The 67627-nt window shown below is 44.8% G+C and overlaps 1 protein-coding gene across 1 annotated transcript; it reads right to left on the bottom strand.

The window, feature by feature from the left end:
* Positions 1-9215: 9215 nt before the first annotated feature.
* Positions 9216-67168, bottom strand: dnmt3bb.1 (DNA (cytosine-5-)-methyltransferase 3 beta, duplicate b.1). Its single transcript, XM_030733124.1, has 22 exons — positions 66985-67168; positions 52068-52176; positions 32723-32873; positions 31786-31862; positions 31499-31636; positions 29783-29926; positions 27582-27740; positions 27394-27501; positions 21972-22113; positions 21741-21863; positions 21082-21126; positions 20885-20961; positions 18938-19050; positions 18671-18854; positions 17040-17124; positions 16415-16560; positions 13702-13792; positions 13334-13482; positions 11312-11397; positions 11157-11226; positions 10957-11075; positions 9216-10790 (listed from the first exon to the last, which is right to left on the bottom strand). Coding segments are annotated over exons 1-22 (2460 nt in total). The 5' UTR covers positions 66987-67168; the 3' UTR covers positions 9216-10648.
* Between the last annotated feature and the right edge of the window lie 459 nt (positions 67169-67627).

The following is a 67627-nucleotide window of genomic DNA, read 5'->3' as shown; positions in this document are numbered from 1 at the left end:
GCTGGCGAACAAAGCTGCCCGAGGGAAACGGAAGCTTTCTGACAAGTGGGAGCCGGTTGTCTACACTGTGGTGGCTTCGAAGCCTGCTTTGCACATCTATCGGATCAGGGATCAGGATGGGCACGAACGGGTAGTCCATCGCAATCTGCTACTACAGGTCAACTTCTTGCCCCTGAGTGGAGTTCCGGATGGTGATGAAGCAGGTGTGCCCTTGCCTGCCTGTAGTGTGAGCAGTGCCTCTCCATCTGACTGGAATGTGACTGAGATGTCTGGATTGAACACTGCTGCAGCAACAGCTGAACCTTCCTTTGCTGGTTCTCTCTCTGGGGTTAACGACTGGGATGGTGGCCGAACTGCTGCTTGGGTCAGTGAACAGTCATCTTTAGATGAACCGCTTGGTTTGAAAAGTCCATCTCCTTCTTCCGCTGTGGTCGCCCCAGCTCCAGTTGGTCCTGCTGCTACTGTGGATCAGTCACCTGTTGCCCCTGCCCCCCTGCAGCAACCGTTGCATGTCTACCATGGTCCTCCTCGGGGACTTGATGCAGTAGACCGACTCACCTCGAGTTTTGGCAGGGTTATTCGACCCGTTTGCCGCTTAATCGAGTCCATGACACAACTTGAGTCTGTTCTGGGGGTGGAGCCAAGTTCTCCTACTGTTCTTCATGTGTAAAGCCTAAAGTTGCATGTCTAGCAATTTTGTTTTTGTTTCATGGCATATTACATAACTTTTCATGTATTGCATTAGTGATGTACTGCTATTTGTACATCTTTATCTCATTTACCCTCTTTTGTCTGGCATGAGGATGCGCGGTGTATGAGGCACGTTATTTTTGGAGTACTATAGGTTTTTGCTGGGCGCCAAGCAAGCCTTTAGTTCTCCTATCCTTTTAATAGGAAACTTTTGATGTTGATTTTCTCTGCTTGAAGATTGTGTTTTTATGTGTATTACTGAGTGTAGTGTGTTGTACAACCCATAATTTTGTGTAATTCTAGGGGGGTGAATGTAACAATGCCAGTTCTTTGTTAATAGTGTTTATAGTTTACAGTTGTCTCTGCCAGTTATGTTCATATTTATTTATGTAGAATTTCACAAAGATTATTTTATTGAATTTACCTGACGTGTTTGTGTAGCTCCGGTTGGTGTGCGGAACCTTTCTTTTGTTATTGTTTTCTGTACCCCTACGTTTAGTTTTCTGGGACAACTCCTTTATAAGGAGCAGTCTCGCGCTCACTCTCCCCCTTCTTCCTGTGGCATTCGGCGGGAGCGGTGAGTGAAAGTTTAGGAAGTTTAGTAATCGTAAATCCAGCTGTACTAGACAACAATGTCTTTGTGTGTTTTGTTTGTGTAGGGGCTTAAAGCGATCGTCACCAACCAGACTGTGATGTTTTGTTTACTATTTGGTCAGAAATAAAAGGAGATCGCCTCCAAATCACGTCGGTGGCCTGATCTGATCATTGATGCACACAACGCAGAGAGCTGTAGAAGCCACCGGTTACACATGCACAATGTTAAATGCTCTGGCAAGGTACACAGAAATATCTTCCTTGTTGAAAGATATAAGCACGCTATTAATCAGAGCCCAACTGTAGTCTGTCTCAACCTGTGAAATTTGTATTTTTGTTTTGTGTGACAGTTTCCTTTTGAATTCCATTAGCCAGTGAGAAATGGAAGGAATACTATGGCTGTTGGTGATCAGTTCCGTGACAGGCAAAGGAGGTTTATCCTTGCCCATGCCTGGCAAAACTAAAGCATAATATAAAACTTGCTTGTCTTGGTCTGGGATTTTCTGCACTACGCTGCCTGTTGCATCAAGGTGGAGGGTAACAGGTGATGACTGCCTTAGATGTTGTGCCAAAATCCTTAATCCAGTGTCTGTGTATAGGTGTACTGCAAATGGATCTATTTGAAGGTGCTGAAAGTAACCTTTTGATGATGCTTGAGAACTTGTTTCTTTAATTACTTTTTGAGTTAACATGAGTTCAAGCATAATGTCATCATGGAGCCTTGTACTCTTATTCAACTCGGACGATATTTTTTTCAGTACATCTTTGGTTAGGCTTTTTGTCATGGTCCCGGCCATAATTTGTTCAGTGGGTGTTTGCTTCAACATTGAGTAATAGTAATGGCTGACACCATCTGCCAAAGCTTTGCCAATCTTACCTCTTCTCAGGTATTTAGCTGGCCTGAATCGTCTGTTTCTTATGGTGTGTGACCTCACCAAAGCGTTTCACTGTAAAACAGATTTTTTTGTCTTCTGATTTGGGAATCATTTTCTTTCTAAAAGTGTACATTGCATTGCATCCATGAAAAGTGCATTTTGCGGCAGCATGAAAAAATGGTGACTTCTTCTTACGACTGTTGTCCATTTTCACATGCTGGTACTTAAAAGAAAGTGTACAGCATGGATTCTTTTCCATGAACTGATGGTACAGTGTGTCAGTCCAAGGGGGACGTAGTTGACTCCCCCCATGTTTTGGTTTTATTTTCGTCCACTGTTTCCTTGTTATCATAATTTGAATTTTTAGGCCCTGCATTGCACTCTCTGTAGTCACTTTGGTTGTCTTTATCTGGTTGTCCTTTTCTGTCCCTTGTTTTCATTGGTTTTCTCTTTGATTTTGTGCCTTTTCCGTCCTCTGTTCTGTTCTCTGTTCCATCATCTATGTCCTCTGTTCTGTCTCTGTCCATCATCTATGTTCTGTTCTGTCTCTCTTCCATCATCTATGTACCTCTGTTCTGTTCTCTGTTCCATCATCTATGTACCTCTGTTCTGTTCTCTGTTCCATCATCTATGTCCTCTGTTCTGTTCTCTGTTCCATCATCTATGACCTCTGTTCTGTTCTCTGTTCCATCATCTATGTCCTCTGTTCTGTTCTCTGTTCCATCATCTATGTCCTCTGTTCTGTTCTCTTTCCATATATGGCTCTGTTTCTGTTCCATCATCTATATCCTCTGTTCTGTTCTCTGTTCCATCATCTATATCTCTGTTCTGTTCTCTGTTCCATCACTGTGTCCTCTGTTCTGTTCTCTGTTCCATCATCTATGTCCTCTGTTCTGTTCTCTGTTCCATCATCTGTGTCCTCTGTTCTGTTCTCTGTTCATCATCTGTGTCCTCTGTTCTGTTCTCTCTTCCATCACCTGTGTTCCTCTGTTCTGTTCTCTGTTCCATCTAGGTCCTCTGTCTGTTCTGTCCTCTGTTCTGTTCTCTCTTCCATCATCTGTGTCCTCTGTTCTGTCCTCGTTTCCTGTCTGCTGTTCTGACTGTGGCTGGTTTTGATGGATTTCTGTTTTGCCCTGTGACTGGTCCCTGTCCTCACTGGTATGTTGTCCTGTATAGTCAGAGGAAACTTCTTGTCCTGTACTACTCTTTACTTCATTTTTTTTCTCACTGACTCTGTTTGTAATGGAGCCCTTAACATTGCCCTCGTCACTGATTTCTCTACCTACCGAGGAACATATCCGAAATGAAATGTTATTAGGTTCAGATTTTTGTTTTACACACATACGTACAGTAAAACACAAGTATACAGAGCCCCTAAAGGAACATTGAAGAAAAAACAGGGACATTGAAGGATAACATCTAAAATACATTTTTCGTGCGCACTAGATATTTTATCAGGCACATCACATACTATCTGGTACTTAGCTGATCTTGTGCGCATGAGATACTATCTGGTGTGCACGAGAAATTTTTTTTTTATCATTATTATTTTTATTCTTCAGTGTCCCTTTAGGGGCTAGTAAAAATCAAAATACAAGCTAATAAAATGTAACACTACCTGCATTAAGCACCTTTGTCCGAATTCCTTGTCGATCTGCAGACCTTATGACCTTCAGCCACTTTAAATAACTTTTCTCATTTGTTTTAAACAGAGCAATAACAAGAGATAACCACTGTTCATGAGTTACAACTTCCTCACTAAAACCCAAAGAAATACAACACTGAGTAATGGCATGTACACCCCCAGCTTTTTGCCAAAGATTTATGTTTTTAAGACTCTGTCCTTTTCTAAAACGACCCATTATTAGTAACAGTGGAAAAATGCTTTGCCAAATGCTAGTTTTTACTTCCACGCTTTTCTCTGTCCTTGGAAATAAATCATCATTGTTGTGATGGTTTGAGTTAGAGCCACCTAGTGTTAAGTATTTGTACTACATGTCACTTCAAATTACTGTAGTTTTTGTCTATCATCATGGCAGTAATGTGAATTTTTAAAACTTTATTAAGAGACTGTGTTAGAATAATTTGACAGTATTATGTCAGTGGGTCACATGACCTGGAAGCTATTGAAGAAAAATCTCAATTTTTCACATAAAAAATTGCTAAAAAATATAAAAAGGCTTAAAATGAAAAGAAAATGAGTGTGCCTCATCTGTCTAGTGTAGGAGAACAATTTCACACAGATTTCGAGTCAGTGGGTCACATGACCTGGAAGCTATTGAAGAAAAATCTCAATTTTTCATATAGAAAATTGCTAAAAAATATAAAAAGGCTTAAAATGGAAAGAAAATAAGTGTGCCTCATCTGTCTAGTGCAGTAGAACAATTTCACACAAATTTTGAGTCAGTGGGTCACATGACCTGGAAGCTATTGAAGAAAAATCTCAATTTTTGGCTATAAAAAATCCTAAAAAAAATAAAAAGGCTTAAAATGGAAAGAAAATGAGTGTGCCTCATCTGTCTGGTGTAGCAGAACAATTTCACACAGATTTCAAGTCAGTGGTCACATGACCTGGAAGCTATTGAAGAAAAATCTCAATTTTTCACATAAAAAATTGCTAAAAAATATAAAAAGGCTTAAAATGAAAAGAAAATGAGTGTGCCTCATCTGTCTAGTGTAGTAGAACAATTTCACACAGATTTTGAGTCAGTGGGTCACATGACCTGGAAGCTATTGAAGAAAAATCTCAATTTTTTACATAAAAAATTGTTAAAAAATATAAAAAGGCTTAAAATGGAAAGAAAATGAGTGTGCCTCATCTGTCTAGTGTAGTAGAACAATTTCACACAGATTTTGAGTCAGTGGGTCACATGACCTGGAAGCTATTGAAGAAAAATCTAAATTTTTGGCTATAAAAAATCCTAAAAAAAATATAAAAAGGCTTAAAATGGAAAGAAAATGAGTTTGCCTCATCTGTCTGGTGTAGTAGAACAATTTCACACAGATTTTGAGTCAGTGGGTCACAAGATAAGGAAGCTATTGAAGAAAAATCTCAATTTTTCACATAAAAAATTGCTAAAAAAAAAGTAAAAAGGCTTAAAATGGAAAGAAAATGAGTGTGCCTCATCTGTCTAGTATAGTAGAACAATTTCACACAGATTTTGAGTCAGTGGGTCACATGACCTGGAAGCTATTGAAGAAAAATCTCAATTTTTCACATAAAAAATTGCTAAAAAAATATAAAAAGGCTTAAAATGGAAAGAAAATGAGTGTGCCTCATCTGTCTAGTGTAGTAGAACAATTTCACACAGATTTTGAGTCAGTGGGTCACAAGATAAGGAATTTATTTATTTTTGTTTCTCAAGAGTGTTTGGATCGGAAATTTATGGATGGTCCCTAAGTGAACCTCCGCGGGTAAGAGGAGGGAGCGGGAGAGAGCGGCTGGCCGAAATCTGAGTCCCTGAATCGGATCAACTGTGAGCTAGATGCCGCTAACTCCACGGAGCTTGAATATCCAATATCCAACTTGAAACTAACTTCACCGCGGTTGCTCCATCCACCCTGTTTGTTTCACGCAGGGAAAAACTGCAGTACGGAAGTTGAAATATGCAGATGATTGTTTATACGAAAAAAGTATTTCTAATCAGATCACTCGATTAATCAATGGAATAATCGATAGTTGGAACCCTATTTTGCTGTACTGCTTTCACTATACTGTATGAATAATCTTCATCTCCTGTAACATTTACTTGATGAGGACTGCCAGAGTCTGGCTGGCTCAGAGGTTCTCGCACACTTTGCAGTTTTATTTTATGTTAAAATATTAATAGTATTAATTTTGAAAGAGGAATTCTTATTTTTTATACCAGTTTAATTTTGTTCTACTTTACATTAAAAAGAGTTAATGCAAGCCAACCTGTTGTGGTACATTTTATTCACTAACCCAATGAGAATCAATATGGAATCGGAGTCACTACATTCTTATCCCATCCCTACTTAAGAGGGTGGGTGTGTGTGTGTGTGTGTGTGTGTGTGTGTGTGTGTGTGTGTGTGTGTGTGGTGTGTGTGTGGGATGGTAGCTGCGGTCCTGATGGGAGATGTATCAAAGGCATTCTGCAGATTTTGCAAGTGTTTGGGTGTGCACCGGATCTAAACAGGAAATGGGGGCTTGGAAGAGACAAACTTCCTATTGCTCATCCTGTGCTTTATTATAGGGCGCCAGGAGATAATCAAGGAGTTTCACTCGGAAAGAAAGTCAAGCTCAAATAAGCAACTTCACACTCAAAAATAAGCCCAAAAAAAATGCAACCCGCGATTCATGAGATTTAGAAGCGACTTTAGAAAAAAAACAAGCCCAAAGTCGCTTATATTAAGCGGACGTGGCAACACTGCTTTGTAGGTAGGCAGATGTCAGAGGTCACATTAACAGGCTATTAAAATCTGGCTTCCATCTGCAGACTCCAGGATCACAAACTTAGAAACTCTGGTTCTGACCAGGGTGCTGTGTACTGTCAGCATGGAGAAAGCACCACATTTAAATCCTAAATGTGGCTGCTTCCTTTATTTATGAATACACACTCAAAGCACTTTATGTAACATCCCTCATTCACTTCCTTCTACAGCTCAGTGCTTTCTGTGTAACAGTCACACTCCACTGAACATGTCAGAGAGCAACTTGGGGTTCAGCTTCTTGCCCAAGGATACTTTGGCACACAAACTGGAGCAGCCAGGAATCAAACCTCCAACCTTCCAATTAGCCCCCTGAGCTAGTCCCCCTGACATTTAACCTCTGACCTCTTCACAGCTGCCTTTCTTTCATGTGGACCCCAGATGTGTTTTATCTTTAAAGGTGTAGGAGAGAGAGGATGGTCAGTGAGAGCTGTCTGTAGGTTCTCATCCAGCTCGTGGTCGTCTCTGAGCCGGAATTATTTAATGCACTAAAATTCCACAACAGTGGCTGAATTAACAAGAACACAGCTGAGGGGGGGCCGACGCTCAGCTGTTTGGATTCGTAACATGGGGTTGGTGGAGGTTCAAAGTGTTGTTATAGTAAAGTCAGCGAACAAGCGTGTGAAGTGTGGTGGGTGTAGCTTGAACAGGATTCATAAATATTGGGAATCTGGGTCACATCATTCTGGACCAGATGCTGCTGAGGCTGTGGACGAGTTTTCTTCAGAACTCCAGGATCACCCCAACAGAGCACTTCGCTCTCAGACTGCTGGCTTACTTGTGGTTCCTAGGATACTTAAGAGTAGAATGCTTAAAACTTTCCTTTAGGATCAAGCTTATAGTTAGGGCTGGATCAGGTGACCCTGAACCCTCCCTTAGTTATGCTGCTATAGGCCTAGGCTGCTGGGGGGTTCCCATAATGCACCCTGTTTATACTCCACTCTGCATTTAATCATTAGTTATTATTAATCTCTGTCTCTCCCCCCTCAGCAGATGACCCCCCCTCCCTGAGCCTGGTTCTGATGGAGGTTTCTTCCTGTTAAAGGGAGTTTTTCCTTCCCACTGTCACCAAGTGCTGCTCATAGGGGGTCGTTTGGACTGTTTTCTCTGTATTATTGTAGGGTCTTTATCTACAATACAAAGCGCCTTAAAGTGACTATTGTGGGTGCCTGGGTGGCTTAGTGGTGAAGCTGGCGACCACATACACATGCTGCGGTGTGGGCGGCGCGGTTTCGCATCCCAGCCCGTCACCAACTTGCCCGTGTGTCTTCCCCCGTATCCTGTCTCTCTCCACTGTCACAAAAAGCCACTGTGGCAAAAAAAAGTGTTATATAAATAAAAAAAAGGACACAGTCATATCTTTTCTGTATTTTTATTGAGTCAAAATTATATAGGCTGCTATAGGAAGTACACAAAGATTAAAAAAAAAAAAGTTTTCCTCTAATAATACAAATAAAGTATAAAAAGTTCTTTTAAAATGTTTTTTTTTGTACTTTCATAAAAGATGAATAGAAAGGTCAAAGAAAATCGTTCAGTGGGATTATAAGTCACACAAGTCTAGAAATATCCTCAGTTTTCATCTAAATCAAACATCAAAAACTTCTGATTAATACGAGCTCTTCTACTCTAACATTAGGAAGCGAGCTTTATACTGTGTTAATATAAACTATGATATCAAATGTCTTAAAGAACAGTTACAAAAAGTTTTTTTTTTTTTTTCAAACAAAACATTCAACCTGTTCAGCAGTTATTAATGAAGCATGTAAACAAAGTTTTTGGTTTCTGAAACGACTTTCAAGTCAGAGAAAAGTTCCTGCCGGCACTTGGGTGACTTTTAAAGCACCGTGTCTGCAAATGAGCATGAAAGTCAAAGATGTGCATTTTAAAAAAATATGACGCAGTTCTTGGTCAAACGAGGGTTAAACGTGTAAACCTTTCTATGGATACAGTACACAAAAACACTGCAAAGGTTCCAGTGATCAGATCTGAGCAGAGAGCGTTGGGAGCAGGCAGACAGCGTGCACTCAGAGCAGGTCGTACAGGAGGTCGGAGGTAATGCCCCTTTGGTTTGGTGACAGCCTGAAAACAGCATCTCAGAGTCCTCCAGTTAAAAACTAACAGGTATTTCACAGGTACCCACAGGTGGTGCTGTCTGTGAACAGTAAAAGGTGCCTCGCCTCTGAAGTCAGTCGCTTAGACTTTATTTTGGGAAAATCACATCAGAGAGTTCACGACATAAACTCAACAGTAAGATCAGCTCCACCGGAGCCACAGTAACAGACCTGCCTGTGACCGGAGCATCATTATGGAGACGCATTAAAAAGCATTTTAAATGTGTCACAGTAGCTTTTACGTGTCGTGAAATAAGCATGAGCACCACACAGAGCAGCACCTCGAGATCGTCTCCGCGGCGGTCCTGTCGTTAGCGTTACTGGAAGCACCGTTAATGAAAAAGTAGTCAGTGATCTTTACCGCGGATGAGGCGCGGTCGCCAGTGTTTCCCAAAACACGTCTCCTCCCTCAGTGAGACCGAAACCGCAAGCTGACGATGTGCAGCGGTCAAATAAACCCCCCCCCCCCCCCCCCCCCCCCCCACACACAGTGAAAACATTTCTAAAGGTAACATCTAAACATCTACAGTAGCAAAAACATCGTAAGTGTTCATCAGCTGTCTGGAAACGATGACAAAGAGAAAAAACCCACTCTCCACTTTGTTTTTTCTTCTTGCATCGGCTCGTTTCAAGTATTTGAAGCACTGAGGCAGGTGATGCTCTCCTCTCTAAGCGCCCATATCACGCCTCATACTGCGCTCCTGTCCCGCCTCTAAAACGCTCGTGTTCTTCAGCCCGACTGTGAAACACCCCGTCTGCTCCTACGTACGTCCCCAGCACTAACAAAGCCCCCCGCTGTGGGCTTCCTGGGTCACGGGGGGCTGGGGCTCCTCCAGGATGAACGGGGTTTGGGCTCAGTGGTGAGGCGGGCGATGAGGTCAGACGACGTCACTGCATGGAGAGCAAACGGATCATCAGCCCGGTGAGGCAGCGGCTCACTCTTTATCCGAGCGGAGAGGCCCTGGGAGAGCGTCGGGAGCACAAACGAGGCGTTTCGGGCGGTTCTCTTTGGTTTGGACTTTGCAAACCTTTAACCTCGAACAGACTGAAGGACAAACTAAAAAGCACAATATGGGCACTTCAAGCTAGTGTGCTAATATAATATATAAAAAGTACATTTCTGTAAAAACAACAAATCTATCAATATAAAGTTCTCTAAATATAAAGCTAAATCCTGTGTCACGTCTCCAGGTTAGCTTCAGGTCCAGTAGCTTATACTGATCAATGGTTTTCCCAGGAGACGGGTTCCCAGTTTGGTCCTTTAAAAAAAAAAAAAAAAACAACCCGGCAGCAGTTTTACGGAAAAATGTGGACCAAAAAAAGCTCAGTATGATTTCTGGAAAACAGACCAAAGCTGGCGGCTAAAAAGGTGGAGCAGGACATCCGCTTCAACTTTGGTTCCCGTGAGTCTGAAAGTGTTTTTATTTGAGAGTAATAGTTCGGTTGTACCATCGGTACCACGCCGGTCTCCAGCTTCTAAAACCTCTAGGTGTTATCTTACAAACGATGCCTTCTGAGGCATTTTAAACAAAGTTAAATCCTATTAAAGTCACACTACAGTCCTAATGTTAATAAAGCAAAGGAGTGGGTGTCATTTTTCCCTTTAAACCCCCAGAGGAAGGGCAAATCGCCCTACTGGCCTCCATTATCCATGACCTCACTGTTGCTCACCTGACTTGACTCCGCCCCCTCTGGTTCCAGGGCAGCAGCACGCTCCCCTAAGCTGTGAATCAGTGTTAGTGTGTGTTATGTGGACCTAAGGCAGAATCCAGGCAGCTTCTATAAACGTTCCCGCCGCGCTGATGTTTAGTCAAACCAGCCACTTGCCTTCTGAAGTGGCCGGCCGAGCGGAGATAACGGCTGCAGCTGACGGTTCTCGGTAAAAAAAAAAGCTGGTGTGTGTGTTTGCTGGTGATGGCGGCTTTCTCTTTATTCACAGGCGAAGTAGTCTTTGAGCGGAGCGAACAGATGCCTGATGACGGGGACGCTCCAGGACCGGCCCAGGAGTTTCTGCCGGGCACCGCGGCCCATGTTGGACACATCTGTGTAGTGGACGGGGAAACCGAAGATCCTGCAGGGAGACGACACAACGGCTTTAGAGACAAAGAGCTGAAGATGATGTGATGAACAGCGGGCAAGCACCTCTGCGTTTGCCTCCCAGCGTGCACTGGCACTGTCGTACCTCCGTTACCTTGTGAGATCTGCCGGTAACGGCAGAACCTCCGTTAACCACTCACCTCTCCAGCTCCGTGCACCACAGTATGTCCTCCTTCCCGTTCATCAGCACAGGGAAGTGCTGGTCTTTCCCCTGTTTGATGGAGTTGGAGCGAGTAGTGATGGTGCGCACCTTTCCAAACTGAGACAGCAGATGCACCGTCAATCAAATGCGACCACAAAACAGCTGCACATGAAAATGTTGCTTTTCGTGACGACCGACCTTTGCCACTCTGCCGTGGTCCAGGCAGTCCTGCAGCTGCAGCTTGTCCATCCCTGAGGCACACAGAGGCCTGAAACACACCAGTTATCAAACAGCATTTGGTATTTTGCAGATTTAAGCCCAAAGATTTCAACAAGGAATCAGCAGCAGCTTACCTGTTCATACCCGGCAGGTTCCCCCAGAAGTATCGAGCACGGTGAGCAGCAGAGACCTCGATAGCATCGATCATCACAGGGTTACACTGCAAAATAAGGGCCATAAATAAATAAATCCATCCAGTAATGACTCATACAGACTCTCTTTCCTGTTTGAGTTGTTAAGAGTATCAAAATATTTGCTCAGATTATTCGTCAAGCTTAAACTGCATCTTGGATCCACGAAAATCGTTTGTTGGTGCCTTACATGCACGTTTTATAAAAACACACAAAACCTGCCATGTTTGCCCCACTTCTCACCTCCAGGTGGCAGCATTTCCATTCGCCCAACAAACCCGGCCTCTGTGGACTCTAACGAGCTCGTTTAGTGGACGTCTGCATCCCTCTGAGCACACAGGTGTGTCTGTGTTTCATTTTAGTGTCTGAATTTCAGATGATTATCAGTCGGTGTCCGGCTGATAATCGACGGGCATTTATGTGACATCTAAAAACATGTTTGTTCCATTTTCCTCCATGAAAATGATGCTTCTGTCTCGGCTCATTCACAGTAGTAAGACAGAAAGGGACGTCTCTATCGAGACGCTCAACAACCCGAGAAGATGACTTTCAGCCGTCCTGCAGAGCCAGCTTTGAGACCTGCTGCCATACATGTCAGCTGTATAATCATCCAAGATTTTTAGCTTTCTGATGAATCTGAACTCTTGAATTTGTTCTATGTCCTGGTCTCCAGTGAAACAAATCGTCCTGAATTTGCCCCCAAACACTTCCAAACTTTCCTTTTCTACCTGCCAGCTCGGTCTCTAAGAGGCGTTCACTGGTATCAATGCAGGAGCCTGTAACTGGGACCACAGGCAGTAAAACACAGCCTGACCTGGTGTGAAGGTGCAGCATGATCTAGGGGGGTCATTAATCAAGATAAATGGTTCACATCTCCAGTCCTGACTTCTTGCTTATTTTCCAAGATTTATATGACTGTAAATTCATTATTTTGTGGCTGCTCGGTCACTGAGGACCAAAATAAGCATCTCTGCAGACAGATCTCAGGAGCAGAGGTGCAGCATCTTCTCTCTGTGGCCGTCTGTCCATCTGAGCAGTCCACACACCTGAGCAGTCCACCTGAACAGCACTGAATGCGACGGATCGTCTTTCCGTTTCTGTCCGTCTGTCCTTCCAGAAATTCCTGAATCCAGACTGACTGTGAAGGTCATCATGAAGCTGGGAACATTTAATTCAAACCCATCCACAATCTTTAGAGTGATTAACAGACAGACTGAACCAATCACACGACCCGCTGATGAAAACCGGCAGTAATCACAGGTGTGTACTGATGACTTAACATGATTAAATACAGATTCAAAGAAAGAAGGAAGACACTTCCTTTCATTTGAGCACATTTCCCTGAACTTTAATGAAACTGAGTGAAGCTCGGTGGAGGTCTGTGGACCCTAACAGAGGGGCGAGAATGAGCCGAATTACTGCACATGGTTATGGTTTAAAAATTACTGCAATCCAGGCAGCTCGGTGGTTAGCACTGCTGCCTCACAGCAAGATTAGATGTAAGATTCAACTCATCGTCACTGTGCACACAACAAAATGAGCGTTCCAGATCACTCATCCAGAGAGAGCATCTGCAGCCAGAGACCGGCAATGTGGTTTAAGTGTCTTGCCCAAGGACACAAAGCCAGCGCAGGGACAGGGGCTCAAACCGGCAACCCTCCGGCTGCAAGGTGAGCATCCACCCACTGCGCCACTGCCACTGGAAGGTCCTGGGTTCAAATCCTCCATGTGGCTGGGGCCTTTGCATGTTCTCCCCGTGTCTGTGTGGGTTCTCCAGTTTCCTCCCACAGTCCAAAGACATGCAGTTAGTGGGGGTTTGGTTAACTGGTGGTTCTAAGATGCCCATAGGTGTGAGTGTGAATGGGGGTCTGCGCGTCGCCCTGTGGAAGCTGGGATGGGCTCCGGCCTGAACTTTACTGTAAATAAAACTGCATTAACTGCACAGTCTGCACCCGTGTGACTGACCTCCAGGAACCGTGAGATGTCCCTCTTGTCATTAACGGCCATGGCGACCACGTTCTCAAACATCCAGAAAAATGGCCGGTCCTCGCCCTCTTTGGGTTTGGCTTCACTCAGCAGGCGATAAAACTCGAAGAACAACCGCCCTGTACCTTCTGGACACACGAAAACATCGTCAAGGGTCAAGAAAAGTTCATCTCACTGCTTCAGGATGACACAAATATGGAGGCAGATTATCTCTGCATGACGGGAGAGCATCAGAAACAACCTGTAATGCAGAGACTATCACTCTGAGTGACATTAGTGCCTTTAAATGAGCAGAAATTCACCAAATCACACTTTAAATATGCCATAAAATGCAGTCAGCCACTCACCGTACAGGCCCTTCCTAGCAGGGTTAACGATGGAGAGGTCGTTGCAGGGACTTCCTCCGATCACCAGGTCAAACGGACCCCACTCCTGAATCTGAGCGAGACAGCAGCCCCGAGAGGGCGACGCAAAAGACAAACACGTTTTTAATGCTTCCAGCTCAAGTCAATACAGCATCAAATCAGCACAAACAGTCACCTCAAGGTGCTTTAGGTAAAGACCCCACAGTAAGAGAGAAACCCAACAGTCAAAATGACCCCCTATGAGCAGCACTTGGTGACAGTGGGAAGGAAAAACTTAACAGGAAGAAACCTCCAGCAGAACCAGAACCAGGGAGGGGGGGGTCATCTGCTGAGAGGGGGCTGAGGGGGGAGAGGAACTTTATTTATCCCTGAAAAAACCTCCTGTTTCAGTAAGAGAGGAAAACTGTGGTTTCACAAAGCAGAGCTCGAAAAATCATCTGAATAAAAACACTAATGAAACTAAATGAAACAAACAGCCTGCATTCTTTAAGCTTGTTTACACTTTAATTTAAAGGGTTGTGTGTCCTTGTGTTCATCTACACTGTTTGCTGACTGTCTCCATAAATGTGATCAGACAGCTTCAGATCCAACAGCCCACCAATAATCAGTTTATAATTATTAATTATTCATGTTTTGAGGTTAGAAACTGTAACTTTTGAAGCTTTTCTGGAGTGGTGGCCTAGGGGAGAAGAAGAGGGTTCATCACTGAGAGGACCCTGGTTCAAATCCTCGGGCTGGCATCACTGTGGGTCCCTGAGCAAGCCCACCCCCCCAGGGAGCTCCCCGGGCGCCCTTTGGCTGCCCCCTGCTACATGCTGTGCTGTGTGTACTACATACTCCATGTGTGTGATGGGTTAAATGCAGAGAATGAATTTCACTGCATGTATATGTATGTGACAAATAAAGCTCTTTCTTCTTCTTTTACGTTAAAAAAGTTAAAACCAGGAAACCAAAGAGTAAAAGTGATGATAGGAGCAGGAGGTGGCGTGCTCTAATTAATCTCTTAGATAACACACACACACACACACACACACACACACACACACACACACACACACACACACACACACACACACACACACACACAGAGAGCGTGACTAACAGGTGAAAAGGCTCCTGAGGGGATCTAAAGGCTGAAGCTGCTCTTTGTTGCAGCTGCCAGCTTCGCTCTGCGTAAAGCTGCACATGAAGCAGAATTAACTGCTGGTTTTTAGATCTCCTCCCAGCCTAAAAACACCTGAACAAGCTCAAACTCTTCTTCTTCAGCCTGTAAACAAAGCAGCACGTGGTGACGTCCTCTGGGGTCAAACTGAGACCACAGAAGAGGCAAAAGCAGCGCTGCGAATGTGTTACAGACACATCATAAAAACACACGTTTGATAAACATTAACAACAACACCAGTGTTGATATAACACCATAGTTATGCTAGTAAAATTATATAATACAGAAAAATCAGGTGTCACAATAAGAGCCGCTCCTAAAAACAGTTCCTGTCCACCACAGACAGAGGGCGCCATCACAGACAAACATTACCATCAGTATTGTCTCTTTCACCACCTCTTCCTCAGCAACCAAATGCCACATGTTGGCATATAGTTTTCTGATTGGTTGATGTGGTGCATTTTTTCCCCACCAATAGGAAAGGGGATGTTATGAATTCTTTAGTTTGTTTGATTTTTTACTAACAAGCACTTCATGTTAGCATAAATGCGTATCCAACACCAGAACAATTTACAGGAAAAAGCACGGCGTGAGTTATTGATCATGACTCTGGTTTTACTTGGCCAATCAACATAATTTAAAAATTGGTATGTAGTTTGAAGTCTGCACTTTTGACTAATGTTGAAACAGAGACTCAGCGAGGCTGCATCCTGCTGCTACGTCATCTTAAATTGGTGATGTCAAATATGGACACTTTATGGCTTAAAAACCAACATGATGACAACCAAAACTCCAACACTCAGGCTTCAAAATATCCAGAAACCAGCAGGTGACATCACAGCGGCTGCATCCATCATCTATATACAGTCTATAGCTGTAGCCCAGGATCCAGCAGGAATGATTGCCATACAGTCTGCATACATTAAAGGTTATTAAAGCTGCATTTACAGTAAACCTAAACGAGATCTGTCAGTCTGCAGGCACCTTTACTGTGGTGGGATAAACCCTAAACCCTTAAAGATGTTCCTGTTGTGTTCACAACAATCAGCTGTACGATGACTAACGCCTGTTTTCTTCCCACTTTGTGTCTGTGACAGAGGAATTAATATTTGATTTACTGATGACTGAAACAAACTGCTGTTTAACGGGCCTAATATGAAATAAGCGAAAGCAGCCATTCCTAATCTCATGAGCGCTGAGCTCTAACATCACAAAGATCTGAAATGATCACATTTCAGATTCTAGACTGAATAACAGATCAGATCAGCTGCAACAGCAGATGTTTGATGTAAATGGCTGCAAATAAAAAGTTCTTATTTATTTGTTGTAAATAACCTCCTGTGGCCGACATGCAGCATCGTTATAGCCCATCAGGGGGCAGCAGATTGGTTCTGTGTTCCTGATGTTCTTGGTTCTTAACCCTAGAAAAACATGTTGGCGTTTTTCCACATTTTTCCATTTCAGTTTGAGCTCAAACCCATCAGACTGAAACTACACTGAAGAGGAAGTTTAGACAAATTTTCTCCTGCTTACATTTTTCTTGGTGATGTTCCTCACATCGTGGACGTACTTGATCTTTCCTTCATGTCTGACGACCCCCACTGAGATGGAGTCCTCACACACCTCTGATGCCACGTACTGGCCCACCTTAAAACCCAGATCTCTCAGAACCAGGTAGCCTGAAAACAAGCATACAAACACGAAGCATCAGTATGTGACACACGCACACACACAGTGAGAGGACAAGTGGCTCGAGGAGGAGGAGGTGTTAATTCCCATCTCAGCTGCAAACTGACCCAGTTCGTAGGTCATGGTTCACTGAAGCCAAATGAACAAGCAAACCTGAGGCCACTGAAACAGCCAAGCTGTGACTGTGGTTCCACAGTCACAGCTTACAGTTCCACGTGTAACACTAAGCCTCTATTTTTTTTTTCTGGACGGTCACTCTAAACAGAACCTGCAGCAGGTCCACGAGCCGCTATCCCACCCAGAACCAGCACCATCCAGCTGCAGGACAACTTGGACAAGGTGGAGTCGGTTTGCAGGAGGAGAGAATTCAGGAATTTATTGAAACAAAACACACAGAAATATTTGCAGGGGGAAAAAATGATGATTTAATGTTGAATTTAAGGCAGCCTGAGCTCGCCTTCATCCTCACCGGTGGCAATGCCGTCAAACAGGGAGAGGACTCTGATCGGTCGTCTCTGCTCTGCAGGGACCGCTGCGTAAATCTTTGGTTTCTCCTGGAAGGTGAGCAGAAACAATAAAATGAGACAGTTAGTCCACAAAGAGAAGATTAAAAGGCTGTGAAGGAAACAGCGACGATCCTCCTGCTTCAGGTGTTCTTCTCAAAGTTCAGTCCAGCTTTGTCCTGAGGTAACAGGAGACGCAGATCATCGTGTTCATCACGGCTTTGCAGGAAGCACTAATGAAATTCATCCACATGATTTTTTTTTCTTTTACAGTGCTTTTTATTTTCTCAACTTCCTGCCAGCTGCTGCTGTCACCTGACACAGGTGAGCCAGCCGTTTATTCCTTTGTTGCTCATGATTTCATTTTGGTGCAACAAATGTTTGGACACTAGGGGGCACTCACTTATGTAGGGACTGTATTTCTACAGGAAGGGTGTATCCACTCAGGTGTGCTGCGAAGCCAATCAGGTTACAGCAGGTGTGAGAGCACTGAGTCAGTTGACAGAGTGGCTCGTGGGCATTTGAAAGTAAGAAAATGAGCTTCCATGCAGCAGCTAAGCCTGTGTGTTCAGGAAGCTGCAGTCATGTGACCCTTTGACCTAAAGTGTACCTGAGTTACCTGCTGCTCCCACACTGTGACAGTCCCTGCTCACATCGTTTCCTCTGAGCAGTTTGTGAGTAAAACCATTCAGTGTTCAACAATTCAAATTCTGACCCGAGGCTCGGACCGCTGGAATGAAGCACGGAGGGAGGAGCCTGTTTCCTGAAACTCTTCACAGCACCGATAAAAAGGGCGTGTCCTTTAAATCAGCACCAAAAGGTCTGAACACGTAAATCACCGATGGCCACATCAAACATCTTCTTGGAACTCCTTCCTGGGTTTAGCTTCCATGTTTGGTGAGGTCACTGTGTGTGTGAGCCAGCCTGAACCCCCGGCCTGGGCGGAGCCTGCGGGAGTACGATGACCTCTGACTGCTGATGGCGCTGGACGTTTTGGCGACAGGATGCAGGGACCGCCTCGGTTTCCTTATCAGGAGAGCTGAAGCAGGAAGGTCACAAACTCACATTATTCTGCAGAACCACATCTGTTCATAAAGTCAGTGATGAGAGCTGACTACGACTCAGGGATCAAACAGCAGTCTGCAGCTCGGGAATCGAACCAGAAGACGGTTTTTGGGTGTTCATGAGGTGGTGCACAATAAACTGATCCCACAGGGTGAGAGTGTCAGCATCCCGAGGCATCATGGGAACAGCGTTCACCTATACACCGGCTCCCAGTGACAGTAACACATTCGACACTCACAGCCGGCCCAACTCGCCAGGTTTGGCCTCCTGCAGCTCCGCCCCCTTTCCCAAAGTTCAGGTTTATTGGTCAGTGTGCTGACTGAATGGAGGAAACATGAGGCACACAAATGTAAGTGGTCTTGAGGAAGTGATGTAATCTGACTGGGTGTGGGTTTTTTTTGTTTTATTTGTGCAGAGTCTTTCTTACGTTTTTGATTTTTTTTTTTACTGAAGGAGAAAAAACATTCATGTCATTCCACACAAAAATCGGAAGTTTGCTACGAAACACTTTAAAACAATCCGAGTGACTCACAAACTCCTGTCCGTTATCGTTGGCGAAGAACTCCTGCAGCTTGAGGCTCCAGTCGTGCCGTCGTTTGAGGACGCCGTACTGCTGCAGCGGCTGGCACATGTAGCATCGCCACGGGTCCAGATAGCGAGCGTTGTTGGACGCCCCCGGGTCAACCAGGATGTCCAGACAGTCCACGCAGAAACACCTGGAGGAAGCAGGTGGAGAGGAGGTGAGCGGAGGGAGGCGAAGAGCGAAGATGAAGGAGTGAGTGCTTCCTGTTCGTCACACCTGCAGCAGTTCACGTTCCCGCAGAGCAGAACCTCTCGCCCACCGCAGCAAACGGTGCAGTAAGACTGGTAACCGTCATCATCGTACATGTAGGACATCTCCAGGTACACGTCCTAAACACACACACAGCAACAGCCTCCTTATTTTTCACTCATTTACCCAGGAAGTCCCTTCAGAATAAAAGCTCCTTCAAAGGAGACCTGATCAAAAAGGTTAAACTACACAATCAAGGTTATAAACATGTAATGAGAACACAACAGTCCAGCAACCTTTAAACTCTCCTGAAGAGTCAAAACAAGTTTTTAATGACAGAATTTATGTTTTTATTGCCTCTCCCATCAGCATGGCCCGTCCAGCTTTAATATTACTTCCTGTTTTATTTTGAAGATCAGATCCTCGTGGGGTTTTCTGTAGTTTGACTTCCTTTCTTTACTCGTTCTCTTTTTCCACCCTCATCATTGAAGTTCCCCTCCGCCCTCTATTTGCTCAGTGTTTGGATCACCTGGCTGAAGTCTACCTGAGCCTCCACCTCCTCTGTGCACATGCGGTACATTTGTTGGATTTTGTGGTCTGATTAAAAACTTCCCACATCATCACAATCTCACCTGACTTGGTGCCTGATTGCCAAATACTGCTGTGATTGATTCTATGCTGATAAATCTTAACTCCAGCCCCGCCCCCACATCCTGAATGGATGTATGGAAGGAAAATAGCTGTGCCTCGTTAACCCAGAGGGTGTCTGATTATAACTAATCATTGACTCTGCAGAGCTTATTAATAAGTCTGGAGCTGTCTCAGATAAGCAAGTGGTCACACGCACTGTGGTCAAAGTCCCGGCAACTGTCAGCTAAAACGGCACCACGCTGCCACGGCAAGAGTTTCCCTGTTTAACCGTTTGCGGATTCAAACATGCCTGTTTTTTTCCTGGGAAAATCCCACGCTGCTCAAAGAGGAACTGAAGTCATTTTGGCTTTGAGATTATTTTCATTTAATGGCAACAAACTGAAATCCTGTTTAATTTAATTAATTAATTACATAATAAAAGCACTGTAAATATTATTCCAGTGCAAATATTAGGTGGTGAGTTTAGGACCAGCAGCTCTTATTATTGTTTATGATATCCAGATCGAGTTTCTCCTTCTCTGCTGTGAATGAGAGCGATTTTTTTTTTTTTTTACTTCCTGTTGGAGCGTTTAAGAAGTCAAATTAAACTCTGCAGAGGAGGAGGAGGAGGAAGGACTTTCTGTCTGTTTGAATTAGGCTGTGGTGGTATTACAGTTTTACGGTACAGCAGAAACACTCCCGTTTCTCTTAAACTGCCACATAGAGGCTGTATTTGTTCATGTGCTGCAGGAAAAGGCCACCAGAGGGCAGCGTGTGACGAACACTCAGCTGAGCTGAGCCTGCTGTGAAAGAGTCACAGAACGTGACTCCAGCTTTGCTGCTGGGGGAGGTCCAGAGGTGCACAGAGAGACGACCCTGAAGGGGAAATCTGTTTTTGTGGTTTTTTTGGGTGATTTGCAGAATATTTTGGTTGCACCTCATTTTCATTTCTTCATGTATTCACTCTCTTTGCTAAAGCACTTTATTTCCTCTCACACAACCAGTTTTATGACTTCTGTCAAATACTGGCTTTAAGCCAGTCTTAACCCCAACGGCTCATTATATTACAGGTGTGTGTGTGTGTGTGTGTGTGTGTGTGTGTGTGTGTGTGTGTGTGTGTGTGTGTGTGTGTGTGTGTGTGTGTACAGGGGGGCTTAACAGGTTTGTTTATATTAATACTAATATGGAAGTTTAATTTTACGTGTACCTGAATCAGCCTGTGGAGACTGTATGTGCATAAATGCTTTATAATATATGTGTTTATTATCTAAATGTATCTTTTATTGATCATTATGTGCTGCAGGCTTTAAATCATTACTGACTATTGTGTGTCTGCTGCTCTACCTTGCATGTCAGGCACAAGCCTCCTTCAAACAGCGGGTGGAAGGTTGCACTCGTCTTTCCACAAGAGAGACAAAAGTCTGCGAAAACACACACACACACACACACACGGATCAATCTGCAGTTCAAAAACTGGGATATAAGTGCCAATGATAATAATTCACTCATTAATTCATAAACATGGAGGTGGCAGTTTTTACCTTCAATACTTCTTTTATTCTTCAGGACTTCATTCACCATTTGTTCTGATGGAAAACGATAAACAAAAACCATCAAAACATCTGAAGATTCGTGTTTTCCACACGAGCATCCGCATTTAAATAAATACTCACCTGAACATAAGTAATGCAAAGAATTCAGGTGGGAAAAGCCTCAGAATATCATTTTATTCAAAACTTTAATTCCTAAGAAAAAACAATAATTTAACAGCTTCATTTCCCAGTTACTTAAATGTAGGTTAGTCCTAATCACTCACTCTGCTGATTTACATGGCGATCGCTTCATTTTTGTTTTCAAATGTACTCATTTTAACTGTTCACATACTTTAACCTACAAACTGGGAGCATTGCTCATTTTAGCTCCTTCCTTTTATTCTTGGACTCTACCAGAGCAGCTCTGCATGAGTCAGTTCATAATAAACCTTCTTTATCTGATCCTGGGTGCAGCCCCCTCAGGTCAAACAAGTTGTTTTAGCTCCTCCCCTCCTCAGAGAACTTTTACCTCACTGGCTGAAGTTTTGAAGAGCAGGTGGGTGGGGCTTATATCCTTGCTCTCTGACATCACAAAGATCCCATAACCTAAAAAACTGTGATCGAATGAGTGCAGCGCGTTTCTTCTCTGAGGACCTGTGACCTATTACCTCTGCTGCACAGCTCCTCGGGGGCAGACTTGCTCTTGCAGAGACTGAGTTTGGGCCGCTTTGCACTGGGGAAATACTCGGACATGGACACATCGAAGACCTGGTGGTCCAGAGGGTTACTGTCTGCACACACACACACACACACACACACACACACACACACAGAGTTATTTCCTGCAGCCTGTTTAGGATAAACACAGAATGACAGTGTGGCTCTGCTGCCTTGCTCACTGGCGCTGTGTGTGGGTTTCAGCCCTTCCTCTCCTTTGGGCAGAAAGCCCCCATTGGCCCAGTCCAGCATGGGTTTGACCTGGTCCTCTGGACTGCTCGACTTGCAGGGAGTAAACACCTTCTCTGCCCGGATGCTCGCCATCTGAGAGGGAGACAGATGTTACCCATCAGGGAGAGCAGCTCTCAGTTTACACTCAGGACTAACGAGGCAGGCAAAGCTAAAGCAGTAAAACATATAAACAGACACAAATTAGTGAGTGAAAGCAATCTCAGAAGAAAAGGATCTCCCATCGTCCGGTTCCATCCATCCTGTAAATGAATGCAGGAGGGACAGTGAGCCAGAACAGCCTGTAACGACCTCCAGTTAATGAGCTTTCAAATCTGATGGGCAGGAGCACATCACTGAGTGAGTGCTGCAGCCTGCCGCTGCTTCCAGCGACTGCATGGAGACACTTGCTCAGTACTATGAAGATAAAGACCTGTTCACACCCTCAACACATCCTTCGCATCCCTGTGAAGCACTTGTGCACTTCAGCATCCAGCTAGCCATCACAGCTGCTGCTGCAGGCCTCACTGTGCAAAATGTATCTGTAAATGAAAACAAACTCGTATTTTATTCACAGTAGAACAAAAAACATATCAAATGTTTACACTGAGAAAAATATGAGATCATTTTGAATTTGATGGCAGCAACGTGCCTCAAAAAGTTCAGTTATATTATTTTCTACTGTGAATAAAATCTGAGTTTGTCATGGAGCGGCCGTGTGGCAGGCAGGCAGGAGGACCCCAACGCAGCACACGCCAGGCAGAGGTAAGATATAAACTCAGACTTATTTGGCAGAGCTAACAAAAGGCAGGACCAGCGGCATGACACGCAAAACAAAAATAACTCGACTTCCATTCCAAAGCACAAAACAGGACGCACACAGCAGGGGAATCATAAGACACAACAGGCACTGAAAACACAGGACTTAAACACACAGGAGAGCTAATGAGGGGAGTGGGAACAGCTGGGGACACAGGTGATGACAAGCCCAGGGGAAGCAAAACTGAACACAACAGACAGAGACCGGATGACTATCAAAATAAAACAGGAAGTAAGGCGAGGAAACAGAGACGCAGACCTGACACAGAATACAGGGAGAACACAAGAAACTAGAAATAACAAATTAAAGCACACAACCAAAAGAAACCCAGAACAGAACAGAACAGACAAGATTAAGCAAAAACAGGACTCCAGACCATGACAAATCATTATGTTCTGTTTTTATTTAAATTTTACTTTCCTGGAATTGGATTAGTATTTCCCAGGGAGAAGGTACATGGACTGGTTCCAATACACACACACACACACACCGATGAACCCAGCAACTCAGGCTTCAATATCTGGACCAAGGACACTTTGGCACACAGACTGGAGAAGGCAGGGATTGAACCACCAGCCTTCTGATTAGAGGACGACCCGCTCTGCCTCCTGAGCCACGACTAGCACAACGAGAAAGTACAACTCTTCATTAAGAACGATGTATTTCAGAGGGAAGGACTGCACAGCGTCATAAACTTGTCAGGGTCCTGGCCCGGTGGCCCAGTGCGCCTCGTTTCTTGTGTCTTCAGTTCTGAGTTAAGATTTTAGGTTGCTATGGTTTTCTGTTACAGTGTATCTGTTTTGTTCTCATGTCTTAGTTGTGTGTAGTTTTGTTATAGTCTTCAGGTTGTGTTTCTTATAGTTTAGCTTCCCTTCCCATTGTTTCCTTGTGTAATGTTTGATTCCCTCTGTCAGGTTTTCTGTGTTACATTTGCGTGTGTGTTAGGTTGGGTCACTTCCTGTTTTATTTTGGCAATCTTGGTTCCTTGTGTTTTGTATCTCGGTTTACTTCCCCTTGAGTTGTCAGTGTATTGTGTTCAGCTGTGCTCTCACCTGTTACCCTCTCCCTCGTTCTCCCTTTGTGTTTATATCGTCTGCGTTTTCACTCGCTCCTTGTCGCGTCCTCGTCTCTGCATGGTCAGTGTTGTTGTCGCTGCCCTGCTGTGTGCTTCATGTCTCATGCCACGTTCATAGTTATGTTTATGTTCAAGTTTAGTAATGGGTACTGCGGGCACCTGACCAGTCTCGCTTTATGTTTGACCTTGTTAAATAAAGTCTAAGCTTAATTACAGCTCTTGCCTCTGAGTCCTGCTTTGGGGTCCTCTGCTTTGCCTGTGCCAGCAGAACGTGACAAAAGTCTTACCTGCAGATACTGCTGTTTGCTCTGTTCAGCCGCCTCCACATCCAGTGTGGCAGACATGCTGCTGACTCTGCTTTCACTGCTCTGAGATCAGTGTTATTGCACACATGCACAGATATGTGTGCAAACAGAGGCTGCAGCAGTAAGCAGAAGAGCAAATTATTGAAATCTCATATCAACAGAGTTTGTTTATTTGAAACATTTGCAGCAGGGAGCAACACTGTTACACCACCCATATTACTCCTACAGCAGCACCCACACAGGGTGGAAACAATGTTATCTGATAGAGTGAGTATACATTAAAAGACCCACAAAGCATCAGTCAGTAAACCTCTGTGATACTGATGTGGTCAGTAAGTATCAGAAGGGGTGTTAATCAGTTTCAGCTGCTTTGGTGTTCATGACATTACCAACAGGTGCACTAGAGGGGCAACAATGAGACACCCCCCTAACAGGAATGGTTTACAGGTTTGCTGTGTCTCCCAGCACAGTCTCAGAGCATGGAGGAGGCTCCAGGAGACAGGCAGTTCCTCTAGGAGAGCTGGCCAGGAGAAGGTCCTTAACCCACCAGCAGGACCGGGATCTGCTCCTTTGAGCAGGAGGAACAGGATGAGCTCTGCAGAGCTACAAAATGACCCCCAGCAGGCCTGAACAGATGCATCACTTTTCACTTTGATTTTCAGGGTGTGTTTGAGTTCAGCCTCTGTAGGCTGATCATTTTCATCTCCATCAAACGATGTGGCCTCCTTTCATTCCTCACATCACCCAGTCTGTACCAGCACAGGTATCCAGCAGGATTATTTCCCATTGAGATCTCGTGTTTTCAAAGTCTTTCTTTTTTTGAGCCGTGTACATTAACGTCACACAAGGACTGATGACAGGCCTCTGTGATGTCATCATTACTGGCCCTGTTGGAATGAGAGCTTTGTGACAGGAGATCCGATGAAGAAGAATCAGCTTTAAATGGAGCCTGAGTCCATCTAAACTCTCAAATGGTAAGCAGATACTCGAGCGTGTCCAACGAACAGATGCTGACCTTCAGTCATGAAGCCCTGTTTGTAAAACAGAGTCCAGCTCCTGAAGAGTCTTCATCCAAAAGCTGTGAAGGCTTTTAGCAGGAGGACGAGAGTCTGACAGACGGAGGCGTGACAGGCAGAGAGAACCGGCTGTTTACCTGAGACGCAGACGGACAGGATGACGAGGAAGGAAGACGGCCGCAGGCCGACTCTCGTGCTGTCTCACACACACACCTGTCAGACGCACACGCGCACGCGCCATAAAACAAACACAGGTGGTAATCAAAGACTGCTGAAAGACACGGAGTCACTCAAAGTAAACTGAGGCTCTCTGACGTCTCAGGTCTCTGTCTCTGCAGCCTGAGCTCTATTTAAACCTGATCTAACATAACATACATTTAAACAAATTTCTGCATCTGCAGTGAAATCCTGTGTTCATCCTGGTTTAATCACTGACATTAATGTGTGTATATTTCTGCCCAGCTGACTGCAGACAGCCCTGATACTTCTTATCTGTGCTGTAATCAAATATTTTCTGCTGAGGCTCCAAACTGTTCCTGCCTCCCTGTCTGCTCTCAGCAAAGGAAACATCTCCATGAGAACTTCATTTTATAAAGCTGGTGAAATAACAGAGAGGAGGAATCCCTGTCAGACACACACACACACACACACACACACACAGGTGCAAACATGCACAAATGCACTTCCAGTGAACCAGTTTGTTCTTGGCATTGAATCACTCGACGTGTTTTTGCAGCAGTTTAGACTGAAACTCAATCACTGACACACAGACACACACAGACAGCAGATTATCTTCAATCACTGCATGTTGTATTTTGTATGTGTGTGTTATGTGTTTTTGTTGTGTAGACCTGGGATCTCTGTGTAGGTGACTGTTGGGATTTGGTGCCATATAAATAAACCTGAACTGAATCTCTGGTGTGCTGTATAGTTTGATGGGTCTTCCCAGGAGTTGCAGATTAGCCCTTCAGCGTGTGTGTGTGTGTGTGTGTGTGTGTGTGTGTGTGTGTGTGTGTGTGTGTGTGTGTGTGTCCCTCAGTCTGGGTTTTGGGTCCTCCTGGCCGGCCTACCCTCTCCCTCCTTTACTCACCTGATCCTCATAATACTCTCACCTGTTTGCTGCTCAGCAGAGCGGGCCCTAACCTGAAAAAGGCAGACGTCTCCATCAGTCCAGCCTGGTAAAAATTCATTTCTTGTGGACGGTTTCCTCATCGCCTCTCTTTGTTGGGACAGCAGCAGCTGAAGCAGCTGAGCTGTAAATAAACTGTTACCCTCACCTCTGTTCTGCGCTCGTGTCCGTAGTTTGAAGTCCTCTGAGTGTGGTATTACTACCTGATGCTCCTGAGTTTTATAGTCATTTTATAGTCACTCATTACCCGGAGTGTACTGTGTGCGTCTCAGCTTGTCCTTTGTCGTGTTTCCCTGCTCCGTGTTTCCTCGGAGAGTCCCAGCTTTTGCTGGATCGCCCGGCTCAGCGTTTTTGATGAAGAGCTCAGCATGAAGGCTGCTTTTCTGGCGTGCTGCCCGCCACGCTGCTGAGTTTGTTTATGTCATATATTTTTACACCGATGCCCACAAACACACACCGTGACTGTTCAGGAAACAGCATTACGATGTCTGCTGTAACAAACAACCCTAAAGTGTCAGATGGTATTTTCCTCAGGTACAGGACTCACAGGCACGCTCTCACTCAGTGAATAAAACAGAAACTCAGACAGGGCGTGTTTAAAGGCTGCTGTTGGCCAGCAGAGTAACTTTAAGCTGCCGTAGTTGTAGTTTAGTTACTCGTGGTTACCTGCCTCTGCCCTGCAGCAGGCCGGCGACCTGTGCGGGGTGCATCCCAGCTCTCATCCCATGGAAGCTGGAATAGACTCCCGCCTGACCCCGACCCCACACTGGAGAAGTGGAGGAAAATCGATGGAAGGATAAAACTCCTGATCTGCCCCACCCATGAAACTGCCATAGCTCACCTGGCTGCCAAAGGGCGTGAAGTCATTTTACGGAGTAATGAAACGGTAATGTAACGAGTAGTGTAACAATTTACCAAGTAATTATGTAACGTACTGCATTAGTTTTATGAAAAGTAAAGAGTAATGTGAAAACTACAGGAAATGACACAGCTGTGTCGATCAGAGCGAACACCCCAACCCTGAAACTGACCTCCAGCGCCTGGAAGACCGCCCTGCGGTACGAGGCCAGCTTGGTGTACGAAGCCTGGCTGAAGAACTTGGGGAAGGCGGTGAGGGAGTCCAGCTTGTCTGCTGAGACCTGAAGAGGAAAAGCCGGCGTCAAACACAAGTCTGACCATCATCTTACGTCACTGAGCCAGCGTCGCTCTTCCTCCTCACCTCAGAGAACTTGCCGTCTCCAAACCACTGCAGCCACCTCATGCCGTGGCTGGCCTGCCGTTTGCCGGTGGCTCGCCACGTCACCACGATGCCCGGCCACCACGAGAAGCCTTTAATCTTCCCCCAAACCAGCTCGCCGATTCCAAAACCCTTGTTGTCCTAAAGACAGACGTGGGAGGAAGAAGAGAACATGTTGGATTCATCAGCAAAGTTAAGTAAAGATCTCAGTTGTTCGACACTTTTAGGTGATTTTAGGTGTGCAGAATATCAGGATAAAGTTAGAGCGAGTTCACGCCTCACAGACGTGAACGTCAAAGCACGATCACCTGCTCCCGTTCCTCCTCAGAAACTCCTCATGATGTTTATGATTCATTCTGACTGATTTCTTATGTCGTGAGACCCCGCGTCCACATATGGGGACATTACATCTTGGCTTTGCTGCACCTTATACTTCATTGTGCTCAATAGTGTTTTATACTTTGTTAAGTCACGTTGTTTTTGTTGTGTTATGCTATAAAATAATACCAGCGTCCACATCTGAGGACATTTTCTTTTCACAAATGTTTGTAACAACCATGTAACAAAATACAACGTCCTGTTCAAAGAGGAAGCTCAGTTTATATACATATCAGGTCCATCTAATCACAAATATCTAGGAGAAATTAAAAATGAATTGCTAACAGGAGCTCGGGTCTTAGGAGGTTAAAAATCTTCAGAGCGTTCTCTTGATGAAATTCGTCGGGGCACCTGTGGGGCAGGCGGCCCAGGTTCCACCTGCGGCCCTTTCCTGCCTTCCCCTGTCTCTCTTCCTTCTGCACTATCCAGTATAAAAAAGGCCAAAAGAATATCTTTAAATAAAAAAGAAGCTTGAAATCATAACAGGATAATGACCCTAAACTGTTTTGTATCCATCTCAGCTTCTTTCTGCTCCAGCCTGAAATAACTGCTTCCTTTGCTTTGTACTTTACTCTTTTTATGTCTGCAAAAACTTTAAAAATCCCTGATAACACCACAGTCCTCCCCCTGAAGGTCACTCTTTAACGAGCAGCTGGGATTTCAGAGCCGGGCCACGTGATCCTTCGGTCCTCCTCAGGAGGGAAAGCCAATAGGCTTCGTGCTGGAGTCTGACTCCATGAACGGATGCTACGCCCCGCTGAGCGGAGCCGGGATCGAGTGAAAACACACAAACACAGCAGCAGCACATGTGCAGCGAGAGGTAAACAGAGGCATGCAGAGCTGCAGGAGGCTGTGTGTGTGTGTGTGTGTGTGTGAACTCCTCCACCTGACAACACAAGGTCAGGTGGAGGAGTTTCTGTGGAAATCTGTGGTCAGTTACCTTCCTCCTCTTTCTCTACTCCCAAACATCCACTTCCTGTTTCTCCTCTGAACAGCTGTACAAATCTCTTTTTTTTTTTGAGGACTTCTGAAGGACGTTCCAACAACTCTGCAGCTGAGATCAAACCTCCAAAGCATCATAAATTTTAAAGTGACCTCTGCTGGTAATTTCTAGCTTCATATAAATATATCTTATATATTTCAGCTCCTCCCCCTTTAAGAGAACTTTCTTCTGATTGGTAAAAGAAGGTCTGAACAGCAGGTGGGTGGGGCTTCTGAAATGACCTTATAAGCCCCCCCCCCCCCTAAAAAAAAAAAAACAAAGCAAAAAAACCATCATACTGACCCAAGAGTCGAAAAACCTGGGATAAACTGAGTGTTTCGAGCTTTGGACTCACAGGGATTGCTGTACATACACCAAACATCATTAGAAACGTGGGTCATGTGTAGCCCCTTAACTGGCAAGGGCCCGGTGACGGGCCGTTTGTAGTCCCTTTTATATGGCAGGCTAGACCCTCCCATTTTTATTGACACGTCATTCGGCCAATCATGTAACTGGCTGCACCAAATCACCTGACAAAGCTACGTGACGCCCTCTGAGTATTATTGGCTCTGGGAAACCCATTTCTTAACATGATTGGCCGAATGAGGTGTCAGTCAAAATGGGCGGGTCTAGCCTGCCATATAAATGCACTTCATTCGGCCCGCGGACCAGACGCAGCCGATTAATAGGCTATGAAATGGGTTGTTCAGAGCCAATAATAACCAGAGGGTGTTATGTAGTTGTTTCAGGTGATTTTATTTGCTGCCAGTTAAGGGGTTAATATGAACATAACTCAAACCCAGCACATGTGCTCATGACTCACATTGTACTCCTGCGGTGCTTCAGAGCTGGATGAGGTGCTGGTGCTCTGGGCCGAGTCTTTGGAGTCTTGTTCCATGAGCTCCAGACGAGGAGTCTCCGGGACCCCACCGGACCCAACCGCAGCTGCCCGAGGATTGCCGGCACACTGACGGCAGGGAGAGAGAAAAAGAAGGAGAACAAACTGTCAGGAGCACAAACTCAACACCAACAATTATACTGGAATTTTGTGTGAGTCAGCAGCCACTCGGCTCCTCGATCCCCCTCTGATGTGGGCAGAGAAGTGTGTTTGTGCTTCACCACCTCGTCATCCTCACTGTGACTGACAAACATTACATTCATGTTCCTGCTTTTGGGGTGAAAACTACAATAAACATAATGGCTCTTTGTTTTTACTCTTTTCTGACATTGAAAGAAATGAGCATCAATGAGGAGAAGTTATGCTGAAGAGTGGAGGAGTCATCCTCACAGAATCCGCTCACAGCGCCGATTTCTGCGGCTCTTCTGCCAAACACAACATTTGTTCCTGCATCGAAAGGCTCCAGTAATCTCAGACAAAACTGTCGCTGCAGTCAAGTGGAGAAATTTGCTACACGGAGGATTCAGGTTGGGATATTTCCCACACTGTCCCACATGCAGCAGGAAACATTCCTCCTCAGACGTGCTCTCACTGCTGGAAATACTGCAGTTCAGTGAGGAAGCTGCCTGGATGGAGCATGCACACACGATGACCAATCAGCAGCAGCCCTGAATATGACCTACAATGTTTGCACATTAGCAAAATACAACGGAGTCTCTGTGCTCGGCAGCTGGCAGGTTACAGACATGAACCTGTGTCATGTGACGTCTCCAAACGAGCGCAGGTGTGAAAACCGTTCAGTTCTGGAGCGCTGAGATCGCCCCCTGGGGGCTGAGCTTGGTTCACCCGTACACGAGAAGCCGAAGGAACAGTGGCCAAATTTAAATCAGGTCACTTTTGATGTTTTTTTATTTGCACTTCAGCTAAAACACCCAAAGACTTTCAGGGTGAGGGGGTCCGACAGCTGTGTGCATGTGGGACACCACGACGAGCCTGCTTCTGGACGCTCCCTGCTGCCTTTGGACTCCTACGCTGTAGCCTCTCAGCCTAAAACTGCAGTTTGATATGTTTACTCATGGACGTCAGGTCAGAAGCTGATTTCTAATCAAGTTTAAGCTCTGCAGCGAGCAATCTAATAATGTTGTTTATGGGTGCAGCTCATATCCTAATAAATGTTTTAGGTGCTTTTTATGCAAAACTAACACCTGTGAGGATTTCCTGCTTTTTTCATTAGTATATAAACAAATATGGTTTTAAACAAACATGATGATGTGAGTGTGGCCTTGGAAAACTCGGTTAAAGTCGTGAATGATGAAGACCGTGCAGAGGTACTTATGTCTTCGTGTTTGTTCTTCAGGGTTCAGCAGGTTTACTCGTTTTTAGAGACACCCGGATGCACCAGGTGAACTGAGTGAAGTGCCTGTTCTAATTTTCCATGCGGTTCTGTTTGTCCTGACGCAGCACCTGATTCAGTCCCGTCTGACATTTGGTGAAAGCAGGAAGCACGAACGAGGAGGAAGTTCAGCTGATTAAACCCGAGCAGCCGCACGAGGAACATGGCGGGGTTTTACGTTTTTAATCATTGCACATTTCTGAGAAGCCAGCGACCCGGCGCCGGCTCAGTGAGCTCGGACTCTTTACCGGTGACGTGCTCTGCTCCTGCTTGCGGTTCTGTCGCCGGGGTTTGCCGTGCACGTGTGGCCTCAGACCGGCCTGGAAGATGGTCCTGGGTCGAGGTCTCTGTCTCAGGCCCAACTGAGACGCCCCTGAAGGCTTATCCTGTACGCACACACACACACACACACACACACACACACACACACACATACACACACACACACACACACACACACACACACAGACTAGATGAAGCTCCCCTCTCCTCTCTGCTACATGAAGGTGCAGTAACTTCTATACAAGAGTCGTACCGAGTCCCAGGTACTTTCCTCATCCTCGCCTCTCTTCCTGCTCCTCTTCCTGTTTCCCCTCGAACACTGGTTACCGTCTGTGGGGGGAGGGGAGGAGAACAGAAGGTTAGACAGGCGGTGTTACAGCGCACACAGTTATTTTCAGTTTTTCTCAGCTGCACGCTCAGTTCGTGTGCAGCCAAATTCTCCAGGTCAAAGGTCATCGTCAGACTGAAGGCACAAAAACAAAGAGGAAGAAAGAAGAAGCCACCTCAAGACATCTGTGGAGATTAAACTTCATTAAGTCACTGACAGCAAAACATTCATCACTTAAGACTTTTAATCTGTTAGATTAAAAAAAATCCACTCAGCGTTTAATGAGTAAAGAACCGGACTCGACTCAATAAAGCCCCAAACGGGCTAACTCGGTTTTTGCCCCACAAATGCTACATTTAAGCTTCTGGCCTCTAAAGGGCTTCAAAACACCCGAGATCTGAATTTTAATCTGAACTCCAGCTGAGACGTTTCGTATCCTTCACAAACAGAGCTCAGAGGATGCTGGCATCACATCGTGTGACTCCACCCTCTTTAACCTGCTGAACGCATGAAGGAAGATGTGGGACACCTGTGTTAGGAAGAGCAACACGCTTACTGAGAGGACTGGAAATGTTAGTGGGCTCTGACCTCTGTGGGCTCTGTGGACCGAACACAGCCTGCTGCAGGTATCTGCTCAGTTTAATGAGCCGCACAGCTTTCTGTTCAGTTTGGTGTTACACAAAAAATAATTTAATATTGTTTCCTGTGCATGTGACATCACTGTACTCATTTAAATATCTTCCCTTTGAACGTGCAGCTCATATCAGTTTGTTTCTGGAAACACACAGGAAACCAAGAGGCCTTCAAAATAAAGTTCTCAAATAAGATATGCAACAGTCTAAACACAAACGATGTGAGGTACCTTGAGGTGAGGCGGCGCCTCCGGTCTGTTTGGGGCTGAAGGGCGAAGGCGGTTCGGCCGCAGTCAGAGGGCTGTTCTCATTGGTCAGTTCCACGCCGCTGTCATTCTCTGACAGGCCCTCAGCTGGAGGCTTGTCTCCGTTCACCGCCGCCTGGAGACAGATGGAGAACAGAGGCACAAACAGTTATTTCACTGCAGCACTCTGAAATAAAGCTTGGAGATGGCGGCTGCTGTAGGCCACAGTCGGAGGTTACTCTGGCTTGATTGTAAAGAAGAGTCATAGAAGGTGACGATGCTGTTATGGAGGCTACAACCTCAAACTCCTCAAGCATCCACAGCCACAGTTTGATTCATCGCTCCATCAGACCTGCTGCCTGATTTCAGTGTAATGTGGCAGACCTCAGCCTTTCCTCCATGTTTCCCTTCATTAAGAATCAGACCATTTCTGATGAAGCTCCAGCAAACAGCTGATGGATCAGCTGAAGGTCCAGATGCATCTCTCAGGTCCTGTCAGGTCTCTGCTGGATTTGTTCTTGTTTCTGAAGGACATGACTTTCAGATCCTGATCATCTGCTCTAGTTTTTTAGACCTCACACTTCTTCTTCTGTCCTCCACGTGTCCAGTTCCTCAGATTAAGGACACACTGCACACCATGCTGAGATATGCCTTCAGCTAACAGCTCTTTGGAAATCACGTTGTTGGTCCTAAAATCCCGTTTTATGCTGTCAGACTGAGTAATCTTTGCTATTTTTTCATAGATTCAACTAAAGAAGTGTGTTTGTGACAGGCTGCTAGAATCGGTCTTTGCTAAGTTGTCTGTTATGTGCAGACACAAACTGATTCATAGCTCAGAGTTTTAAAAAGCTCAGGTACAGCGACTGGACAGAAAATGAGTGAAAAAGCAGCAAATGTCCAAAAGTTTGAAGCACCTTGGCCTCAAGACCAAGTCTGGCTGCTTGGAAGCAACATATGAAGAAATGAGGGGTGGCTCAGGACTTTTGCACAGTCCTGTCCATTTGCAGGTTTAGAACGTATCTGTTTGTGTACTGTCCAGCAGCTCAGGAGCCTCCATGTGGTGTCTCCCTGTGAAGCTGAAGGGAGCGGTGTTACAATAAGCAGGAGGCTCGTGTGATTTAGGCAGATGGAGATGTTCCCCACTCTGCTCTGAAAGCGTTTCATTATCGGTCACATTAACGGTCCAAATTCAGAACCAGCTCAGCAGAAACAGCACACCTCTACACCGCGCTGACCACACAGCCCGCACAGCTCAGTACGACAACGGTGTGTTTGATGTGAGGGCTGAACACAACCTGACTCAGAGGTGACGCCAACGCTCGACATTCCCGAAGCCTCACATAATGTTCAGGACGCAGAACATCCGCGGGGGTCCCGGCAAGTACGCCCCAGAGCCTCTTGCTTCACAGCTGTGATGGCTGCCATTAAACTGTCACATGATTTTACAATGACAAATGATTAACATGCCTAGCAGCGAGCTCAGAGCGGGCAGCCAGCGCAGTGCAGTCAGGACTTGTTCAGTCTTCTAATCCTCTGACGGCAGCAGACGATCACCTCTCCCAGAAAGTCTGATGCTTTTCCAAGTGGGTCATTCCTGCTGGATGAACTCCAGCATCCAACATGTGGCTTACTTTGCTACCAGTGAGAGTACCTGTCCATGTAACAGTGAGAAATACTATCTATCTATCTATCTATCTATCTATCTATCTATCTATCTATCTATCTATATATCTATCTATCTCCTTTAAGGAGACCTTCTGCTCAGGCTACGTCCTGCCAGCAGGTTTCCAGTGTGAAACAAAGCACGGACACAACACTGACATGTCAGGATTTTTTGTTCCTGACTAAACAAGAAGGAACTAAAACAAAGACAAATGACTTTAAGTCCAAAGCTAACAGGCATGAAGGCGTTGTGTAACAACGAGCCAAAGCCTCTCTTCCCTTTACGTAATCTTGATGACATATTCTTTGTCTGCTCATGATGGGACAATCCATCCATTCTGTGTTGTTTTAAGCCAAGTCACAAGTTTGGACCGTGTTTCAGGTATACTGACAGCTGTTCACCAATGACACATTTCAGTTCCTCTGCTGGGTCACTGAGCACCATCCCAGACCGACTCAGCGTGGCTGCCGTCATGAGGACGCTGAGCGAGAAAGCGAAGCTTCCTATCCTCATCTAGGATAGGAAGAGTGAGACTGCAGATACAAACAGTAAAAATGAGCTTCCTCTGACCAGTGTATGAGATCAGAGATGGGATGGGGAGCCCAGCTCAGAGAAGACTATTACTCCTCCACAATGAAGATAAGGTGGTTTGGACGTCTAACCAAGACACCTCCTGCGTGAGGCTGGCTGGGAGGAGGCGCCATGCTGGAGCTGAGAGGATGGCAGTACCAGCACAGCCCCACAAACTGCTGAGCGCGAGGCTCCAACCACCGATGTTAGCGACTTTGGGAGGAGATAATAAAACAGATTCACTCATGAACACAACCCAAAATGTGGGCTGAGCTCCAGCGCTAACACTTCACTGTTCAAAAACAGTGGTCATATCAAACGCTGACTTTCATACTCATTAGGACTGTTTTTGCATTGTATGCTGTATTTCAATGTATTCCAGTAGCTAGCTAGCTAGCTTTTTATCGTCATTGTATTAGAGTACAACGAAACTGAGCAGCAATCCTTAAGGTACCTAAACCCAATAAAAACATTCAATAAACTAAAGGTTTCCATAAACTGCTGCACCTGTTTCTCACTTTCCTGCAAAATATAAAGAAATGAAAGGTGGCTCAAGACTTCTGCATGGTGCTGTAGTGCAAAATGTCCTCGCCGTCCCCTGACGTGCCATCGCTCTCTCTTCTTTTCATTCATGTCTTTTCAAACTAAGCCTCTTGTGTTGGCTCATTTACAGCATCTGAAAATTGCACAATGTCTGCATTTGTTTTAATTGTTCTCTGTGCCGCCTCCATCACCTTATCAGACACCTTTGCACAATCAGTGAAAGGATCTTGGTGTCTCTGGTTCAGGTCCTGCAACTCTTTTGAAGACCGCTGGATCCGTGACAACAGATGATTGTATGGTTTTCATGAAATTCCAAGGCATACCTGGACTTGCCTCGTGCACACCAATCTGCCTTGGCAAAGCATTTGGAAACCACAGGGTCATGTAATCCAGCAGACCATTAGCCATGTCTGTTACAAATGACCAAAGTTTGGCCTGGTTCCTCCCTGAGAGCTGACGGGCTGTCTGATCACGACTTCCTTACAGTACGGAAGGCTTTTCCCGATGGGAAAGATATTCTCACTCTTTGGTTTAGACATACATCTAACTGGTTGAAGATAGCACATGACAGACTGACAGACAGATGATAAATGCTTTAACTTGAAAGTGCCTTTCTAGCCTTTTCAATGAGCACTTCCCAGATGGTTAAAAAACGTTATGTGTAAATGTAAGATGTGCCAAAGGTTAAGAACTAACCCTGAGGTGGTGTACTTTGTCAGGCATGCCTGCATATTCAACACGAAGTCAACATGCGACACAAACACCACAGAGGCCATAAAAGAAGTGTGCACATGACAAATGTGCAACATTAGCAGTGAGTCATTTTACTGGAGCGAGCGCCCCGTTTGTCAGAGGAATCGGAGCGGAGAGGACGGATCAGCTCAGGCCCTGACGGAGGGCGGGAATGCTTTCATTGCTCCTTCCCTCTGCATCGCTTCAGGAGAGCCGGCCACGTGAGTCTCTGCAGCAACTTCTCTGCTGTGTCTGGACTTGAACTTACAGCATCCCACTTATCCACATAATCCCTGCTCTGCCCGCCCAGATTAGAGGAAGAGTGAATACAAAAGATGCTCAGATATTAATGCATTTAGGTAACACCTAGAGAGATTTGTGTGTGTGTGTGTGTGTGTGTGTGTGTTGCAAACTACAACAGAAAGAAAGGTTTTAAGCTGAATATTGATTAATTGATTAGCACTCTGAAACACACCTTAGGCAAAGTTCTAACAGAAGCACAGAAAGAACCTGTAAACTCCACACAGAAAGGTTCAAATCCAGGACCTTCATGCTGTGAGGCGACAGCGCAAACCACTGTTACCACTGCACTGCAAGAAGCAGGTGCAAACTGCTAGTTTAACCTTTTTGATTTAATCTGTTCGAGCTTATTGTCTGTTTTTCCCAAGAAGCAACCTCTGAGGCAAAAAAAATAAATCCTGAGCTGCAGTTCCTCTGCCATCCAGCAGAGGCACCACAGTGAGTCAGTCCCCAAAGACTCCTGTGTTAACATTTTCCAGCAGAAATAAACATGTTTACAGCCTGATACAGAAACTGAGCTGAAGTCAGGGCCATAAACATGATCATTTATTCCTAATATTGGCACCATTTCTTATTTTCAGCAGTTTAGACCTGTTACCCTTCGTCTACAAACAGTTGAGAGGAACCGGCTAAACAACAGCCGGTTCTTAGCGAGTCAGTTAATATTGGGCTCGAGTGTCCTAAAGAGCACACTTTCCCCTGATAATCAGTTTGATTACATTCTCACGCTGTATGAGAGTTTATTCACTAAACGCCAGTCCAACAAAGGTAGTGCCACTTCAAAGAAACTTCTGCTAATGCTGGCTAAAAGTAGCTAACAGCGGCTAACAGCAGCTAACTGTGGCTAACCGCAGCTAATAGTAGCTAATAGTGGGAAAAACAGTAGCTAACAGGAGCTCTCTGACTCACTGACTCATATCAGACTCCTTTCACAGAGGTTTGCAGCCCCCTCCAGAGTTAGTAAAGGGGGAGCGTCACACAGCCGAGGTAAACAGCAGACTGACAGCCTTCCACAGACAGGCCAGCCGCGGCCGTTATGGGGTACAGGTAATATTTCTGATCTCTCCTGGCTGACTAAAGCATGTTTGTCCCACAGCGACCACCGTAGCACTCTACTGGAATTGGGAGGGGTCCGAAAACAGAACTCTGCTGACTGCAATCTACTGAAGTTTAATAGTGAAAGTTTTACACACTGTAACTTTAACATCAGTATCAGTAAAAAATTCTTCATTTTCTCCAGTTAAACCTACAAACTCCAGGTAATCTCAAATGTGACTGTGCTGTTGTTGCCTTTTAGTCTACTTTCACTGACAAAGCTGGATTTAAGAGCACTGCAGGACGAGGCTGCAAACTTCCACCGTTTCCAACCAACGTGAGGCTACAAGGAACTATTTGAGACTGATCTGCTCATTAGCCGACAGAGAAGGTGAGCAGCAGTGGAAACCTCGTTTTCTCTAATGATAATTTAGAGAGTCAGAGGAAGAAAACAAGCAGTGAGGAGGAGGAGAGAAGGAGCAGCTGTGAAACAGATGGAAAATTCAGAGACTGTTTTTAATCCCAATGACCACAATGCCTATCTGCGTCTGTTTGTGATTGTTAAAGCTCGTAAAACAGGGAGTGAGCGTGTGTGTGTGTGTGTGTGTGTACATTTCCACTATAACAAATGAACTCTGTGAACTTGTGAGAAAGTGTGCGCTCAGTGTGGTTTGGAGTAGAAACTGCTGAGAGGTGGAAACGAGGGAGGAAACAGAGAAAGTGACATGTTATGAATCATTTTCAGGAGTATTTTAAGGACAGCTGTTTGAAACATCAGCTCACAAAAATCATGACCACTGATCCTCTGAGGACCACGAACACCTTTGTTTATTATTTACTTCATTTAGTCCCCATCAAAGCACAGCTGCTCTTCCTGACATCATGTTCATGTGAAAGCTGATATTATTAGAATCAGACAAAAAGGTGCAACAACAGCAGCAACACAATCACATCGAAGTGAAACTGCACAGACAGACTCACTGACAGCAGGCTTCTAGTTTCAAATGGAGCAAACGTGTCGAACCGGTGACAAGAAAACAGATTTCTGCTACTGGACCCTTCGAGGTCATCTCCTTGTGCCCCTCTGGACTTCACGTTGAGGGGCATCGCGGCTGATGACAGCTGGTTCTGCAGCAGTGGAGAAAGTCCACAGTATCGGAGCCTGATGGAGGTGCATCAGGTCACGAGTGACCAGGAGTCCACTCATCTACCACAGTCAGCCTGTCAGTGCTGAGCTCTGATAGTTTCTCCTCTTATTTTTACTGGAAGACAAAGGTGGCAATAAGTATACAAAACTATTTGCCAGCCATCACACAGCAAGAAAAACAGAAGAACACACTAATATCTACCAGGCACCAATGCCAGTGTAGTCCTAGTGCCGGTCCCACACCTGGATAAATGGGCTAGATGAAAATGCAGATCATCTGGTTTATCAGAACAGCTTGATTTATCTCATCAACAGATTTTTGGGACTGGAGACCTTAAGAGGTTCTTTATTTGAACCTTAACCTTTAATGCTCATATGTTAAATCTAGAATAGAATTTAAAATACTTCTCCTCACATACAAGGTCTTGAATAATCAGGCCCCATCTTATCTCAAAGACCTCATAGTACCATATCACCCCAACAGAGCACTTCTCTCTCAGACTGCTGGCTTACTTGTGGTTCCTAGGATACTTAAGAGTAGAATGGGAGACAGAGCCTTCAGCTTTCAGGCACCTCTTCTGTGGAACCAGCTTCCAGCTTGGATTCGGGAGACAGACACCCTCTCTATTTTTAAGATTAGGCTTAAAACTTTCCTTTAGGATCAAGCTTATAGTTAGGACTGGATCAGGTGACCCTGAACCATCCCTTAGTTATGCTGCTATAGGCCTAGGCTGCTGGGGGGTTCACATAATGCACTGTTTCTCATTCACCTTATTTACTTTGTTTATACTCCACTCTGCATTTAATCATTAATTGATATTAATCTCTGGCTCTCTTCCACAGCATGTCTTTCTCTCCCCTCAGCCCAACCGGTCGCGGCAGATGACCCCCCCTCCCTGAGCCTGGTTCTGCTGGAGGTTTCTTCCTGTTAAAAGGGAGTTTTTCCTTCCCACTGTCACCAAGTGCTGCTCATAGGGGGTCGTTTTGACTGTTGGGTTTTCTCTGTATTATTGTAGGGTCTTTACCCACAATACAAAGCGCCTTGAGGCGACAGTTTGTTGTGATTTGGCGCTATATAAATAAAATTGAATTGAATTGAATTGAATTGAATATGAAGTGAATTTTCTTTACCTAGTAATAAGATCATAATTCAGACTGAATTACTTTGCTGAGGATTAAAGTGTAAAAATAAGCTACTGTATGTGAGCTGACTTGGACTCATGGATCCACACCTGCTGCTGCTGTGAACTTAGTTTAAGTCGCTGAGCGATGGTGGAGGGCAGACAGACATTTGGTGTGTGCTGAAAGAACCAGCCGAGGACAGACTGAAGAGGAACAGCTGTTTCTGAGGCTTTGCAGATGTTTCTGCTGCATTAAAACTGCCGTCCTCACAGATGCACACTCTCCACAGGAGCGTTGTGTCTGATAACAAGAACAGCGAGTGTCTTCTAGAGCGAACTGTGAACAGCAAAGTAAACTGTGACCTCTCGGTCCTCTGATGGTTAACAGCTAGCAGAAACACCATCTGAGTTCCTGCAGCACAGATGGACTTTGCATGGCCTTGGCTCTCACACCGTGCTCCTCCACCTCCAATTAACACATTCAAACATAAAATATGATGTAAAGGCGTCACAGACGGACCTAAAGACTTATTTTAGTAACATCTGGCTTCATGCTTATGCAATTCTACACGCTCAACTCAGCAGCTGTTGTAAATGGCATTTGCTGATGGTACCTAAAATAAGAAACGTGCTTTTCTCAGATAAATGCGTCCTCAGGAAACCTGCAGAGCACAAAGGTTCATTCATTTGACCCTGCACAAATAAATCCCTCTCCTCCCACACCAACAAAAGAAAAAACTACTAGATTTTATTTAAATGATCTTTTGAGCCAGCCATATACAGGATGTTCATCTGTGCTGATGATTTGTAAAATACAGGACACACTGAGGCCTGAATTATGCTTCAGCGAGGCCTATGCAGGGAAATCTGAACCCTACGCCGTAATCACAATCCCCCCCAGCCTGCATCGACCTGACGCGTGGTTACGTCATAGGTTACCTTTTCCCTGGAGCTTCGAAGTAATCATTAGTGCGTGGACTGGTCAAGGTTATCCATCCATCCATCCATTCACTTCCGCTTATCCTGTTCAGGGTCGTGTGTGTGTGTGTGTGTAGGGGGGGGGGTTGACAAAGGGCGAGAGGCAGGGTACACCCTGTACAGGTCGCCAGCCTGTCACAGGGCCTAGTCAAGGTTATTACATTGAAAAATGAACAATTCTAAGAACAATAAATCAGCTAACAGCGCACAAACTCCAGCTACAAAGTTAGCAACTTCTGCACCCAAAGAAACTGCTACCACCACGCTGACTACAATGGACCAACTCCCATCAGAATTCACAAAGCAGAGGACAGCACTCGCAGTCTTCGTTGGACTCGCTGCAGTCAATGGTGAACTCATTCCAGCGATAATTTTGAATGGCTAACGAGAGCCGAGTCCACCATTGAAGTGCTCCAAATCCAAAACCGGCTTGATGACCCCGAGAATCGATCACGGAAAGCCAGCCTCCGTATATTAAATATTCCTGAAGGCAGTGAATACGATAAAGATCCACTCATATTCATGTCAGAGATGCTGATGCAGGTGATGGGCCCTGGTGTTTTCTCTACACCACCCAAAATGGAGAGAGCCCAATGCTCCCCGACCACTAAATCTGGTCAGAGGAAATCCCCCCGAGTGTTCCCGATTTGCTTCTCCAGATTCCAGCAGAAAGAGGCTGCACTGCAATGGGCCAGAAACCATGAGATCAAATACCAAGTCGCCACTCTAAGGCTACGTTCACACTGCAGCCTGAAGTGACCCAAATCCGATTTTTTCGCCCTTGTGCGACCTGTATCCGATCTTTTCATGCCAGTCTGAACAACACAGATCCGATTTTTTCAAATGCTCCCAGGCCACTTGGAAATGTGGTCCTAAATCCGATACGTATCCGATCTTTTCAAATTGCGACCAGAGTGTGTATGGCCAGGTCGCATTCATCCGACCGGCATGTCATTGATACTCGACAAACGTCACTACTCTGCGTTGCGTTACGCGGACGTGGGAAGGAAAACGCGTGACTTCCGCAAACATTGAGCGCGCTCGCTACATGTGACGTTATCGCGTCCTCTACTGCGCATGCGGGACACTTTCAGGTTCATCTGCTGTTCACACACAGATCACATCCAAGTCGCATATATTTGGAAATGTGAACGACCACACACGCAAAAAAAAAAAAAAAAAAAAAAAAAATCGGATTTCACAAAAAAATGTGAATTGGGTCACTTCAGGCTGCAGTGTGAACACAGCCTAAGAGTCTTTCAGGATGTCAGCACCACACGCTAGAAAGAGGGCCGCGTTTAACGGTGTTAAACTGGCCCTCAGGTTTCACATGCTGTACCGGCTGCGGGTGACGCGTGGGAACGATGTGCACACTTCAACTCACCCGATGAAGCCCAGAAATTTATGTGATCAGAGGTTTGGTGAGGAATCACCAGCAGTCAGACTCAAGGTATGGACACTCGCTGAGACCACGGAAAGACTCATTTCTATCACACTACAGTATACAGCTGGGACTTTTATTCCACACTGAGAACCGTTTGTACCCTTACAGTTATTTAATATATTTATATTTTACTATTACTATCAGTGATGTCAGTAACGCGTTACAGAAGCTGGACTTCGGTACAAACCAGTAAGTGTGTGTGTGTGTGTGTGTGTGTGTGTGGGGGGGGGGGGGGGGGGGGCTGAAAAAGTTGGTCAGACAGTCATGTTTATGCTGAGGCGGCAGGGGGTGCTGCCGGTGTTGTACCATAAAGTGATTCCCTGTATTTAAATGGCTGTATTTAAATGACTTGTTGATCTGTGAAGAATATATCAAACATATCTCTCATGAATGATATCAGGTCATTCTGAGTGAGAAACAGCATTTCTGTCACAAGGTAGAAGCTGCACTCAGTTTGTGACTTTTATATATTCTTTTTTTTTTCAAGGTAAAAACTGTCAACAAATATAACATCACAGTTATATAAAGATATTTGAAGTGGCCAAAAAGCTCTGGATTGATTATAAAGTAGGTAGAATAACACAGACTCCTAAAGATTGTTGAAAAACAGGTTATTTCTGCATTTTATATATAAGCCCTTCATAAATCATGCTGACTGCACTGTTTACCAATATAAGCAAAGACATTACACAAACATCTGAATCACTATGACGGAAGATCACTTTTTGGCACAACACCGGCCGCTGTTGAAAGTAACTAATAAAGTAACTTGTAATCTAACTTAGTTACTTCTAAATTTAAGTAATCAGTAAAGTAACTACGTTACTTTTTAGAGTAATCAGGAATCTGACTACTTTTTCAAGGTAACTATACCATCACTGATTACTATGTTATTTTTTTTATTATCCTTTCACATACTGGGAGCCCTCTTGGACAGCAGCATGAAGAAAGTGCATTAGCAGAAGTGTCCGCCTGCAGCGTCGCTCAGAGATAACTGTTAGCATAGCGTCACTGCTAGTTTTAGTTCCTTTGTTACATGGAGAACAATAATAATGCGTACGACGCATCAGCTGTAATGTAAAAGCTTGAATGGACAAAGAGCCAGAATATTCAATCACCCGAAGTACCTGAAAGGTGAAACCCAGCTGCTGATTAAGGATCAGGTTAGACTTAGAAATGATTGTTTTGGTCAATATTTACACCCCAATTAGGATGACGAGAAATTTATATCTCACTGATGTGAACTCACAACAACTGATTTTTGGAGGAGATCTAAATTAAGAATGAACAAGAAGAGCTTATTAGATTGATAAATGCCACAGATGCTCAGTGCGCCGTCTCGCCCTCCCCGAACTCTACAAAAGGAAGCTCGGCCTTCAAACACTGAAAAGACAGAACAACTGTTGAAACATGCAGAAATCATCAATGCAATAAAGGCAATGCAGTAAGACGCCCAATAAAATTCTTTAAAAAGTTTGTTATAAATGATCAACATTTCTACTGAACATGTTTAATGACTCCCTGTCTCCCACCTACATTAACTGAGGCATCGATCAGCCTCCTGTCAGCGAAAGCACAGATTGTAGTTCACATCGACCCGTCTCACTTCTCAACATTAGCTAAAGCCCTGAAACCACGACGTGATCTCTGCAGACCAAACCGGCTTTATTTTGGCTCACGACTCCTAAACATGATCCATTCTCCTGTGTCCAAGGATTAAAGCTAAAGGCACTCCGTGTCTCAGAGCCGCTCTCAGGTACTGAACTCTGGATGACTTCATTTCTTAAAAAGTGTGAAAAGTTAAGCTGATCATTCTGCCTCTTGTAGTTTCAGACGAAAACCGAAAACAGGGTTCGATGTCGGCCAGGTAGTGTATACACTATCATCATCATCCTCTCCCTCCATTAATCTGCCTTCCTGGATATCCATCACCCCTCCTCCTGCCCCTGGCTGACATGAACATGCTCAGTGAAGCATTAAAGTACATCCTTCTCACGCCTTCAGATCCATTTTTTCTCTCTTGTGTGGTACGAAGGACCACCTCCGCTTCTTTTATGACCTGTGCTGCCGCTGCTGTGATCACAGATGCTTCTTTAACACATGAAGCTATAAAAATGTCTGTTTGACTTTTTATATGTGCGTGAAGCCTTGCAGACTACGTCACACACGTTCCTCAGTGTGCAGCAGACTGCCCCGCGGCGCGCCAATTATGCTGTCAAATCATCTTAGCCGAGGCCACAATGATTAGAAACGCAGGTCTATCGATCTCACAGATCCAATCTACGCATACTTAACATACCTGAAGGCAGCGAAGACGGCCAGGATCCAACTAAGTTCATCTCCAAGTTGCTAAAGGATGCTATGGGGGACGACATATTTCCTTCCCCCCCGGAACTGGAGCGCGCGCACCGCACTGCTGGACCCAAGCCCGCAACAGGACGACCACCGCGGCCCTTCATCCTTGCATTCCACCGATACCGGGAGAAGGAAGCCGCTTTAAGATGGTCCAGGCAGCATGAAGTAAAGCATCAGGGAACCACCCTGAGAATATATCCAGACCTCAGCATCGCTCTTGCAAAGAAAAGGTCGGCATTCAACGATGTTAAAGGAGCTTTCTACCGGAGAGGTGTGTCATTTCGTCTTCTTTTCCCTGCTCGTCTTAAAGTTATATTTAAGGGAGAAACCCACTTATTTGACACGCCGGAGGAGGCCCGGGTGTTCTACGACCGCTGCGTTGCAAAATAAATATCTGAAGACAGACTTTTTTTTTTTGGGGGGGGGGGGGGGCAGGACATGGCAGGAACAGAGAGGACGGAAAAAGAGGGCAAATATCCCGGGGAAGAGGAAAGAGGTAATAACTCACTGCGTTATGGGTTGCACCTGCATACTCTGCATTGAATGACTTGATCAAACAATATTTCAGCTTTAAGTGGATGCACCGTTTTTCTCACAAGGGACATGTATCCATATATGTGTATGCTTGCACCATATATGCTTGTACACAAATACGCCCCTTATTATTACTATTATCTTCTTATACTGTTACTATTATTACTACCATTGTCATTATTATTACAATTTTTTTTTTTTTTTTTTTTTTTTTTTATGTCTTAGTTTTTGCTTTGACTGCCACCTAGTTAACTCAAGGGTTAGAATTGAGTAACTATAGGTTAAAGGTTCAAGTGTCTGTTGCCTAGTTCTAATGGGCTGTTGTTGGCTTTCATAATTTAGTAAATCTTAGTCAAAAATTCACTTTCATAATCACGTTGGTTATTGTATAAGTGCCTCGTGGAGCTTATATTACTCACTGTTTATAGTTGCTGGTACTGCTCTAACTCACTGTACAAAGAGTGTAACTCCTGCACACTAAGTTTATTGGGAACCTTCCAAAGTTAGTTAGGGACCGTGAGTATGGCCTATCGGAAGACCTACAAGATGCTTAAGGGACAGCAGTTGGCTTCGACAAGAGAAGCAAGGATACAGTTGGAGTGGGTTCTAATAAGGGTTGGGTTCAGAGCTGCCTTTTTTATTTATACTGCTGATTTGTGTTGTTTTTTTCACTTTTTTTTTCTCACGAGCTTGAACATTGCGGATAAGAAACCATGTACCGCCGGGTGGGGCTGCTGGGCCGGGACAGGCATAAGATCGGGTTATCATGGCTATCGTATGTAACAGCACTGCAAGAGGGGAGGCCTCAGTAGTTCGCTTTACTAGTTGGAATGTAAAGGGCATGAGAGGACCAGTAAAACGGGCAAAAATTTTTGCCCACCTCAAAAAACTAAAAACAGAAATAGCATTTCTACAGGAAACCCATTTGGTCTCTGCAGATCATACAAAACTTAGGAAGCCTTGGGTGGGACAAGTTTACCATTCACAATTTAACACAAAAGCAAGAGGAACAGCAATATTAATACATAAAAATATACAATTTACTTTAAGCAAGTCCATATCAGACCCACAGGGCAGATATGTTATAGTATCTGGTTCCCTATATAATATTCAAGTTACACTTGCTTGCATATATGCTCCCAATTGGGATGACCCCACTTTCGTATCCAGGTTAATCTCTGCTCTACCAAACATGAATTCTCACCGTTTGATACTGGGTGGTGACATAAACTGTGTAATGGATCCGACCCTAGACCGATCCAGCTCTAGATTGACATCTCCATCAAAGATGGCTCAGGCCTTGGCAGCATTCATGAAGGAGGCGGGCTGCATAGATCCCTGGCGCTTTTTGTTTCCAGATGTTAGGGAGTTTTCTTTTTTTTCACATGTCCACCAGTCGTATTCAAGGATTGATTGTTTTTTTATAGACAAAACTCTGCTACCCTTTGTCAAGGAAAGTGAATATTCTGCTATCGTAGAGTCTGATCATTCACCAGTATTACTGGACTTAGTCTTCCCACTTAATCAAGCTGAGCGCCCCAACTGGAGATTTGACTCGACTTTGTTAGCAGACGACAACTTTTGTGAATCGATGTCTACTGCCATAGACAATTTTTTGCTTGAAAACAAATCAGACTCTGTGTCACCCTCCATCCTGTGGGAAACATTAAAAGTGGTAATTAGAGGTGAAATAATATCTTACACTGCAACACGCAACAAAATTAGAAAAGCAAGGCAGGAACAGCTCATCAGCTCTATACTGGAGCTGGACCGGAGACATTCAATGTCACCCTCCCCTGAGCTATACAACGAGAGACTTTATTTACAAATGCAATACAATCTTATATCAACACAGGACGTGGAACAATCCTTGCTTAGATCCCGAGGCTTTGTATACGAACACGGTGAGAGGGCGGGCCGCCTTCTGGCCCATCAACTCAAAAGTCGGTCGGCGGCGCAGCTCATATCACAGATCCAAAAGACCTCCGACGAGCAAACTGTCGATCCGGCTGAAATAAACCGAGTCTTTGAGAAATTTTATTCTGTTCTATACTTATCACAATCTCCGGAGGATGATTCAGATATGAATAATTTTCTAGACGGCTTGGATATCCCTGCTATAGATCCTGATAGGAAGAGGGATATGGATAGGCCCCCTACTCTTATTGAAGTCATCAATTCTATTTCGGCAATACAGAGCGGCAAGGCCCCTGGACCAGATGGCTATCCAATCGAATTCTACAAAAAATTCTCATCCAAGTTAGCACCTCTTTTACTTGAAATGTTTAACCACTCACTGGATCAGAGAACCTTGCCACAGACTCTTACAGAAGCCAACATTATACTTTTACTAAAACATGGTAAAAACCCAACAGACTGCACTTCCTACAGGCCCATATCACTCCTAAATGGAGACGTTAAAATCTTAGCTAAACTTCTGGCTACAAGATTGGACGCGGCCATGGCAGACATAATTTCCCCGGACCAAACTGGGTTCATGAGAGGTCGTCATTCTTTTTCTAATATACGCAGGCTTATTAGTGTTGTTCACTCCCCTGCATCGGGGGAGACCCCTGAGGTTGTGGTCTCCCTCGATGCAGAGAAAGCATTCGACCGGGTCGAGTGGCCCTACCTATTTGCAGTTTTGGCTAGGTTTGGGTTTGGGCCCAAATTTACATCATGGGTACAACTGTTATATACATCGCCCAAAGCAAGTATAATCACTAACAGAACAAGGTCTAGGCCCTTCTCTTTATCCAGGGGTACCCGGCAGGGTTGTCCTCTCAGCCCGCTCCTTTTCGTTTTGGCTATTGAACCACTTTCAATTATGCTTAGGACCTCACAGGGCTTTAAGGGTATTTATAGAGAACAGCAGGAACATCGGCTGTCCTTATACGCAGATGACCTATTGCTCTACATCTCGGACCCAGTGTCATCCGCCCCAAACATTGTGAGCTTGCTAAACCGCTTTGGTAAATTTTCAGGATACAAGTTGAACTTCCTAAAGAGTGAATGTTTTCCAATTAATAAAGCTGGACTCCAAATTACAGAAACTGACTTGCCCTTCCCCCTCTCTAGAACAGGATTCAAATATTTAGGAATCAACGTGACGCGTTCTTTTTCTGATTTGTTTGGAAAAAACTTCACCCCTTTGCTTAATAATCTTAAATGCGACCAACAGAGGTGGAGTGTTCTAAATTTATCCCTAGCTGGCAAAGTAGCATGTAATAAAATGAACATCTTGCCAAGATTTATGTATCTCTTTCAGAGTATCCCAATCGTTCTCCCAAAATCATTCTTCAGACTTATTGATAAACAGCTGTCCTCGTTCATATGGAGTAATAAACACCCCAGAATCAGTAGGCGTTTCCTTCAGAGACAAAAGGAAGAGGGGGGCATGGCTCTACCTAATTTGTTGTATTATTACTGGGCAGCAAACCTACAAAAGGTAGTTTGTTTGTTCCAACAACCGGATGCTGATTGGTGCCAATTAGAACTGAATGCATGTAAGCCATCATCATTCCCTGCATTAGTCACCTCAAAGCTCCCTCTCTCCCCTAAGCAACATTCTTCATGCCCAGTTGTAATCTCCACCCTAAAAATATGGTCACAATTTAGACAACACTTCAACATGACAAACTTCTCTGTCTATAGTCCCATATGTGATAACCATGTTTTCCTGCCATCCATGTTAGACTCTGTCTTTGCCCAATGGCAGAAAGCAGGCTTAAGTAAATTTAGTGACCTTTATATAGATGGTACTTTTGCTACTTTTGATGCTATCTCCTCTAAATTTAGTTTACAACGCTCCTCCCTATTTCGATATCTCCAGATTCGAGACTTTGTTCGCAATATCAGTCCTTGCTTTCCCAGCTTACCCCCAAAGGGAGGAATCGACATAATTTTACAAACCCCTAAACATTGTAAAGGTCTCATCTCCAAAATCTATAATAGCATCTCATCACTCAACGCAGTAAAGCTCAATGTGATCAGAGAAGAATGGTCAGAAGAACTTGGGATACACATCTCTGATGAGACCTGGAACCACGCATTACGTAGAGTAAATGGGTCAACATCATGCGCTCGACTTGGACTAATTCAGTTCAAGGTCCTCCATAGGATTCATTACAGCAGGGCCAGACTCGCAAGGATTTATCCTACAGTCAGTGAAACCTGTGCTCGTTGCCATATAGCCCCGGCAAATCTAACTCACATGTTCTGGTCCTGTAATAAACTGCGCAGCTTCTGGTCTACAATCTTTCAGATCCTATCTGGGGCTTTCGAAATAGGTATCCAACCCAGCGCCGAATTGGCAATATTTGGAGTTCCAGGGGAGGGCACATCATTAACACATGACTTTAAAAATGTACTGGCTTTTTCAACTCTCCTTGCCCGAAGAAGAATACTATTAGCATGGAGATCAGAACACCCACCCAGGGCTTCTCTTTGGTTGAAAGATCTGACCCTGTTCCTTAAGTTAGAGAAGATCAAGTTCTGTGTTAGAGGTTCGATCCAAAAATTTTATAAAACTTGGGCCCCTCTATTATCTTATTTTGAGAGACTGGATGTCCTCCCTCGAGCCTGAAGTTCACGCAAGAGCTGGTTCTGCTGCATATGTGCCTGCCCCTCCAGCCTGGTGGCCTCAACGGTTCCCTGTGGTTCCAGCTTTTGACAGCGATTGACAACCTGTGCAGTCTTAAACGTCCATGCCCTGACTTGGTTTGTGTACCCATGCTTGTGTGGACGCCTGTTCGTAAATTGTTCACGTTTTTTGTGTTGTTTCCTGGGTTTTCATGCTCGTGGTCTTTCAGCTGTAATTTATTTATTTATTTATTTTTTCTCTCCTGTTATATCGTTTTATTTTGTTGTTTCATTGTTTGCAGCAGGGTGGGAATAGATGGGGAGGGGTAGGGGGAACAAGGGGAAGGGAAAGGGAAAAAAGAAAACAAACAAAAAACATTTTGCTTTGTCCCTGTGGTCAACGACCTGTTGTTGATGAATGTTTAATAAAAAAAATATAAAAAAAAAGAAACGCAGGTCTGTGGTTAGCATTCAAACTAAAAACTGAAAGTTTTCACCTGAAGGATGCAAAAAGCTGCCGTGAAGACTGAAGCCTCATATTTACTGTTAAATGCACTCATTCAGTAACCCTGCACATGCTTGGAGTGACATGTATGTTTGGGTCATGAATATTAGCTCTGACGTTCACATATACGCAGGGGTGAAAGTACGCCGGTACAGTCCGGTACTGCGTACCACTAAAAGATTCTGCGCCGGTACGCAGTACCTGGAAGAGTTGGAGCGGCTGTCTGCTGTAAAGCCGTCAGAACCGGTCACGGCTGCACTTTGGGTCAGAATAGATCTGCTAGCGATAAGCAGTCTAAAACACGACGTAATCAGTTAATAAATAGCTTTTTTTTTGTCATTTCAAATTGTTTCTGAACTGTTCGTGCTATGCTGGAGCCTCCAGCTTCTCTCCCCTCAGAGATCGAGGCTTTCGTCATCGGGCAGCCTTTAAAACGTTCACCGCTACATGTAATGTCTGCTCGTTACAAAATATCCCAATTAAAAGCAAAGACAAATGAACTAATTGTGTTTCATGTTAGTCTGCTCAATTTCAACAACACAGCACAGTTCAAAAACACTGCTTATGACGGAGATTTCACTTACTAATGATGCGCTGATTGATACTGAAATATCAATACTTCCAATACCAGACCTTTATGCTTTAAAATTGAGTCTCAAATCCAAGTATCAATACTTTCAATACTTCAGTTAAGATACTGTATCTTAATGCCCAAGCGCAGCATGCTGCTGCTGCTGCTGCTCACAACACAGACACAATGGTCACGCATGGAGCTATTTTAGCTCCACAAATAGCCAAGACGCGCTCTATAAGTGGGAAAACAGTGAGAAGTTGTGGAAACACAACAAACCTCGTTAAACACCTCAGAATACACACATACATAAATATATCCTCTGCACTGGTTCGCTGAGACATTCTCTTCAGCTGCTTTCAGTTTTTCCCCCACTTAAAGAAATCTGGGGAACACCCCTGCTCTTTGCCCCAACACAAATCCTAAAGAACGTCACCGAGCTCAGGCGCTGGGAAACAAAACACGATAAGGAGAACTTTATGCCGTTCCCGTGCTTATCCCACCTGTCTGCACTTCCAGCACAGGAAGTGTTACAGATAAACGCCGCCTGACTTTCCCTGCAAACTTTGAACAAAAGCTGCAATAATAACTGCAGCAGTCAGAGGTACTATATTATTACAGCAGGCATGGATCGTTAGCATGGAGACGAGCAAACGGCAAACAGAGGAATGAAAGGAGGGTTGAAGAGGAGACAAACACGAGGAGGAAGGAAGAAAGAGAAGCAGATGGTGGAGGGGAGGAGTGTCCCTTTCTGATAGGGTGATATACGAGTGAAAAAGAGGAAGAGGTAGTAACGGACGACAGGAGGAGCCAAGTGTGTGTGTGTGTGTGTGTGTGTGTGTGTGTGTGTGTGTGTGTGTGTGTGTGTGAAGTGAATCCATTTTCTGAGCTTATAAAGACCCCACTGTGCTCCCTCCATCCTTCACTCCTTGCTTCAGCTCCTTCCTCCCTCTGTCCTTCTATCTCTCAAACATTTCTGGTTTCCGCCTCAGCTGCTTGTGTGTGTGTGTGTGTGTGTGTGTGGCACACACACGCTGCCTCACAGCCAGTGTGCATTCTCAATTAGACTCATGTAACATGCTGGCACTCCTGCCTGGGCATCTGCCTTGGCACTGATACTGACACTCTGTTAAACCACAGCTGGCTCGGATAGCAACTAGGGGAGCGGCCATAAGTGTGTGTGTGTGTGTGTGTGTGTGTGTGTGTGTGTGTGTGTGTGTGTGTGTGTGTGTGTGTGTGTGTGAGACTCACTGTGGCCGTCATGTTGTTGCTCTCCTCCATGATTGCAGTAGAGTATTTGTTGGAAGGCATCGCGGTGGCGCTCGACTGGTCCAGTGTCTGTCCTGACTCCTTCTCAAACCTGCACAGACACAAAGCAGCTCAAACAATGTGGAAACTTTGTATCCATCTCACTGCTGCACTGCAGTGAACAAGTGCCGTGTACTTATTCCTAGACTGTACTATAGTAGCTTTGTATGATTTTCAGTTTTTCCAGTTAATCCTTTGTGATCCCTCAGTTCACCCTCGCTCTGAGGTGAGCTGTTTTAGCTCCTCCCCCACTCACAGCCAGTTTGATTTCAGCAAATACTGGAACATTCAGTGTCTGCCACACACAGTGGGCTCAGGTATGGATGTATATTTAGTTTTAATCCAGCAGAGGGGGAATGACACTTCCAGTGATAGAGTTAATGACAGATGATCTCCTGCATGTTCAGTTTTGCTGTCAACCCAGCCCCGTTGTGTCGGTCCTCGATATCGTTCAGCTGCCTCTCCAGACCTCCATAAGGTGGAGTCCACGGGACTGCAGGGTGAGATCTTCTCTGGAGAGGCAGCTGAATGATATCACAGGATGAGAGAATCACGGTAGGCCGCAGATACAGGGACCGACAGTATCTGCCACACATACATTCACCAAACACTGAATGATCTCAGTGCTGCACAGCAGGAAACATGATTTAGGTTAAAGGAAGAAAATAAAACTGAACACTAACTGGCAGGATGTTTAACGTAAAACATTCAACATCCTGACTCTCACTGCACAGAGGATATGCTGTGAAACAATCAACAATCACTGGTGCTGCTCATTCATGGATGAAATTCCTCGGGATACTCCAGACTTCCTTCCTAACGCCGAAGAGCTGCTGATGAGGAGGTTCTGCTATGATCATCAAGCTCATTCTGAGATCTCAAAAGTGGAGCCGAAAACGTTCACAGGAGCGTGTCTGTACGTGTTCGGCACGAGCAGCATGAAGAAGAAGAAGGAGGAGGAGGAGAAGAAGAAGAGTGTCTTCCGACAGAGGTTTACATTTCCAGCAGCACAAAGACGAGCATCACTGAAAACCATCAGGCCAAAAACAGCAAATAAATCCAGACATACTTTCCATCTCCTACACGTGAGAGCATCAAAGCACTGAATACATGAAGGAAGATGGATGTTTAACATAGTAAATGATTGAATACCTTTATTAGTCCCACAATGGGGAAATGGGAAAGCATTCAACATCCTGACTCTCACTGCACAGAGGATATGCTGTGAAACAATCAACTATCACTGGTGCTGCTCATTCATTAAAAACAGAAGGAAAGAAGGAAGAAAGGAGAGGAGAGGAGAGGAGAGGAGAGGAGAGGAGAGGAGAGGAGAGGAGAGGAGAGGAGAGGAGAGGAGAGGAGAGGAGAGGAGAGGAGAGGAGAGGAGAGGACTGTGCTGCTCTGCGAGGGCTGATCTGACGTGCCTGAATAAGCTAAAGCAGCTTCTTGGCAGTTCCCCACTTTTTACAAAATCTTACAAATGTAATGTTATGAACATGTACCTGTCTTAAAATATTTTGTAAATAAAAATAAATAAACAAGCCTGATGTAAACAGATACACAAACCTGTGAGTGTGCACGTGTGTGTGTGTGTGTGCATCCAACACAATACACGTGTAGGTTAGAATTTCTGTGAGGGAGGTTAAAGGTCATTTGGTTTGCCAAACAAGGCTGTGCAAAGAAACCTGCAGACCTCAGGTACAGAAACATCCCTGAGATTTTAAAAAGTGAGCCTCTCATTCTGCTCATTTCCAGCTCCTTATTTTTATTCTTGGACTCTTCCAGAGCACCTTTGTATGACTCACAGCTCAAATTAATCCTTCTTCAGGTGAGGCCGGGCTTTGCTGCAGCCCTGCAGGTCATCCTCTGAAAACACAGACTGTATATGAAAGTTGGACGTAGCTATCATGACATCATCCTTCCATCTAACGTTGCCAGTTTGTGTGGTTTTTCCTTCTGAGCAGATGCAGCTTCCTGCACTCTCTCTTTAACGTCCTCATACTTATCACTACATCGTGTTTATGTACTAAAAGAGAAATCATTTCCTTGTTACTAAAACCGATTCTAAAGTATAGTTTCACTAACTCATAAAACAAGACATTCTGGAGGGGATGACAGACGTGTCGTGGCAGTTTTTTGACTTGAAGCGACTTTAATCTGCACATTTATCTCAAAATTTTGAATTTATTCTCAAAATGCACATTTTTTTTTCCTCAATGTGGCCCTAATACTCCTTTGTACTAGTACCAGAGCAGCCTGCTGATAAAGTGAGCCCTACAACCTGGAATGACATGGTCATTATGCTTCATAAAAGACTCAAGCCATTTTGTTTGGTGGGTCATCCATGTCTTATGATTATAAAACATATATATATGTAAATTATACATGCGATAATATAGGTGTACACAATACTGTTTTTCCAAGAAACATTTGAAAAAGAAGAAAGTAAAAGATCAAATAGCATTTTTTATGCTTTGCTCCGAGTATTTATGGATCTGTCAGGTTTCCGATATGTGTCCCCCCCAATAGTAAACTCCTTCCTACCCCCTTGGTCACAAGTGTGCGCCACCACTCCTCTGTAGAGAGCGTGGGAGAAACGTTTTGGCAGACAGACGCATGGATCGAGGCGGACCTCTATTTTTCTATCTCCCCAACTTTTAGTATTGTTACGGGTTGTATGAACTCTGCTTCCTTCATGTATGATAATGCAGCGGCCGTTCGACTGGGCTTTATAAGGTTGGTGAAGAGTGTGTTTATTAAAGAACAACACTGTGGAATTCCAGTACCAGTGTGGTTGTGCGTTTTTGACCGTTTGCCGCCTCCTCTTCACCACCGAACACAACCCAAACGTCACAGAGTGTTTAGAGCAGCCTGATCTTTTGGCTTACTTGTACACACACACACTTGGAAACATCGCTCATGTTTAATTTGAACAGGAGATACATGACCTAACCCTGACCACTTCACGTCATCATAAACTGAATATATTTGTGTTCTGAGATGGATAATAATGAAAACTACTTCATCAGACACTGAGAACAGTTAATACAGCTTTAAATGTCCCGATGAGGTGAAGTTTATGTGTTTGCTGTGTGCTGAAAGGGTTTTCTGGCATGCTGCAGTAAATTATGATTACAGCGTGCACACTGGGGTCAGACTGAGGGCATGAACTACACACACCTACATACATCCTCTGTAGTGTGTGCACATTAGGAAGCATGCACTCTGACATACTGTGAACCATCAAATAACCTAAATGAGGCCACCAGGTGCTTCCTGCACACTGATGACACACAAACACACAAACTGGTTTCCATTAGGAGGAGACTGCATCCACCACTTAATGTGTAGCACCAACTCCGACTCCTTTGTCTCCACATCTGTCTCTAAGTACAGTTAATAAATGATATAAATGAAGCTGTTACAATCATCCCAGTTGTGCTGCTTGATTATGGCAAAAAAAAAACCCACCAATAATTATAATCTGGACTATTTACCACGAGTATTTATTAAAGTCATGAAGTCCGTCTCGCAGGTGTAGCCAGCAGTTCCCGCCAGCCCGCCTCCATCACTGATGTGGAGGCTCTGATTTAAGCCATGTGACGGATCCTCTGAACTGCCACTGGAGCTCAGGGACTGAGAGTCATTTAAGGTCATTTCTTTTAGCTTGTTTTCCTCTTAATTGTGTGAGATCTCAGTCAAAACCCTAAAGTGAATCACCCAGCCCCCTCTGTGATGGTGATCTGCAGCCCTCCCACTCTGCTGAGACATTTATGCCAGCTGAAGCGAAGGCTTCTTGTTTGTCTCCTCTCTCAGTGCAAGGATGCATCAAAGAGGACTTATACTCTAACTGGTCTGTGACTGCTGAAGCTTTGTATTATTTGGCTACAGAAACACGTGCACCCACAGAGCGAGGACCATTTCCACCACATGTCTGAGCTATAAAGGATCCAAACAGGTCCGCAGACCCAGTCTTTAACCTTCAAACCAAATGATTTTATGTCAGGATCAGCAAGAAACCACAATGTGGCCGTTGGGACAGATTTGTGGCCCCCATGACGTGAGTAATCACCCACACACCCACACGCACGCACAAGCACACACTTGTGGTTGGCAGGCAGCATGAAGTCTCGTTCTCGTTGGTGAGGAGTTCCCCCTCCGCAGAGGTGAATGAGTTCAAAAACTGAACAGCACGCTGCTCTGAATCCCCACACTTCAACCTTTCACCCACACTCAACCCAACAGGTGCCCCGAGAAGAAGAAGAAAAGAAGAAGAAAAAAGAAGAAGAAGAGGTCTGATGAGAGATGCAAATGGCCGTGCTTGAAGTCGCCGTGAGGAGCAGGAATGGGCAGAGGCCGTTAATCCGGGAGCAGTTTGGGGGGGGTCTCTTAAAGCCTCTGCTTCAGGCCTGGATTAGTTTCTGCTGGCGATGTGTCTAATTAAGCATTCAAAGGCTCATCAGCAGCTTCACTTTTAAAGCAGGAGAAACACGCTGGCAACACACACACTGAGAAGTTGCAGCTTACAGCAGGACAACAGCCTGCAGGCCCCCTAAAGGCAGACAGGCCTTCAGACACAAACACACTTTGAGCCATGCTGAGTTTGTCGGGATCTGGTCACACTTGTTGCATCTCTGCTAGAACCCAAAGATGGTGAGCAGGCAGAACCGCAGCTGAACTTCAGCTGTCGTTGGAACAGAGAACAGAATAAAATCAGACTATGCTGCAGCGATTCATCGAGTAACTCCAATAACTTCACCACAAAAAATCCTCGACACAAATCTGTTGTTTTGATGCTTCGTTTAAACTGTGCAGCGTGCAGGTGTCTCCATGCAGACGGGAGCGTTTCACCCACATCGGCAGCTGAAAACAGACCTGCAGCGCAAACGCATTCACAGCAGCAGTGATGATGCTCTTACAGTTTAACGTGCAGCCTGTCTGCACGCACATGGGGAGAAGCAAAGAGGCGGAGCCATTACCGAGACGTGAGCTCAGGTGGAGCGAAAGGAAACAAAGCAGCAGCGCTCGTTCCTGTAACCACCACTGAACCTTTACTGGGAAACAGCTGCAGGTCCTTCATCAACCACCTGATCACCAACATGAAGAACTGCGTAGCTGCTCCATCCACCACCGCTTGTTTCACACAGAGAAAAATCTACAGTTACAGAAGCTAAAATAAAATAGAGTCTGACACCACGTTTAACTCAGGCTGCCGGCAGCAGTACTGCTTCATAACACAGAGATACCTGCAGCAAGCAGGGGCGAGTCAGGGGGGTTCGAGACCATATTTATTTCAAGGCTTTGGAAACATTATTTTTCAGATTTAAATTAATATAAATCAAAATAAAACATTATATTAATTAGATTAAATTCATATTTAAAAATATTAAAATAAAAGCTTTTTTTTCTTAGGCCAGTAAAACTCTGAGCCACTGACTTGAACTGTTGGGTGGACACTAAATTATTATTAACATTAATGATTAACATCTGCACCATCAGAACATCAGTTTTCTGCAGCAGGAAACATGAAATCACAGGACAAACCTCTGAGATGTGCTCATTCTGCTTCACTGCAGCTGCATTTTAAAATGACACCAAATAAAATGAAACGGTTTCGGTTTTTTTGACAGATGTTTGCAGTTAAACGGTCACAAATGCTGCAAAACCTATGAGCAGTTCATTTTGAAAGTTTTTTTCTCGTCTGAATATTTATTATTGCTCATTAATTTCACTTTAACTAGTAGTGACTTCATGGATTTCTTTACAAATAAAATTTTAGACATTAGAGAAAAAATTATTCATAACCATCTCAAAGATTATTCTTCATGTTCGGCTGCTTTCAGCACTGCTGGTATTTGTTTAGACTCTTTGGCTCCAGTTGATCTTTCAGAGTTAACTTCAATAGTTACTTCCTCCAAACCAGCAACATGTTTATTAGATCCCATTCCTACTAGACTGTTCAAAGAAGTCTTTCCAATTATTGATGCTTCAATCTTAAAAATGATCAATCAGTCTTTATTAGTTGGCTATGTACCACAGACCTTCAAGGTGGCTGTAATTAAACCTCTACTTAAAAAGCCATCACTGACCCAGCTGTCTTAGCTAATTATATGCCAATCTCCAACCTTCCTTTTCTCTCAAAGATCCTTGAAAGAGTAGTTGTAAAACAGCTAACTGATCATCTGCAGAGGAACGGTTTATTTGAAGAGTTTCAGTCAGGTTTCAGAATTCATCACAGTACAGAAACAGCATTAGTGAAGGTTACCAATGATCTTCTTACAGCCTCTGACAGTGGACTCATCTCTGTTCTTGTCCTGTTGGACCTCAGTGCAGCTTTGATACTGTTGACCATAACATTTTATTACAGAGATTAGAGCTTGCTATAGGTATTAAAGGTACTGCACTGCAGTGGTCTGAATCATATTTATCTCATAGACTCCAATTTGTTCATGTAAATGGGGAGTCTTCTTCACACACTAAGGTTAATTATGGAGTTCCACAGGGTTCTGTGCTAGGACCAATTTTATTTACATTATACATGCTTCCCTTAGGCAGTATTATTAGAAAGCACTGCATCAATTTTCATTGTTATGCAGATGATACTCAGCTTTACCTATCAATGAAGCCAGATGACACACATCAATTAATTAAACTGCAGGAATGTCTTAAAGACATAAAGGACTGGATGACCTCTAATTTCCTGCTTCTAAATTCAGATCAAACTGAAGTTCTTGTTCTCGGCCCCACAAATCTTAGAAACATGGTGTCTAACCAGATACTTACTCTGGATGGCATTACTTTGGCCTCCAGTAACACTGTGAGAAATCTTGGAGTCATTTTTGACCAGGATATGTCCTTCAATGCACATATTAAACAAATATGTAGGACTGCTTTTTTGCATTTGTGCAATATTTCTAAAATTAGAAACATCCTTTCTCAGAGTGATGCTGAAAAGCTCATTCATGCATTTATTACTTCTAGGCTGGATTATTGTAATTCATTATTATCAGGCTGTCCTAAAAGCTCCCTGAAAAGCCTTCAGCTGATCCAAAATGCTGCAGCTAGAGTACTGACAGGGACTAGAAAGAGAGAGCAGATTTCTCCCATATTGGCTTCTCTTCATTGGCTCCCTGTTAAATCTAGAATGGACAAACCCACACTGACCACACCCCCTACCTGATAACCTCACAGGTAATGATGTAAATACACTCTGAAACCTTCCGGCCTCACTCTCTAATGTTAAACGTCCTTCAGCCTAAGGAGTTTCAATCTGTGTGTGACCTTTGACTTTGAGACTGATGAACAAATGCACTTTGGTCCTTTCTACAAATATGAAACATTGCTAAAGCTAACATCTTTCATCTCATCAGATCTGGACTATGTAACTCCCTCAGTCTAACCTACATTACAGACATAGGCAGACTTCACGAACCGTTTCTACAGCCTGACTCAAAGGGAACAAAAAGCTGAACCTTTTTTGTTAGCAGAGGAACCGAGATTAGCAAACTCAGGACCTCTTTGATCACTCCTCAAACCCAGTGCCAGAGAAAGGCTGCGTAGCAGGAAATCTGTTTCTATTTCCCCAGCCTGTTGGGTTGGCCAACACAGTCATAAATCATTAGTCAATTTGTTAGTCAGTATGACCTGAAACTAGTGAGGAAGGTGTTTACAGAGGTCAGGGGTCAGGGCTGTTTTCCCACAAGCTTCTTTCCCACCAACAGGGTTCCGGTGCTGGTGCCAGTATTGCTACTTTCCCACCATTAGGGTGTGTTTTCTACCACAGAAGCACTCAGTGATCGGCCGAAAAAAGGGTTCAACTCCGGCCCTGCAAACTAGCTGGTCTTGAACCGAGAACGCGTGATGAAAGCGGCAGAAGGGCGTGACTCTGCCGTCTCAACATCAAGTTTTCTACCATATTACATGTGTATCACATGAGAAAAGTGAAGCGATTTTCAGGGCTGTGAATTAGGTTGGGCTCTAAGGCTGAACTTGCTGCTTTGTATCAGTTCATATCACAGATAAAAGGACACAAAGTGCGTACTTGTCGTCTTGCTCTAATCGCTGTCTGTGTTTCCCTCTGTGCTGCACACAGATGCTGCAGTAGTTTGGTTTGGACCCTAAAACGTATTTGCAGCACAGAAAGGGGAGCGTGTTCTCCCACGTTTGTGCGCTTCGGCTTCGTGTCCAGACGAGGACCCGCCCACACTCATACGTAAAGGAGCAGTTCACAGAAACGTGGTGGGAACGCGGGCCCGTTCTTAAGTGTTTCGCCGGTTCATTGGGAACAGCACGAGCACCGGCTCCTCGGCAGTGGGAAAGTAGCAACAGACAAGAAGTCTTTTTGGAACCAAAGGTGTTGCCCCCTGGTGGATGTTAGAAAGAATGCAGGTTTAAGGCCTCTCAGTGCTGAAGGTACAGACAGACCACTCATGGCTAACATCAAATAGTAATTCCTCTGCACCTGTAGCTTTACGTGGCAGGTCTTAAAGTAGCTGATTAGCCAATGTTTGCTTCTGGAAGGTGATAACTCTCATATAAAACTACACATAATCATGGCCGTGCTGTTGTTTCCCTACGTCCTTCACACTGATTGTACATCTTTAATGTTTTTCATGCATTTGCAGGAATGTGTTTGAGCTCTGAGACACAGAAACAGAGGGAAGTGAGAAAGAATCAGAGGAGCTGAGGAAGGATGGAGGGCAGCGTGAGGGGCCCACCAAAAGGGACTGGGGGGGGGGGGGGGGGGGGGACTTCACATCAAAGTTGTGTCTGGTGGCTGCAGATTAAGGAGCACATTGCAAGAGGGGATTGTTCACTCCCAACATGTGTGTGTGTGTGTGTGTGTGTGTGTGTGTGTGTGGGAGGGGGGGATCAGCTCCTCAGGGTCTCTCTCTAACTCTCTGGGGGCAGCATTCCTCATCTGTCATGTACTTTATGGCCCCTTCCAGCTCAGATGGAGTCTTTACACTTTATACATTGTGTGCTTTGGTTCCCATTGTAAAGAACGAAGGTATGCAGGCTCCTCCAGCAGAGAGATGAAGAACAACCCCCAGAGAAACTGCCACAAGCTTTATTATAAAACCAGAACTATTAACAGAACTGCAGTACGAGTGTTTTTCTGTGAGAATAAGGAGCTATAAAGCCCCAAATTAAATGTTCTGTGTACAGCATCAAGCAACAAAACCTTCAGATCAGACTCTCAGAAAATAGAGTACTTTATTGTACCTTTAGTGGAATGGAGAAGTGTAGTCGGATGATGATAAAGAGAGGGAAGGTAGTCAGAACTGAGGGGGGTGCGCTACCAGAAGGCAACATTAATGACACTGAAGACAGCTACAAGTACCTTGGACTCCCACAGGCAAATAGGAACCATGAAGAGGCCTCTAGGAAAGATGCAACCTCCAAGTACCTGCAGAGAGTAAGGCAAGTCCTGATCCAGTGAGTGTCAAACCCAGTGTCCTAGATGAAACAACAAAGATCCATGAATATATCTGGAAGATGACCATGTGCTTAGTGAATACCTCAGGCAGCAGAAACCCAAGAAAGAAGAGGAGGGAGGACAGGAACCATCATGGAAGGACAGGCAGAGACGCCCCTGAGACAATCCACATAACAGCAGAGTGCAAGATGCTAGCAGGCAGGGCATACATGGAACACCAAAAACCAAGTGGCTGGCATAGTATACAGGAACATCTGTGCCGAGGATGACCCAGAAGTCCTGAGGTCAAAATGGCATACACCCCCAAGGGTATTTGAGAATAACAGAGCTAAGATCCCGTGGGACTTCCAAATATAGATGGACAAACTGGTGATGGCTAACCAACTGGACAAAGTAGTGTTGGATAAACAAAGGAAGAAGGTCATAGTGACAGACGTTGCAATACCAAGTGACGGCAACATCAAGAAGAAGGAACACGAGAAGCTGGATAAATACCAAGGGCTCAGAGAGGAGCTGGAAAGGGTTCCCGTGGGGCAGTGACCCCCAAACTGAACTGAGGGGCTGCAGCAAGGCCCAGTATGAAACAAAGAAGCAGTAATATGAACTGTGAATGATGCAAAGCCTGTTTCTCCCACACTGCTGCACAAGGAGGAAGCTGTGTGCCCAGAAACACGATGTGAGGATATCCCCTCTGTGACAGATCCATGAGCGGGTGCCAACGCTCAGCTGTTTTGGATTCATAACGGAGGACGGGGGTCAAAGTGCTGTTATAGTAAAGGCAGTGAACACGTGTGTGAAGTTCGATGGGTGGAGCTTGAACCATGTGCATCTATGGTGTGAATTTAAACATCCTAGGTGACATCGTTCTCGAGTTACGGTCAACAATAAAGTTTTTGTGGAACAGTCGCTGCCAAGGCTGTGACAATAGCTCGACTGTGATAAACTGAGTTTAGAGCAGCCTGTCACCCACTCAGTGATTACTGTACATACACTGACCTCGTTATTAGAAAGTCTGACCCTGGTTAATATGAACATCCACCACTGGAACGGGAGATATATGACAGGAACAGTTACCTCTGCTGTTTGAAGCTGTTTATCTGTATGTGACTGAGCATCAGCACCAGCGGCATTTAACACCCTCTACAGTCCTCCACTCACCTGTCACTGCACAAACCTGTGCAAACACAATCTGAGTTTCTGCTCTTTGCTCAGGTGGTTTAAGATGTTCTGAATTTCTCCTGAAAACGTGGCTTCAAACGTAACTGCGTCAAAGCAGTCTGTCTGCTGACAGCTTGGATTACAGGTAATCACGGTCTCAGGCCATCCTCAACCAGCATTCCCTTTCTGCACTAATTATACCTCAAACCTGTTATTAGTTATTTTTTTTATCTTTGCACCATCCAATTATGGCAGTTGGGAAAATTAGGAAATTATCTGCATCTTAAGGTTACATTTACCCTTAAATTTACAGAAGCTTTAGATGATCGCTTATTTCACATGAGAGCGTCGTTTTGGACGCACACCTGAAGGGCTGAGTTTAATTAACATATTGTGATGCTATTATTTCTCCTAATGTCCATCTGACAGATTAAAGCAGGCTGGGAGTCCTGTGACTCGGGCTCAGCTGAGTCCTTCTGCTGCCGTCCGGACATCCAGCTGCTGCACAGATGATGATTGTCACTGAGGCAGCACGGAGGTCTGGGTTTGAAGCTGCAGGCTGATAGGTGGAGCTTGAGCAGGATGCATCTCTGCTGTGGATTTGAACATCCTCGGTGACATCATTCTCGAGTTATGGCCAACGTTTTCATGGAACAGACACCACCATGGTTGTGACAATAGCTCAAGCTAATAACAGTAATCACATATTTTATTCAACATTTTTTGCAGGATTTCTCCTGTAAAAAAATGTGGCACCCACTGCCAGATGTGGTTAAACAACTGGTCGCTTGACCAGGAGAAAAGGTTAATGAGTTTCTCTCACTTCACTCCACCTTACACAGAACTTTAGCTGTTTGAGGCGACAGACTCCTGTGCAAAGTTTACAGCAGCATAAATCTGTCAGTTATAAAGTTAATGGTTCACTCTGTAAGTCCGTAATGACTTCCAAGACTGAAAGGACTCATGCAATTTGGTGCAAATGAAATTGAAAACCAGATCATCATAATTCTGTCAGTTTGTTTTGCTGACAAATTGTAATTTTGTGCATGTCAGCTGATCTTCGCTGTAATGAGAACCTCACAGAACAACTGAATTCCAATAATCATTAACAGATTAAATTTGCTATTTTCCGGGACACGTTTGGGAAATTATTGACTGCACATTAAAGCTTCACAGCACAGTTATGAATGATCTGTAAACAATGGCATGTAAGTGGTGTCATAACCTCTGCAGCAGACCGCTTTGGTATGGTAAAGGCACAGTGTCGGTAACGTCTTCATCTTCATGAAAACAGTGAGTCACTGTACACCGTACTGCCAAAAATATCCACTCACCACCCAGGTCACCGAATCCAGGTGTTCCAGTCACTTCCACAGGTGTATAAACCAGCAGCTGGGCATGCAGACTGCTTCTGCAAACATCAGTGAAAGAATGGGTCGCTCTCAGGAGCTCAGTGAGTTCCAGTGTGGTACCGTGATAGGATGATACCTGTGCAACAAGTCCAGTCCTGAAACTTCCTCACTGCTAAATATTCCAGAGTCAGCTGTTAGTGGGATTATAACAAAATTGAAGTGATTGGGAATGACAGCATAAAATTGCAGAGTGGGGTCAGAGGATGCTGAGGGTCATAGTGCACAGAGGTCACCAACTTTCTGCAGAGTCAGTCACTACAGACCTCCAACCTTCATGTGACCTTCAGATCAGCTCAAGAACAGTGAGAGCTTCATGAATGGGTTTCCATGGCAGCTGCATCCAAGCCTTCCATCACCAAGCTCAATGCAGAGCGTTGATGCAGTGGTGTAAAGCACGCCGCCACTGGACTCTAGAGCAGCAGAGACGTGTTCTCTGGAGGGATCAATCACACTTCTCCATCTGCCAATCTGAGGGAGGAGTCTGGGTTGGTGGTTGCCAGGGGAACGGTACCTGTCTGACTGTGTAAAGTTTGGTGGAGGGGGGGTTATGGTGTGGGGGTGTTTTTCAGGAGTGGGCTCGGCCCCTTAGTTCCAGTGAAAGGAACTCTTAATGCTTCAGCATACCAAGACATTTGGGACAATTTGATGCTCCAACTCTGTGGGAACAGTTTGGGGATGGCCCCTTCCTGTTCCAACATGACTGCACACCAGTGCACAAAGCAGCTCCATAAAGACATGGATGAGCCAGTTTGGTGTGGAAGAACTTGACTGGCCTGCACAGAGTCCTGACCTCAGCCTGATAGAACACCTTTGGGATGGATTAGAGCGGAGACTGTGAGCCAGGCCTTCTCTCCAACATCAGTGTCTGACCTCACAGATGTGCTTCTGGAAGAATGGTCAGAAATTCCCATAAACACTCCTAAAGCTGTAGAAAGACTTCCCGGAAGAGCTGAAGCTGTTACAGCTGCAGAGGGTGGGCCCACATCATATTAAACCCTCTGGATTAAGGATGGATGTTACTCAGGTTCATGTGTGTGAAGGCAGACGAGTGAATCCTTTTGCAGCACAATGTATCATCAGAATCTTCTGTCAGTATGCAGTCAAAGAAAAACCCTGAAATGAAACCGAACAGCGAGGTGTGTCCAGTGTTCCTGTGAGCCCAGAGCTCAGGCTCTAAACACTCAGTTTGAGGCAGTTTTTTTCAACTTTAGCATGTGGATGATGTCATTGGGGGGAGATATCCTTATATAGTAGAACGGAACATAAGCCACACCCACCACCTGTTCAGAGCTTTTGTTTTCTTTAGCAGCCAATCAGAAAAAGTTGTCTTAAAGGGGGAGGAGCTTGGAGGATGTACTGAAGGGCCTCTTAGCCCAGTATTAGATAAAGAAGGATTATTATTGTGAATCATGCAAAGCTGCTCGAGTCCAAGAATAAGAAATGTTGCTGTAAATGAGCAGAACAGCTCACCTTTGATTGATCCAGCTGTCAGAGGAATAAGAACAGCAGCCAGTCTGTGATTCATTGAAACATGAATTCACCAGCTTGGGGCTCTGAATTGTGGAAATCAACGTTTTGCCTCTGTTAAACTTTATGTCTCTGGGGCCTGGACTCCTGAGCTGAGAACACATTTTACATAATTATGGAAGGAATTCCCAAAACTGTACTTGATTTTCATGAAGGGACCCCCCAAAAATCCCAATGAGAACATGAAAACACCGACTTCAGAAACACACCTTTGTGTTGAAATTATGACCGCAGCCATTATCAAGTATATTTGTGGAATTTAAGTATATTTTTCTGGTTTTCCCCAGAGCCTCACTGTGCTGAGTTAAGTTTATGCAACAAAAATATAATAAAGTTTCCCCCAAAACACAAAGATTCAGATTAGATGCATTTGTAAAAGTGTGCACGTCAGTTTGCGCCATTTTATAGATATTTTCACCGTGTTGGCGTGTTGTTGGAGCATGAGGGCTCTCTGTGCCCCTGGATGGTGCTAATATTCCTCAGATTAAACTTCACTGTTATCTCTGTAATGTCTCCTCCCCTCTCCCCTCTATAGCGCGAGCATTTCCATATGAATACTTTCACTTGTCTGCGCACACATTTGTTCATACATGCCTCACAGCCGCAGCTCAGCAGATAAACCACCAAATGACAGCAGGGTTGCAATGCCAAAAAAAAGGGGGTAACGTTTCACCGTGTGCGCGCTCCCAGCCCAGAAACCACCGAGAACAGGAAAAGCGCGCAGTCCGGAGAACCCGCTGACCCGCCGTCCCACCACAGTAAACTCCGCACCCTCAAATCACGGCTCATCCCCTCTCAGCAGCTCAGACACGGATCCAGAGTCCGCAAGAGGAGACAAACAAACGCGACAAGGCGTAAAGTCAGACGCAACGCTTCAGTTTGCGCACGCAAAATAGCGGGTACACGCGTGAATCTGCGGCGTGAAGCTGGACTGCGGTTATTACACGGATTTTACAGAGTTAATAAAACAATTATGACGCCGTGAAGTCGAAATAAAGACAGAGAACATCTCCAGCGCCAGTGTTTTAGGTGACTTTACCATTTTCGCTCTAGCTTAAAGTTGCACACTGTTACCTCACCAAGTTACACATCTGCACGCAGCTCCGCGCACATGGAGGAGCAGCGACCTGCAAAGCTCAACAAAGCAAGGAAACTCCACGAGCAGAGAGACAGGCCGTACCCACTGCGTCCACACTCAGCCCGGCGCGAAAAGAAGGTGCGCAAAGAGCGCATTTATTAATTTATTTATTTTAAGTAATATAAGTCACTCGGTTAATCACGAAGAAAAAAAAAAACTCTCCACCCTCCCCCGGGAAATACTTACATAACATGCACGCTTCTTGCACTCTTCCACAGCGGGAAATGTGAAGGAAGGCGTTTGCTGCAGAGTCTAAAGGTGGAAACTGGGTTTAAAGCAGGTTTTTAAAAGCAGACACCAAAGTTGAGCGCAGATCAGGAGTCCGTGCGTCTAATCCTCAGGCAGCAGGAGGTGTTCACTGTGTGGAAGCATGCTGCCGCAGATCAGCCCTCCCTCTCTCTCTGCCTCGCTCTCCCTTCCATATATGGGGGACCTGCAGACTGAGGTGAAAGCTGATTGGTCGCTCAAAGCGAGCAGGGCTTTCCCAGGTGAGACTGTTCACTCCCATTTTCTGTCCCCTGAGGTAAAAGTGTGAACAGGAACTACTTTTTGAAACCAAAGTTACTACCAGCGCCTTCTCTCTCTCTCTGTTCTTAGTCAGCCTCTCTTTACCTCACTCTCCCCGCTGAGTCAGACACGCAGCTGCTGTGGTTTCATGCATTTTCCTTATCGGAGATGTTTTCATTATTTCATAAGAGCCAAAGAGAAAACATGTGTTCATATATTCAGACAAAAATGAAACCGAGCTCACAGGGACTCTTTTTAATTTAATTTTAATATTCATCTTCCACAAACATCTCTGTTAAGTTTTAAGAATGTTTTCCAACAT

This window comes from Archocentrus centrarchus, chromosome 7, assembly GCF_007364275.1.
Source record: "Archocentrus centrarchus isolate MPI-CPG fArcCen1 chromosome 7, fArcCen1, whole genome shotgun sequence".
In the NCBI taxonomy this organism is placed as follows: domain Eukaryota; kingdom Metazoa; phylum Chordata; class Actinopteri; order Cichliformes; family Cichlidae; genus Archocentrus; species Archocentrus centrarchus.
Note: the sequence above shows the minus strand (reverse complement) of the source record. Positions and strands in the feature narration are given on the sequence as shown.

Bases quoted from the DNA above. Each gene is read 5' to 3' on its own strand.
- dnmt3bb.1 (XM_030733124.1), bottom strand. The intron at 31,863-32,722 runs GTACCTCACATC...CTCCCCCCACAG, and splicing joins AGGCGCCGCCTCACCTCAAG to ACGGTAACCAGTGTTCGAGG. The intron at 20,962-21,081 runs GTAAAAACTGCC...GTGTTTTCGCAG, and splicing joins GAATAAAAGAAGTATTGAAG to ACTTTTGTCTCTCTTGTGGA.